Source organism: Oncorhynchus nerka, linkage group LG14, assembly GCF_034236695.1.
Source record: "Oncorhynchus nerka isolate Pitt River linkage group LG14, Oner_Uvic_2.0, whole genome shotgun sequence".
NCBI classification, from domain to species: Eukaryota; Metazoa; Chordata; class Actinopteri; order Salmoniformes; family Salmonidae; genus Oncorhynchus; species Oncorhynchus nerka.
In genome coordinates, this window is record NC_088409.1 from 17342089 (window position 1) to 17414177 (window position 72089).

The 72089-nt window shown below is 41.5% G+C and overlaps 3 protein-coding genes across 5 annotated transcripts; 1 reads left to right on the forward strand and 2 right to left on the reverse strand.

The window, feature by feature from the left end:
* Window positions 1-3405: 3405 nt before the first annotated feature.
* On the reverse strand, window positions 3406-11757 carry LOC135575159 (CKLF-like MARVEL transmembrane domain-containing protein 8). The gene is made up of 4 exons (XM_065027592.1): window positions 11338-11757; window positions 6586-6759; window positions 4502-4621; window positions 3406-4233 (listed from the first exon to the last, which is right to left on the reverse strand). The coding sequence occupies exons 1-4, from the start codon at window positions 11467-11469 to the stop codon at window positions 4147-4149; spliced, it is 513 nt and encodes a 170-aa protein (XP_064883664.1). The 5' UTR covers window positions 11470-11757; the 3' UTR covers window positions 3406-4146.
* Window positions 11758-48014: 36257 nt separating this feature from the next.
* LOC115146669 (zymogen granule membrane protein 16-like) lies at window positions 48015-51880 on the forward strand. 3 transcript variants are annotated; one of them, XM_065027595.1, is made up of 5 exons: window positions 48015-48104; window positions 48588-48605; window positions 48752-48804; window positions 49081-49237; window positions 50515-51880. In XM_065027595.1, the coding sequence occupies exons 3-5, from the start codon at window positions 48753-48755 to the stop codon at window positions 50879-50881; spliced, it is 576 nt and encodes a 191-aa protein (XP_064883667.1). In that variant the 5' UTR covers window positions 48015-48104; window positions 48588-48605; window position 48752; the 3' UTR covers window positions 50882-51880. The 3 variants fall into 3 exon arrangements, with proteins under 3 accessions (XP_064883667.1, XP_064883666.1, XP_064883665.1); XM_065027594.1 differs by having other exon boundaries at window positions 48018-48108; XM_065027593.1 differs by lacking the exons at window positions 48015-48104; window positions 48588-48605 and having other exon boundaries at window positions 48720-48804.
* Window positions 51881-55674: 3794 nt separating this feature from the next.
* On the reverse strand, window positions 55675-63603 carry LOC115146649 (CKLF-like MARVEL transmembrane domain-containing protein 8). The gene is made up of 5 exons (XM_065027091.1): window positions 63418-63603; window positions 57247-57420; window positions 57066-57082; window positions 56224-56326; window positions 55675-55963 (listed from the first exon to the last, which is right to left on the reverse strand). The coding sequence occupies exons 1-5, from the start codon at window positions 63547-63549 to the stop codon at window positions 55877-55879; spliced, it is 513 nt and encodes a 170-aa protein (XP_064883163.1). The 5' UTR covers window positions 63550-63603; the 3' UTR covers window positions 55675-55876.
* Between the last annotated feature and the right edge of the window lie 8486 nt (window positions 63604-72089).

Sequence of the window (72089 nt, forward strand, 5' to 3'; positions counted from 1 at the left end):
TGAGTCTGGAAGGAGAGTTTACGGTCTAACCAGACACCTAGGTATTTGTAGTTGTCCACATATTCTAAGTCAGAACCGTCCAGAGAAGTGATGCTAGACAGGCGGGCAGCGATCGGTTGAAGAGCATGCATTTAGTTTACTTGCATTTAAGAGCAGTTGGAGGCCACGGAAGGAGAGTTGTATGACATTGAAGCTTGTCTGGAAGATAGTTAACAGAGTGTCCAAAAAAGGGACAGACGTATACAGAATGGTGTCATCTGCATAGAGGTGGATCAGAGAATCACCAGCAGCAAGAGTGACATCATTGATGTATAGAGACTGCCAGAGGTCCGGACAACAGGCCCTCCGATTTGACACACTGAACTCTGTCTGAGAAGTAGTTGGTGAACCAGGCAAAGCAGTCATTTGAGAAACCAAGGCTGTTGAGTCTGCCGATAAGAATGTGGTGATTGACAGAGTCGAAAACCTTGGCCAGGTCGATGAATACGGCTGAACAGTATTGTCTTTTATCGATGGCAGTTATGATATCGTTTAGGACCTTAAGCGTGGCTGAGGTGCACCCATGACCAGCTCGGAAACCAGATTGCAAAGCGGAGAAGGTACGGTGGGATTCGAAATGGTCGGTGATCTGTTTGTTAACTTGGATTTCGAAGACCTTAAAAGACAGGGTAGGATAGATTTAGGTCTATAACAGTTTGGGTCAAGAGTGTCATCCCCTTTGAAGAGGGGGATGACCGCGGCAGCCCTCCAATCTTTGGGGATCTCAGACGATATGAAATAGAGGTTGAACTGGCTAGTGATATGGGTTGCAACAATTGCGGCAGATCATTTTAGAAAGAGAGGGTCCAGAATGTCTAGCCCAACTGATATGTAGGGGTCCAGATTTTGCAGCTATCATCAGCTATCTGGATTTGGTTGATGGAGAAATGGGGAGGCTTAGGCAAGTTGCTGTGGGGGGTGCAGAGCTGTTGACCGGGGTAGCCAGGTGTAAAGCATAGCCAGACGTAGAAAAATGCTTATTGAAATTCTCAATTATCGTGGATTTATTGGTGGTGACAGCGTTTCCTAGCCTCAGTGCAGTGGGCAGCTGAGAGGAGGTTATCTTATTCTCCATGGACTTCACAGTGTCACAGAACTTTTTGGAGTTTGTGCTACAGGATGCACATTTCTGTTTGAAAAAGCTAGCCTTAGCTTTCCTAACTGCCTGCGTATATTGGTACCTAACTTCCCTGAAAAGTTGCATATCCCAGGGGCTATTCGATGCTAATGCAGTACGTCACAGGATGTTTTTGTGCTGGTCAAGGGCAGTGAACCATGGGCTATATCTGTTCCTGGTTTAAATTTATTTGAATGAGGCATGCTTATTTAAGATGGTGAGGAAAGCCCTTTTAAAGAAAAACCAGGCATCCTCTACTGACGGAATGAGGTCAATAGGATACCCGGGCCAGGTCGATTAGAAAGGCCTGCTTGCTGAAGTGTTTTAGGAAGCGTTTGACAGTGATGAGGGGTGGTTGTTTGACCGCAGACCTATTATGAACACAGGCAATGAGGCAGTGAAGAACGGCAACGGTTGAAGACAGCAGAGGTGTATTTAGAGGGCAGGTTGGTTAGAATGACATCTGTGATGGGGCCCGTGTTTCTGGATTTGGGGTTGTACCTGATAGGTTCATTGATAATTTGTGTGAGATTGAGGGCATCTAGCTTAGATTGTAAAACGTCTGGGGTGTTAAGCATGTCCCAGTTTAGGTCACCTAACAGTACAAGTTCTGAAGATAGATGGGGGGCAAACAGTTCACATATGGTGTCCAGGGCACAGCTGGGGGCTGAAGGTGGTCTATAACAAGCGGCAACGGTGAGAGACTTGTTTCTGGAAAGGTGGATTTAAAAAAAATAGAAGCTCGAATTGTTTGGGCACAGACCTGGATAGTATGACAGAACTCTGTAGGCTATCTCTGCAGTAGATTGCAACTCCACCCCCTTTGGTAGTTCTATCTTGTCGGAAAATGTTATAGTTTCTGGATTTTTGGTGGCCTTCCTAAGCCAGGATTCAGACACGGCTAGGACATCCGGGTTGGCAGAGTGTGCTAAAACAGTGAATAAAACAAACTTAGGGAGGAGGCTTTGAATGTTAACATGCATGAAACCAAGGCTTTTACAGTTACAGAAGTCAAACGAGAGCGCCTGGGGAATGGGAGTGGAGCTAGGTGCTGCAGGGCTTGGATTAACCTTTACATCACCAGAGGAACAGAGGAGGAGTAGGATAAGGGTACGGCTAAAGGCTATTAGAACTGGTCGTCTAGTGCTTTTGGAACGGAGAGTAAAAGGAGCAGGTTTCTGGGCGCAGAAGAATAGATTCAAGGCATAATGTACGGACAAGGGTATGGTAGGGTGTGAATACAGTGGAGGTAAACCTAGGCACTGAGTGACGATGAGAGAGGTTTTGTCTCTAAAGACACCACTTAAACCAGGTGAGGTTACCGCATGTGTGGGAGGTGAAACAAAATACTATCTAAGGCATATTGAGCAGGGCTGGAGGCTCTACAGTGAAATAGACAATCACTAACCAAAACAGCAATGGACAAGGTATATTGACATTAGGAAGAGGCATGCGTAGCCGAGTTATCAAAGGGTCCAGTGAGTAGCTAGGTGAGCTGGAGACACGGCGATTCAGACAGCTAGCGGGCCGTGGCTAGCAAGCTAGCAGAAAGGACTTAGGGGGACGTCGCAACGGAAGAGTCTGTTGAAGCGCCCTTGGACGGTTACGTTGGCAGACCAGTCGTGATGGCAGGGCTCTGTATAGGCAGTAAAATGGTCCAGGCCAATTGGCAAAATAGCTATTGTAGCCCAAGAGGTGGCTGATGGACCTCTTCAGCTAGCCGGGAGATGGGCCTAGCACGAGGCTAGCTCCAGGCTAACTGGTGCTTGCTTCGGGACAGAGACGTTAGCCAGGAGTAGCCACTCGGATAGCAGCTAGCTAGCTGCGATGATCCACGTGAAAAGGTTCTGAGCTTGCGGTAGGAATCCAGAGATATGGAGATGTGGTAGAGAAAAAAGCAGTCTGATATGCTCTGGGTTGAATCGCCCTGTGCAGACTGGTGGGAGTTGATCGGGCTGAGGTTAGCTGATGACCGCTAGCAGTGGCTAACTGACTATTAGCTAGTTAGCTGGCTAGCTTCTGTTGGGGGTTCCGGTTCTAAAGTATAGAAAATAGCAGATCCATACCACATTGGGTGAGGCGGGTTGCAGGAGTATGCTGAAATTGAGGTTAAAAATATTACAAATATATACGAAATATATACAAAGAAAAAAATATATATACACGGGACACGACAAGACAAAGACGGCTGACTGCTATGCCATCTTGGATTTTTGTCCCACTCCATTGAAGTTCCACAGGACACAATCAACAGGCTGATCAACTTTATGCAAAGGAGATGTGATGCGCTGCATGAGGCAAATGGTGGTCACACCAGATACTGACTGGTTTTCTGAGCCACGTCCCTACTTTTTTTAAGGTATCTGTGACCAACAGATGCATATCTGTATTTCCAGTTATGTGAAATCCATAGATTAGGGCCTAATGAATTTATTTCAATTGACTGATATCCTTATATGAACCATAACTCAGTAAAATCTTTTAAATAGTTGCATGTTGCATTTCAATTTTTGTTCAGTGTAGCTGACTCCTATTAGTGAAATGTATTATTCGTATATGATACTTTTTTTGGAACAATCAAAAAGAGAATTGACTGTAATGTTCTTCATCAGCCCTGTTTCTTAGCCTTGTATTGTACCACCATCTAGTGTGGGACAACATTACTGTCCAAACCATTTTAATATTGGAGTTAAAGCTTTAATCTCCAGCTTCAGAAAAATAGAATAGCCACTTTATTAGCATCAGTCATTTTCATTCAATTTTTTTTTTTTAACTCATGAGTGAATAAGAAGTAAAAACACCACTGAGGTTCAGGGTCTGTCATTCCAACAGATGAAACACACCATGACTCCAAAATAACAGAAATATAACAGAAATTAAATATAGAAATGCATTCCAAAAGGAGTGGTTATTACACTTAACCGTGTGTACTTTTCAAGATCCTTCATGCGCTCCATAACGGATATACTTTAGCTGTCCTTTGTGATTGGTTATTGTTCCTCATCCCTCGAGCGCCAGAATTTAAAACTTAAATATGTACTTCCTGCATAGCAGAGCGTGACCAGGAAGGCAAAGAACTGAAAAACAGACGGATGAAAACATTCAAATTCAGTACAATACTGGGTATGAGTTGAGTAGGCTTAAATGGACCAAATAGACATCATTCTGGATGGTACACAGTGGAATCATACATCTCTAATCTGTCTTGTAGGAATATATTTAGCATTTTAATATTGTATAATTTAAAATCGCTGTAATCATAATTACTCAGTCATGTTTGTGGTATATTTTAAAAGTTGGCGTGATTTAAATGTCTGTCTGGGAGTTCTATGGTGGTTTTCTTACTGTGGATGCTACCCAGCAGTTGTAGTTATGGCGTCCCTTAACAGCATGGCTGATTGAGGCTGCGTCCACTGCTGCTAACACCACATACATCACTGTAGCACTACTGTTGAAGAACAGACCCTGTAGAACACCACATACATCACTGTAGCACTACTGTTGAAGAACAGGCCCTGTAGAACACCACATACATCACTGTAGCACTACTGTTGAAGAACAGACCCTGTAGAACACCACATACATCACTGTAGCACTACTGTTGAAGAACAGGCCCTGTAGAACACCACATACATCACTGTAGCACTACTGTTGAAGAACAGGCCCTGTAGAACACCACATACATCACTGTAGCACTACTGTTGAAGAACAGACCCTGTAGAACACCACATACATCACTGTAGCACTACTGTTGAAGAACAGGCCCTGTAGAACACCACATACATCACTGTAGCACTACTGTTGAAGAACAGGCCCTGTAGAACACCACATACATCACTGTAGCACTACTGTTGAAGAACAGGCCCTGTAGAACACCACATACATCACTGTAGCACTACTGTTGAAGAACAGACCCTGTAGAACACCACATACATCACTGTAGCACTACTGTTGAAGAACAGGCCCTGTAGAACACCACATACATCACTGTAGCACTACTGTTGAAGAACAGACCCTGTAGAACACCACATACATCACGGTAGCACTACTGTTGAAGAACAGACCCTGTAGAACACCACATACATCACGGTAGCACTACTGTTGAAGAACAGACCCTGTAGAACACCACATACATCACTGTAGCACTACTGTTGAAGAACAGACCCTGTAGAACACCACATACATCACTGTAGCACTACTGTTGAAGAACAGGCCCTGTAGAACACCACATACATCACTGTAGCACTACTGTTGAAGAACAGACCCTGTAGAACACCACATACATCACTGTAGCACTACTGTTGAAGAACAGGCCCTGTAGAACACCACATACATCACTGTAGCACTACTGTTGAAGAACAGACCCTGTAGAACACCACATACATCACTGTAGCACTACTGTTGAAGAACAGACCCTGTAGAACACCACATACATCACTGTAGCACTACTGTTGAAGAACAGGCCCTGTAGAACACCACATACATCACTGTAGCACTACTGTTGAAGAACAGACCCTGTAGAACACCACATACATCACTGTAGCACTACTGTTGAAGAACAGACCCTGTAGAACACCACATACATCACTGTAGCACTACTGTTGAAGAACAGGCCCTGTAGAACACCACATACATCACTGTAGCACTACTGTTGAAGAACAGGCCCTGTAGAACACCACATACATCACTGTAGCACTACTGTTGAAGAACAGACCCTGTAGAACACCATATACATCACTGTAGCACTACTGTTGAAGAACAGGCCCTGTAGAACACCACATACATCACTGTAGCACTACTGTTGAAGAACAGACCCTGTAGAACACCACATACATCACTGTAGCACTACTGCTGAAGAACAGACCCTGTAGAACACCACATACATCACTGTAGCACTACTGTTGAAGAACAGGCCCTGTAGAACACCACATACATCACTGTAGCACTACTGTTGAAGAACAGACCCTGTAGAACACCACATACATCACTGTAGCACTACTGTTGAAGAACAGGCCCTGTAGAACACCACATACATCACTGTAGCACTACTGTTGAAGAACAGACCCTGTAGAACACCACATACATCACTGTAGCACTACTGTTGAAGAACAGACCCTGTAGAACACCACATACATCACTGTAGCACTACTGTTGAAGAACAGACCCTGTAGAATGACAACAACAGGATTCCTGGCTGTCTCAGATACTGTAGGGTAGTACACATTATAAAATGGTTTCATTTGATCACATTCATAAAGACTTGGTTCATCTATTTGCTCTCTCCCCCAAAACCATCAAGGAAGTTACCTCCATTAGTTTTCTGTTACATAAATAGTCCACAATTATTAAATTACTAGATTTATAATAAACAACCTCAATCACTCAAGTTTCAAATAATGCTGTATTATGTGTCGTAGTATGTGTCGTACCACAGTTGTCCAGGGGACCTGAGGGATCCTGTTGTAAGCCATGGTCAGGTAGATGATGAGGAAGATGACCGTCAGGACCCAGTACAAGATGGCCACAAACATGACCCACCCAAAGGCAGACACACGGAAGTACTCCGTCCCTGCTATCAGCATCCATACCAGCAGACCAAACACCTGAGGGGACAGGGAAGCATATAGCCAGCATTCCAAATGGTATCCTTTTCCATTTATAGTGCACTACATTTTAACAGGGCCCAAAGGTCTCTAGTAGAAAGTAGTGCACTATACAGGGAATAGGGTGCCACTTGGGATGCACCCATAGTCAGATATGGCTGTACTCTGGTGGTGTCTACTTTATGGTGTATTTAAATGCATTTGCTCAAATCAAATTTGTATTTGCCACATGCGCCGAATACAACAGGTGTAGACCTTACAGTGAAATGCTTACTTACAAGCCCTTAACCAACAATGCTTTAAGAAGTTAAGAAAAAAAGAAGTGTTAAGTAAAAATTAGAAAATAAAAGTTACAAATAATTAACAGGCAATGTTAGTCAATGTGAGTCAATGTGGAGGCTATATACAGGAGGTCCCGGTACAGAGTCAATGTGGAGGCTATATACAGGGAGTACCGGTACAGAGTCAATGTGGAGGCTATATACAGGGGGTCCCGGTACAGAGTCAATGTGGAGACTATATACAGGGGGTACCGGCACAGAGTCAATGTGGAGGCTATATACAGGGGGTATCGGTACAGAGTCAATGTGGAGGCTATATACAGGGGGTACCGGTAAAGAGTCAATGTGGAGGCTATATACAGGGGGTACCGGTACAGAGTCAATGTGGAGGCTATATACAGGGGGTCCCGGTACAGAGTCAATGTGGAGGCTATATACAGGGGGTACCGGTACAGAGTCAATGTGGAGACTATATACAGGGGGTACCGGTACAGAGTCAATGTGGAGACTATATACAGGGGGTACCGGCACAGAGTCAATGTGGAGGCTATATACAGGAGGTACCGGTACAGAGTCAATGTGGAGGCTATATACAGGGGGTCTCGGTACAGAGTTAATGTGGAGGCTATATACAGGAGGTACCGGTACAGAGTCAATGTGGAGGCTATATACAGGGGGTACTGGTACAGAGTCAATGTGGAGGCTATATACAGGGGGTACCAGTACAGAGTTAATGTGGAGGCTATATACAGGGGGTCCCGGTACAGAGTCAATGTGGAGGCTATATACAGGGGGTCCCAGTACAGAGTCCATGTGGAGGCTATATACAGGGGGTACCGGTACAGAGTCAATGTGGAGGCTATATACAGGGGGTACCGGTACAGAGTCAATGTGGAGGCTATATACAGGGGGTCCCAGTACAGAGTCAATGTGGAGGCTATATACAGGGGGTATCAGTACAGAGTCAATGTGGAGGCTATATACAGGGGGTACCGGTACAGAGTCAATGTGGAGGCTATATACAGGGGGTACCGGTACAGAGTCAATGTGGAGGCTATATACAGGGGGTCCCGGTACAGAGTCAATGTGGAGGCTATATACAGGGGGTACCGGTACAGAGTCAATGTGGAGGCTATATACAGGGGGTACCAGTACAGAGTCAATGTGGAGGCTATATACAGGGGGTACCGGTACAGAGTTGATGTGGAGGCTATATACAGGGGGTACCGGTACAGAGTCAATGTGGAGGCTTTATACAGGGGGTCCCGGTACAGAGTCAATGTGGAGGCTATATACAGGGGGTACCGGTACAGAGTCAATGTGTGGGGGAACGGTTAGTCGAGGTATTTGAGGCAGTATGTACATGTAGGTAGTGTTAAAGTGGGCGGCAGGGTAGCCGAGTGGTTCGAGCATTGGACTAGTAACTGGAAGCTACAATTCTGTCGTTCTGCCCCTGAACAGGCAGTTAACCCACTGTTCCTAGGCTGACATTGAAAATAAGAAGTTGTTCTTAACTGACTTGCCTAGTTAAATAATGGTAAAATATATATTATTTAAAGAATTAAAGTGACTATGCATAGATTCTAGCCATTTGATTAGCTGTTCAGGAGTCTTATGGCTTGGGGGGTAGAGGCTGTTAAGAAGCATTTTGGACCTCGACTTAGCACTCCGGTACCGCTTGCCGTGCAGTAGCAGAGAGAACAGTCTATGACTAGGGTAGCTGGACTCTTTGACCATTTTTAGGGCCTTCCTCTGACACCGCCTGATATAGAGGTCCTGGGTGGCAGGAAGCTTGGCCCCAGTGATGTACTGGGCCATACGCACTAACCTCTGTAGTGCCTTGCGGTCTGAGGCCGAGCATGTTCCATACCAGGCAGTGATGCAAACGGTAAGGATGCTCTCGATGGTGCAGCTGTTGAACCTTTTGAGGATCTCAGGACTTTTTAGTTTCCTGAGGGGGAATATGCTTTGTCGTGCCCTCTTCACGACTGTCTTGGTGTGCTTGGACCATGTTATTTTGTTGGTGATGTGGACACCAAGGAACTTGAAGCTCTCAACCTGTTCCACTACAGCCCCATCGATGAGAATGGGGACGTGCTCGGGTCCTCCTTTTCCTGTAGTCCACAATCATCTCCTTCGTCTTGATCACGTTGAGGGAGAGGTTGTTGTCCTGGCACCACAGGACCAGGTCTCTGATCTTCTCCCTATAGGCGGTCTCATCGTTGTCGGTGATCAGGCCACTGTTGTGTCATCAGCAAACTTAAAGAGGGTGTTGGTGTCATGCCTGTCCATGCAGTCATGAGTGAACAGGGAGTACAGGAGGGGACTGAGCATGCACCCTGAGGAGACCCCCGTGTTGAGGATCAGCGTGGCGGATGTGTTGTTCCCTACCCTTACCACCGGGCTGGGCCATCAGGTAGTCCAGGATCCAGCTGCAGAGGGAGGTGTTTAGTCCCATGGTCCTTAGCTTAGTGATGAGCTTTGAGGCCACTATGGTGTTGAACGCTCAGCTGTAGTCAATGAATAGCATTCTCACATAGGAGTTCCTTTTGTCCAGGTGGGAATGGGTAATGTTGAGTGCAATAGAGGAATAAGCATATATTACAGGGAGAAGCATATATTACAGGAAGTAACCTATATTACAGGAAGAAGCCTATATTACAGGAAGTAGCCTATATTACAGGAAGTAGCCTATATTACAGGAAGTAGACAATATTACAGGAAGTAGCCTATGTTACAGGAAGTAGCCTATATTACAGGAAGTAGCCTATATTACAGGAAGAAGCATATATTACAGGAAGTAGCCTATATTACAGGAATAAGCATATATTACAGGGAGAAGCATATTTTACAGGGAGAAGCATATATTACAGGGAGAAGCATATATTACAGGAAGTAGCCTATATTACACGAAGTAGCATATATTACAGGAAGTAGCCTATATTACAGGAAGAAGCATATATTACAGGAAGAAGCATACATTACAGGGAGAAGCATATATTACAGGGAGAAGCATATATTACAGGGAGATTACAGGGAGAAGCATATATTACAGGAAGTAACCTATATTACAGGAAGAAGCATATATTACAGGAAGTAGCCTATATTACAGGAAGAAGCATATATTACTGGAAGTAGCATATATTATAGGAAGAAGCATATATTACAGGAAGTAGCCTATATTACTGGAAGTAGCATATATTACAGGAAGTAGCCTATATTACAGGAAGTAGCATATATTACAGGAAGAAGCATATTTTACAGGAAGTAGCCTATATCACAGGAAGAAGCATATATTACAGGAAGTAGCCTATATTACTGGAAGTAGCATATATTATAGAAAGTAGGTTGACATTATGTTAATTTTCTCCAGTTACATTTCCTTGAACAATGTTAAATAATTAAACCTTCACTTCAGTGCAGTGTTCAGGACAGTGTCATGCCACCATCTGTGATAAACCATCATGCAGGTCATACAGTATTGATTCCCTCCATGAATTCCGATGGCAGTTATTGTGAGAAAGATGGTAAATCCACTGCCATAGTGATTTCAATAAATTATTACATCAAACTTGGACACAAATATGTTTGTGTTGTAATTAGGACATCACTCTCCACAACTGGATCCTGAACTCCCTGAGGGGTAGAGCACAGGCTGTGAGGATTGGCAACAACACCTCCTCTACACTGACTCTTAACTCAGGGGCCCCCCAGGGGTGTCCTCAGTCCTCCGCTGTACTCCCTGTTCATCCACAACTGTGTGGCTTTGCACAACACCAACTCCCTCATGAACTTTGCTGACGACAGCACGGTTATAGGCCTGATAACCAACGACAACGAGTCAGCCTATAGGGAGGAGGTAAGTGAGCTGGCATTGTGGTGTCATGACAACAACCTCTCCCTCAAAGTCAGCAAAACAAAGGAGTTGATTGTTAAGTTCAGGAAGCAGAGGTGGGAACATGCCCCGATCCACATCAACCGGACTGCAGTAGTGAAAGTTACTAGTTTTAAGTTCTTCAGCGTCCACATCACTGAGGACATGTCATGGCCCAACACCACCACAACTCTCTATACTGTAAATAGTGCTTTCTTGAATTATACTTATGCTACTATAAAATGTTTATTTTATTCTACTGAGCCATTTAATTTATGTTCGTATTCTTATATTTTATTATGTCATATTGTTGTTGCATCGTCGAGAAGGAACACGAAAATAAGCATTTATTTGGACGATGTATACTATGCGTATCCCGTAGCCTACATTTTGAACCTTGAAACTTGAAACTTGACTACTTACTATTTCTGCGAAAACGAGGAGCCCCGAAGCAGTGCGAAGAAACTGCCTGTCGTAAACCAGAGTAGGGTTGGAAAAGTTTTCCGTGCTGCTGCTTGTAGACGTTATCACAGTGCGCGTCGCTGTTCCTTCCATTTTCAATATCGATCTACCGCTTTTGGATCCTGCCCCCCTGAATTAAGAACAACATCTAAGGAAGGTGGGAAAGATGGCAATGACGCGTCTTTCCTGAGTAGGCAACAAGACATCTGCGGAACTCTGTACATTTGTGAAACAACTCGTTTTTGTTTATTTTAGATAATAATATCTATGACCTGTCTGAATGTTATTCATAACATCGTCATAACAAAGCCTACTGTATGAATTTGGTCAGTTAGTCCTACACCATTTCCAAAATGTCACTGAGTTGAGAGTGGTTGCATAAAGAGGAACTTATTTTTGATGATAGGCAAATCAGGCTGCCAGAAAGTATTGCCTTTTCATGCTCGTATGGTTGGTAATGTTTTGCATATGGTGCTTTTTTTCAGAGGACCCGAGCAGGAACAATCTACAGCCAAAGTCTGAAGAGAGACCAAGCCAGTAGAATGCAGATTGCAGTTTTGAAACTGCAGTAAAAGTTCAGTAACTGCAGTCGGCTGCGTGATTTCGGGTGCAATAGTTGCTGCACACTGCTGTTATACTGAAGTTAAACTGCACTCTGACTGCAAACTTTTTTCACAAGGGAAATGAGAGCTGGTGGAGTCTCACTTCTAAAGGAGTGCATAATGCAGGTTAGCTGTGGATTATTAATTTACTAAACTAGTCGCACCTTTGCTCAAACAGATACTGTACAGTGTGCCTTCTGGTCAAACAGAACAGTGTGTGTTCAGTTAAGGACTGTCTAGACCCGCTGGGGCTTGTCCAATACGGACCATAGTCCTGGCCTAATGTACCTTCACTAAATCAGACAGTTGTTGATGTAGTTTTCAATCATTGATTAGTTACTACTCTCTCCAGTTAGAAACTCGATATTCATCACCATGTCCTCAGTGTGTCAGCAATAAATGTGTTCTGTGGTGGTGTCTAAACTGTACCAGCAGATGGCAGCATATAGACAGACAAAGATCATGGGGAGAGGCAAAGGAAAATGTGAAAACAGCTCGGGGCTTAACTACAACTTGTGCATAGTCTTAACAACCAACATAACAATACTCGAAATAGGTGATGTAATTGCATCATAACAAAAGTACATATTATACACGTGTTAATAATGCTAGAAATTTAAGTATGGACACTTAAATTCAACCTGTAACAAACTGAAGGGGATTGCATGGCCAGGTTGAGAGAGGCATTGTGTGATAATATATTTTCATATTTTTATACTAGGCAAGTCAGTTAAGAACAAATTTGTATTTACAATGACAGCCTACACACGACAAACCCATACGACACTGGGCCAATTGTACACCACCCTATGGGACTCCCAAACACAATCACTCTGATACAGCCCAGATTTGAACCAAGGTGTCTCTAGCAACCCCTCTAGCACTGAGATGCAGAGTCTTAGACCGCTGCGCCACTCGGGTACCCCAAATACTAGGCTCCTATCTAAGAAACCTCATCACAAATAAATAAATGCAAAACAGGACTTAATCAATTAATTCACAAGTGACCTTTGGTTTGACTGCACTACATCTCGTGACATTGTCATTTAGAATATTCAAAATGATGTTTATTTATTTTGTCCGCTGTACACCCGCAAGGTTACGGAAAAGGTCACTGGGACACACCATAGTAACCTTCATCAAACTCACATCCACTTTGTTTGCATTCTTTATTTCTGATTTAATGAAAATTCAAATAATGCATTTTATTGTTGGCAAGCATTCTGTTGCCATTATTAGGCCTATCTTTTCCAGACATGTGGGATAGGAACATACAGTCCATCTATCTCTCCTCAGACACACAGCAACATGAGATTCCCCGGTTCATTTGAGGAGTATACATTTCCCTTTTAACATTTTAATGGTGTTTTCTAGACAATATGCAGAGTTCATTGCAGATAGATGTGCTGGTGCCACTCAGGCAGTTTAAATTATTGATTGAGGACCTCTATGTGATTGCTTTTATTAAATATGTTTATTGTGTGATGAATTATATTGTTTTATACACATGTATGTGTATGTTGTTTTCATATCCTGTTTTTATTGTCTCTTGTAAAATAGATTTTTAATCTCAATGTGACTCCCTGTTTAAATAAAGGTAAAATACAAATGAAAAATAATTACCAGGAAGAGTATTGTTATCAGTCAGTGTGGTAGTGAATAAAAATAATTACCAGGAAGAGTATTGTTATCAGTCAGTGTTGTAGTGAATAAAAATAATTACCAGGAAGAGTATTGTTATCAGTCAGTGTGGTAGTGAATAAAAATAATTACCAGGAAGAGTATTGTTATCAGTCAGTGTGGTAGTGAATAAAAATAATTACCAGGAAGAGTAATGTTATCAGTCAGTGTGGTAGTGAATAAAAATAATTACCAGGAAGAGTAATGTTATCAGTCAGTGTTGTAGTGAATAAAAATAATTACCAGGAAGAGTAATGTTATCAGTCAGTGTGGTAGTGAATAAAAATAATTACCAGGAAGAGTAATGTTATCAGTCAGTGTGGTAGTGAATAAAAATAATTACCAGGAAGAGTAATGTTATCAGTCAGTGTGGTAGTGAATAAAAATAATTACCAGGAAGAGTAATGTTATCAGTCAGTGTGGTAGTGAATAAAAATAATTACCAGGAAGAGTAATGTTATCAGTCAGTGTGGTAGTGAATAAAAATAATTACCAGGAAGAGTAATGTTATCAGTCAGTGTGGTAGTGAATAAAAATAATTACCAGGAAGAGTAATGTTATCAGTCAGTGTGGTAGTGAATAAAAATAATTACCAGGAAGAGTAATGTTATCAGTCAGTGTTGTAGTGAATAAAAATAATTACCAGGAAGAGTAATGTTATCAGTCAGTGTTGTAGTGAATAAAAATAATTACCAGGAAGAGTAATGTTATCAGTCAGTGTTGTAGTGAATAAAAATAATTACCAGGAAGAGTAATGTTATCAGTCAGTGTTGTAGTGAATAAAAATAATTACCAGGAAGAGTAATGTTATCAGTCAGTGTTGTAGTGAATAAAAATAATTACCAGGAAGAGTATTGTTGTCAGTCAGTGTGGTAGTGAATAAAAATAATTACCAGGAAGAGTAATGTTATCAGTCAGTGTTGTAGTGAATAAAAATAATTACCAGGAAGAGTAATGTTATCAGTCAGTGTTGTAGTGAATAAAAATAATTACCAGGAAGAGTAATGTTATCAGTCAGTGTTGTAGTGAATAAAAATAATTACCAGGAAGAGTAATGTTATCAGTCAGTGTGGTAGTGAATAAAAATAATTACCAGGAAGAGTAATGTTATCAGTCAGTGTTGTAGTGAATAAAAATAATTACCAGGAAGAGTAATGTTATCAGTCAGTGTGGTAGTGAATAAAAATAATTACCAGGAAGAGTAATGTTATCAGTCAGTGTTGTAGTGAATAAAAATAATTACCAGGAAGAGTATTGTTATCAGTCAGTGTGGTAGTGAATAAAAATAATTACCAGGAAGAGTAATGTTATCAGTCAGTGTTGTAGTGAATAAAAATAATGGACCATCAATTATTTATTTGTCTGCAATCCAATGCTTCATCAAGGCATATTACCCCCATTCCCTTAAATTACTGATATTACCCCCATTCCCTTAAATGACTGATATTACCCCCATTCCCTTAAATGACTGATATTACCCCCATTCCCTTAAATTACTGATATTACCCCCATTCCCTTAAATGACTGATATTACCCCCATTCCCTTAAATTACTGATATTACCCCATTCCCTTAAATTACTGATATTACCTCCATTCCTTAAATTACTGATATTACCCCATTCCCTTAAATTACTGATATTACCCCATTCCCTTAAATTACTGATATTACCCCATTCCCTTAAATTACTGATATTACCCCATTCCCTTAAATTACTGATATTACCCCCATTCCCTTAAATTACTGATATTACCCCATTCCCTTAAATTACTGATATTACCCCCATTCCCTTAAATGACTGATATTACCCCATTCCCTTAAATGACTGATATTACCCCATTCCCTTAAATGACTGATATTACCCCCATTCCCTTAAATGACTGATATTACCCCCCATTCCCTTAAATGACTGATATTACCCCCATTCCCTTAAATGACTGATATTACCCCATTCCCTTAAATTACTGATATTACCCCATTCCCTTAAATGACTGATATTACCCCCATTCCCTTAAATTACTGATATTACCCCCCATTCCCTTAAATTACTGATATTACCTCCATTCCTTAAATTACTGATATTACCCCATTCCCTTAAATTACTGATATTACCCCCATTCCCTTAAATTACTGATATTACCCCATTCCCTTAAATTACTGATATTACCCCATTCCCTTAAATTACTGATATTACCCCCATTCCCTTAAATTACTGATATTACCCCCATTCCCTTAAATGACTGATATTACCCCATTCCCTTAAATTACTGATATTACCCCATTCCCTTAAATGACTGATATTACCCCATTCCCTTAAATGACTGATATTACCCCATTCCCTTAAATGACTGATATTACCCCATTCCCTTAAATGACTGATATTACCCCATTCCCTTAAATTACTGATATTACCCCCATTCCCTTAAATTACTGATATTACCCCATTCCCTTAAATGACTGATATTACCCCATTCCCTTAAATTACTGATATTACCCCCATTCCCTTAAATTACTGATATTACCCCATTCCCTTAAATGACTGATATTACCCCATTCCCTTAAATTACTGATATTACCCCCATTCCCTTAAATTACTGATATTACCCCATTCCCTTAAATGACTGATATTACCCCCATTCCCTTAAATGACTGATATTACCCCATTCCCTTAAATGACTGATATTACCCCATTCCTTAAATGACTGATATTACCCCATTCCCTTAAATTACTGATATTACCCCATTCCCTTAAATTACTGATATTACCCCATTCCCTTAAATTACTGATATTACCCCATTCCCTTAAATTACTGATATTACCCCATTTCCCTTAAATTACTGATATTACCCCATTCCCTTAAATTACTGATATTACCCCATTCCCTTAAATTACTGATATTACCCCCATTCCTTAAATGACTGATATTACCCCCATTCCCTTAAATGACTGATATTACCCCCATTCCCTTAAATGACTGATATTACCCCATTCCCTTAAATTACTGATATTACCCCCATTCCCTTAAATTACTGATATTACCCCATTCCCTTAAATTACTGATATTACCCCCATTTCCCTTAAATTACTGATATTTCCCCATTCCATTAAATGACTGATATTACCCCATTCCCTTAAATTACTGATATTACCCCCATTCCCTTAAATTACTGATATTACCCCCATTCCCTTAAATTACTGATATTACCCCATTCCCTTAAATTACTGATATTACCCCCATTCCCTTAAATTACTGATATTACCCCCATTCCCTTAAATTACTGATATTACCCCCATTCCCTTAAATTACTGATATTACCCCCATTCCCTTAAATTACTGATATTACCCCATTCCCTTAAATTACTGATATTACCCCCATTCCTTAAATTACTGATATTACCCCATTCCCTTAAATTACTGATATTACCCCATTCCCTTAAATTACTGATATTACCCCATTCCCTTAAATTACTGATATTACCCCATTCCCTTAAATTACTGATATTACCCCATTCCCTTAAATTACTGATATTACCCCATTCCCTTAAATTACTGATATTACCCCATTCCCTTAAATTACTGATATTACCCCATTCCCTTAAATTACTGATATTACCCCATTCCCTTAAATTACTGATATTACCCCCATTCCTTAAATTACTGATATTACCCCCATTCCCTTAAATTACCCCATTCCCTTAAATTACCCCATTCCCTTAAATTACTGATATTACCTCCATTCCCTTAAATTACTGATATTACCCCATTCCTTAAATTACTGATATTACCCCATTCCCTTAAATTACTGATATTACCTCCATTCCCTTAAATTACTGATATTACCCCATTCCCTTAAATTACTGATATTACCCCCATTCCCTTAAATTACCCCATTCCCTTAAATTACCCCATTCCCTTAAATTACTGATATTACCTCCATTCCCTTAAATTACTGATATTACCCCATTCCCTTAAATTACTGATATTACCCCATTCCCTTAAATTACTGATATTACCCCATTCCCTTAAATTACTGATATTACCTCCATTCCCTTAAATTACTGATATTACCCCATTCCCTTAAATGACTGATATTACCCCCATTCCCTTAAATTACTGATATTACCCCATTCCCTTAAATTACTGATATTACCCCATTCCCTTAAATTACTGATATTACCCCATTCCCTTAAATTACTGATATTACCCCCATTCCCTTAAATTACTGATATTACCCCATTCCCTTAAATTACTGATATTACCCCATTCCCTTAAATTACTGATATTACCCCCATTCCCTTAAATTACTGATATTACCCCATTCCCTTAAATTACTGATATTACCCCATTCCTTAAATTACCCCATTCCCTTAAATTACCCCATTCCCTTAAATTACTGATATTACCTCCATTCCCTTAAATTACTGATATTACCCCATTCCCTTAAATTACTGATATTACCCCCATTCCCTTAAATTACTGATATTACCTCCATTCCCTTAAATTACTGATATTACCCCATTCCCTTAAATTACTGATATTACCCCCATTCCCTTAAATTACCCCATTCCCTTAAATTACCCCATTCCCTTAAATTACTGATATTACCTCCATTCCCTTAAATTACTGATATTACCCCCATTCCCTTAAATTACTGATATTACCCCATTCCCTTAAATTACTGATATTACCCCATTCCCTTAAATTACTGATATTACCCCATTCCCTTAAATTACTGATATTACCCCCATTCCCTTAAATGACTGATATTACCCCCATTCCCTTAAATTACTGATATTACCCCATTCCCTTAAATTACTGATATTACCCCATTCCCTTAAATTACTGATATTACCCCATTCCCTTAAATTACTGATATTACCCCATTCCCTTAAATTACTGATATTACCCCATTCCCTTAAATGACTGATATTACCCCATTCCCTTAAATTACTGATATTACCCCATTCCCTTAAATTACTGATATTACCCCATTCCCTTAAATTACTGATATTACCCCATTCCCTTAAATTACTGATATTACCCAATTCCCTTAAATTACTGATATTTCCCCCATTCCCTTAAATTACTGATATTACCCCCATTCCCTTAAATTACTGATATTACCTCATTCCCTTAAATTACTGATATGACCCCATTCCCTTAAATTACTGATATTCCTCCCTTTCCCTTAAATTACTGATATTACCCCATTCCCTTAAATTACTGATATTACCCCCATTTCCCTTAAATTACTGATATTTCCCCATTCCATTAAATTACTGATATTACCCCATTCCTTAAATTACTGATATTACCCCATTCCTTAAATTACTGATATTACCCCCATTCCCTTAAATTACTGATATTACCCCATTCCCTTAAATTACTGATATTACCCCATTCCCTTAAATTACTGATATTACCCCATTCCCTTAAATTACTGATATTACCCCATTCCCTTAAATTACTGATATTACCCCATTCCCTTAAATTACTGATATTACCCCATTCCCTTAAATTACTGATATTACCCCCATTCCCTTAAATTACTGATATTACCCCATTCCCTTAAATTACTGATATTACCCCATTCCCTTAAATTACTGATATAACCCCATTCCCTTAAATTACTGATATTACCCCATTCCCTTAAATTACTGATATTACCCCATTCCCTTAAATTACTGATATTACCCCATTCCCTTAAATTACTGATATTACCCCATTCCTTAAATTACTGATATTACCCCCATTCCTTAAATTACTGATATTACCCCATTCCTTAAATTACTGATATTACCCCATTCCTTAAATTACTGATATTACCCCATTCCCTTAAATTACTGATATTACCCCCATTCCCTTAAATTACTGATATTACCCCCATTCCCTTAAATTACTGATATTACACCATTCCCTTAAATTACTGATATTACCCCCATTCCCTTAAATTACTGATATTACCCCATTCCCTTAAATTACTGATATTACCCCATTCCCTTAAATTACTGATATTACCCCTTTCCCTTAAATTACTGATATTACCCCATTCCCTTAAATTACTGATATTACCCCATTCCCTTAAATTCTGATATTACCCCCATTCCCTTAAATTACTGATATTACCCCCATTCCCTTAAATTACTGATATTACCCCATTCCCTTAAATTACTGATATTACCCCATTCCCTTAAATTACTGATATTACCCCATTCCCTTAAATTACTGATATTACCCCATTCCCTTAAATTACTGATATTACCCCATTCCCTTAAATTACTGATATTACCCCCATTCCCTTAAATTACTGATATTACCCCATTCCCTTAAATTACTGATATTACCCCATTCCCTTAAATTACTGATATTACCCCATTCCCTTAAATTACTGATATTACCCCATTCCCTTAAATTACTGATATTACCCCCATTCCCTTAAATTACTGATATTACCCCATTCCCTTAAATTACTGATATTACCCCATTCCCTTAAATTACTGATATTACCCCATTCCCTTAAATTACTGATATTACCCCATTCCCTTAAATTACTGATATTACCCCTTCCTTAAATTACTGATATTACCTCATTCCCTTAAATTACTGATATTACCCCATTCCCTTAAATTCTGATATTACCCCCATTCCCTTAAATTACTGATATTACCCCATTCCCTTAAATTACTGATATTACCCCATTCCTTAAATTACTGATATTACCCCATTCCCTTAAATTACTGATATTACCCCATTCCCTTAAATTACTGATATTACCCCATTCCCTTAAATTACTGATATTACCCCCATTCCCTTAAATTACTGATATTACCCCATTCCCTTAAATTACTGATATAACCCCATTCCCTTAAATTACTGATATTACCCATTCCCTTAAATTACTGATATTACCCCCTTTCCCTTAAATTACTGATATTACCCCATTCCCTTAAATTACTGATATTACCCCATTCCCTTAAATTACTGATATTACCCCATTCCTTAAATTACTGATATTACCCCATTCCTTAAATTACTGATATTACCCCATTCCCTTAAATTACTGATATTACCCCATTCCCTTAAATTACTGATATTACCCCCATTCCCTTAAATTACTGATATTACCCCATTCCCTTAAATTACTGATATTACACCATTCCCTTAAATTACTGATATTACCCCCATTCCCTTAAATTACTGATATTACCCCATTCCCTTAAATTACTGATATTACCCCATTCCCTTAAATTACTGATATTACCCCTTTCCCTTAAATTACTGATATTACCCCATTCCCTTAAATTACTGATATTACCCCATTCCCTTAAATTACTGATATTACCCCATTCCCTTAAATTACTGATATTACCCCATTCCCTTAAATTACTGATATTACCCCATTCCTTAAATTACTGATATTACCCCATTCCCTTAAATTACTGATATTACCCCATTCCCTTAAATTACTGATATTACCCCATTCCCTTAAATTACTGATATTACCCCATTCCCTTAAATTACTGATATTACCCCCATTCCCTTAAATTACTGATATTACCCCATTCCCTTAAATTACTGATATTACCCCATTCCCTTAAATTACTGATATTACCCCATTCCCTTAAATTACTGATATTACCCCATTCCCTTAAATTACTGATATTACCCCCATTCCCTTAAATTACTGATATTACCCCATTCCCTTAAATTACTGATATTACCCCCATTCCCTTAAATTACTGATATTACCCCATTCCTTAAATTACTGATATTACCCCATTCCCTTAAATTACTGATATTACCCCATTCCCTTAAATTACTGATATTACCCCATTCCTTAAATTACTGATATTACCCCATTCCTTAAATTCTGATATTACCCCATTCCCTTAAATTACTGATATTACCCCATTCCCTTAAATTACTGATATTACCCCATTCCCTTAAATTACTGATATTACCCCATTCCCTTAAATTACTGATATTACCCCATTCCTTAAATTACTGATATTACCCCATTCCCTTAAATTACTGATATTACCCCATTCCCTTAAATTACTGATATTACCCCCATTCCCTTAAATTACTGATATTACCCCATTCCCTTAAATGACTGATATTACCCCATTCCCTTAAATGACTGATATTACCCCATTCCCTTAAATGACTGATATTACCCCATTCCCTTAAATGACTGATATTACCCCCATTCCCTTAAATGACTGATATTACCCCATTCCCTTAAATGACTGATATTACCCCATTCCCTTAAATTACTGATATTACCCCATTCCCTTAAATTACTGATATTACCCCCATTCCCTTAAATTACTGATATTACCCCCATTCCCTTAAATTACTGATATTACCCAATTCTGTAACGGCGTTCTTCGTTTGTAGAAAGAGAGTCGGACCGAAATGCAGCGTGGTGGTTACTCATGTCTTTAATGAATGAATCGCGGTACATGAAATAACTGATACAAAACAACAAACGGAACGTGAAACCTAATTACAGCCTATCTGGTGAACACTACACAGAGACAGGAACAATCACCCACGAAATACACAGTGAAACCCAGGCTACCTAAATACGGTTCCCCATCAGAGAAAACAAGAATCACCTGACTCTGATTGAGAACCGCCTCAGGCAGCCAAGCCTATACTAGACACACCCCTAATCAACCACAATCCCAATGCCTACAAAAAACCCAATACGACAATACAATAAACCCATGTCACACCCTGGCCTGAACAAATAATTAAAGAAAACACAAAATACTAAGACCAAGGCGTGTCAGAACCCCCCCCTAAGGTGCGGACTCCCGAACGCACTTCAAAACCATAGGGAGGGTCCGGGTGGGCGTCTGTCCATGGTGGCGTTCTGGCTCGGGACGTGGACCCCACCCCATAAATGTCATAGTTCCTCCCCTTCGCGTCCTGGGATAATCCACCTTCTCCGCCGACCATGGCCTAATAGTCCTCCCCCAGAACCCCACTGAACTGAGGGGCAGCTCGTGACTGAGGGGCAGCTCGGGACTGAGGGGAAGCTCGGGACTGAGGGGCAGCTCGGGACTGAGGGGCAGCCCGGGACTGAGGGGAAGCCCAGAAGCCCAGTACTGAGAGGAAGCCCAGTACTGAGATGAAGCTCAGGCAGGTAGTAAGCTCCGGTAGATCCTGGCTGGCTGGCGGATCTGGAAGATTCTGGTTGACTAGCAGATCTGGAAGATTCTGGTTGACTGCCGGATCTGGAAGATTCTGGTTGACTAGCAGATCTGGAAGATTCTGGTTGACTAGCAGATCTGGAAGAGACTGGTTGACTGGCAGATCTGGAAGAGACTGGTTGACTGGCAGATCTGGAAGAGACTGGTTGACTGGCAGATCTGGAAGAATCTGGCTGACTGGCGGATCTAGCTGCTCTATGCAGACTGACAGCTCTGGCTGCTCCATGCAGACTGGCAGCTCCTTGCAGATTGGCAGCTCCTTGCAGACTGGCAGCTCCTTGCAGACTGGCAGCTCCTTGCAGACTGACAGCTCTTTGCAGACTGACAGCTCTGGCTGCTTCATGCAGACTGACATCTCTGGCTGCTTCATGTAGACTGACAGCTCTGACTGCTCCATGCAGGCTGGCAGCTCTGATTGCTCCATGCAGGCTGGCAGCTCTGATTGCTCCATGCAGGCTGGCAGCACCTTGCAGACTGGCAGCTCCTTGCAGACTAGCAGCTCTGGCTGCTCCATGCAGACTGGCAGCTCTGGCTGCTCCATGCAGACTGGCAGCTCTGGCTGCTCCATGCAGTCTGGCAGCTCAGGCTGCTCCATGCAGTCTGGCAGCTCAGGCTGCTCTGAACAGGCAGGAGGCTCCGGCAGCGCTGTAGAGGAGGACGGCTCTGGAAGCGCTGAACAGGCAGGAGACTCCGGCAGCGCAGGAGAGGAGGAAAGCGCTGGCTGCGCTGAACAGGCGGGAGGCTCCGGCAGCGCAGGAGAGGAGAAAGGCTCTGGCTGCGCTAAACAGGCGAGGCGCACTGAAGGCCTGGTGCGTGGTGCTGGAACTGGTGGTACTGGATCGAGGACACGCACAGGAAGCCTGGTGCGGGGTGCTGCCACCGGAGGACTGGTATGTGAAGGTGGCACAGGATGGACCGGACCGTGAAGGTGTACTGGAGAGCCTGAGAGCAGGACTGGCACAGGACGTGCAAGGCTAGGTAGGTACACAGGAGGCCTAGTGCGTGAGGCTGGCACATTTTTCACCAGCCGACTCACACGCACCTCAGGATGAGTATGGAGCGCTGACCCAGGTGCCATCAAATCCCCGACTCGCTCCGTCGGACGAATTTTGTACCTATAGCACCAAGCTAGCAACTCCCTCATTACTCTCCACTCCACTTTCCCCATTAACTCCTTCACAGTCTCTGCTTCACTCACCTCTAACACCGGCTCTGGCTCTGGTTCTGGTCTCCTCCTTGGCTCCTCACGATTAACAAGGAGAGTTGGCTCAGGTCTATCTCCTGACTCTGCCACTCTCCCTCTGAGCCCCCAATACATTTTTGGGGCCGACTCACGGGCTTTCTTCTGCGCCGTCGTGATTGTTTCTCCAACTCCATTCTCCTATAACCCTCTTCGCACTGCTCCAGCGAATCCCAGGTGGGCTCCGGCACTCTCTCTGGGTCGACCGCCCACCTGTCTATTTCTTCCCACGTAGTATACTCCATACCTCTGCTGTCCATAACGTCCTCCCTTCGCTGCTCCAGCTGCCTGTTACCACGCCACTCGGTCCGTGTGTGGTGGGTGATTCTGTAACGGCGTTCTTCGTTTGTTGAAAGAGAGTCGGACCGAAATGCAGCGTGGTGGTTACTCATGTTCTTTAATGAATGAATCGCGATACATGAAATAACTGATACAAAACAACAAACGGAACGTGAAACCTAATTACAGCCTATCTGGTGAACACTACACAGAGACGGGAACAATCACCCACGAAATACACAGTGAAACCCAGGCTACCTAAATACGGTTCCCCATCAGAGAAAACAAGAATCACCTGACTCTGATTGAGAACCGCCTCAGGCAGCCAAGCCTATACTAGACACACCCCTAATCAACCACAATCCCAATGCCTACAAAAACCCCAATACGACAATACAATAACCCCATGTCACACCCTGGCCTCAACAAATAATGAAAGAAAACACAAAATACTAAGACCAAGGCGTGACACATTCCCTTAAATTACTGATATTACCCCATTCTTTTAAATTACTGATATTACCCCATTCCCTTAAATTACTGATATTACCCCCTTTCCCTTAAATTACTGATATTACCCCATTCCCTTAAATTACTGATATTACCCCATTCCCTTAAATTACTGATATTACCCCATTCCCTTAAATTACTGATATTACCCCATTCCCTTAAATTACTGATATTACCCCTTTCCTTTAAATTACTGATATTACCCCATTCCCTTAAATTACTGATATTACCACATTCCCTTAAATTACTGATATTACCCCATTCCCTTAAATTACTGATATTACCCCATTCCCTTAAATTACTGATATTACCCCCTTTCCCTTAAATTACTGATATTACCCCATTCCCTTAAATTACTGATATTACCCCATTCCCTTAAATTACTGATTACCCCATTCCCTTAAATTACTGATATTACCCCCATTCCCTTAAATTACTGATATTACCCCATTCCCTTAAATTACTGATATTACCCCTTTCCTTTAAATTACTGATATTACCCCATTCCCTTAAATTACTGATATTACCACATTCCTTAAATTACTGATATTACCCCATTCCCTTAAATTACTGATATTACCCCATTCCCTTAAATTACTGATATTACCCCATTCCATTAAATTACTGATATTACCCCATTCCCTTAAATTACTGATATTACCCCATTCCCTTAAATTACTGATATTACCCCATTCCCTTAAATTACTGATATTACCCCATTCCCTTAAATTACTGATATTACCCCATTCCCTTAAATTACTGATATTACCCCATTCCCTTAAATTACTGATATTACCCCATTCCCTTAAATTACTGATATTACCCCATTCCCTTAAATTACTGATATTACCCCATTCCCTTAAATTACTGATATTACCCCATTCCTTAAATTACTGATATTACCCCATTCCCTTAAATTACTGATATTACCCCATTCCCTTAAATTACTGATATTACCCCATTCCTTAAATTACTGATATTACCCCATTCCCTTAAATTACTGATATTACCCCATTCCCTTAAATTACTGATATTACCCCATTCCCTTAAATTACTGATATTACCCCATTCCCTTAAATTACTGATATTACCCCATTCCCTTAAATTACTGATATTACCCCATTCCCTTAAATTACTGATATTACCCCATTCCCTTAAATTACTGATATTACCCCATTCCCTTAAATTACTGATATTACCCCATTCCCTTAAATTACTGATATTACCCCATTCCCTTAAATTACTTAAATATATACGTGTAAGTTGAAACAAGAAGTTATAATATTGCAAGTGATTCACCTTTTAAGAGGTATTATGATTTATAGATGTAGAGTAAAGAGATGCTTCAGGAAAACAACCTGATAAATAAACTCATAGTATGGAGATTCATTCTGTGAATTCAACAGAGACACATTGATCTTAATGAGATTATAATAGAATGATCATAGTAATTACCTGCAGTAAACAGGCTTTGTATTAGTCAATACTTAATCTTGCCTGAGAATACATTTTAGATTTAACACAACAATTAATAGGTATAATCTCCATTGTCTGGCTGTAGTTATAAGTCTATATTTCAGATGAATACTATAAAGCCTTGGTAGAATCACACAGGTCCAGAGGAACATTTTTAAAAATCAAATCCAATCAAATCAAATGTATTTATATAGCCCTTTGTACATCAGCTGATATCTCAAAGTGCTGTACAGAAACGCAGCCTAAAACCCCAAACAGCAAGCAATGCAGGTGTAGAAGCACGGTGGCTAGGAAAAACTCCCTAGAAAGGCCAAAACCTAGGAAGAAACCTAGAGAGGAACCAGGCTATGTGGGGTGGCCAGTCCTCTTCTGGCTGTGCCGGGTGGAGATTATAACAGAACATGGCCAAGATGTTCAAATGTTCATAAACGATCAGCATGGTCGAATAATAATAAGGCAGAACAGTTGAAACTGGAGCAGCAGCACAGTCAGGTGGACTGGGGACAGCAAGGAGTCATCATGTCAGGTAGTCCTGGGGCATGGTCCTAGGGCTCAGGTCAGTTGAAACTGGAACAGCAGCATGGCCAGGTGGACTGGGGACAGCAAGGAGTCATCATGTCAGGTAGTCCTGGGGCATGGTCCTAGGGCTCAGGTCCTCCGAGAGAGAGAAAGAAAGAGAGAAGGAGAGAATTAGAGAACGCACACTTAGATTCACACAGGACACCGAATAGGACAGGAGAAGTACTCCAGATATAACAAACTGACCCCAGCCCCCCGACACATAAACTACTGCAGCATTATCATGATTTACTATGTGTCCAGCAAGAGACGTCTTGATGATGCCTGGATTACGTGCTAAACTTGCATTATCATGGTGCATTGTAGAATAGGTTATAGTTGTAATGTACAAGGCCCATGATAAATAACAGTGTTTTATGGAATCATACTGCAAGTATAGCAATAGCAACACTATACTGCAGACAGTATCCCTAGATCTTCAGTTTTGATCATTATTGGTTATTAATTATTGACAATATAATTGTTTAGCTATTCAGTACATCCATCATTCACTATATACTGTAACTATATATCAAATATGTATTATCCTTCTCCACAATTAAACAATGATATGTGTCATGATGTGTGCATTGTTGACATTAGATTTTACTTTCCATGTGTTGGTATAAGCCTATACTTGTATGTAAGGCAATGAACTTGCATTTTAATGACATGTGATTTGCGTCAACAGAGGGAAGGGGTGTCACAGAGTACATGTACGTGCTCCTCTTGCACTTCTCAACCATGGAAATTATAATCATAGAACAAAAACGTCTTTTGAAGTGGTACAATAAAGTTTTTGGAGCCTAATTGAACAAGAAAATTAAGAATTATGTTTTTTATCACGAGCAGAAGGTCTTTTATGTTCTCTGGAGCAGCTGATATAGAAGAGAGGAGGATGGAGAGAAAGGATGGGTCTGGAATCACTTTTATTTCCTCTTCCTTCCTCCACGTCCGGTTCTCAAACAGAACAAGTCAGCCATTAGGAAGAAGCATTGAAGGGCTGAAAAAGCAGCCAACACCAAGGGAAGTAATTAACTCAATGTCTTCAGACCAAACTGGATGTTCAAAACCATTCTCAGAGACCTGGCAAATCCTCTCACTCCTGTATACAAGAGAAATATATGCACACATTTTACAGTCAGTTCAGTCAAGTTCAAGTGCATGGAACAGACGATTATAGGATGAAAGACTATAGAAGTCTATAGACGAATATAGCTACCATGACCTAAACAAATGGGAATATTGAAATCATCTGGATTTTGGTATATTTATGTAACTGGTATTTTGTTTAGTGTATATATTTTTTACAATCCTATCAGTGGTGTTTATTCAGGGATGTCAGGCCAAGAAATTGATCAATAAAAAAAGAAGGAAAGATATCAAATAATGTATCTTTTGTCTCTATTTGTTTTATCATTTTGATAGTGTATCACCATCAAGGCTAAAAACAATTTTCTTTGAAGGGAAGACGTGGTGCTTTTGAAATACTTTAATTTGTCTCTTTCATTATTCTCTTTTCAGTTCTCTCGTTTCATTTGTCTCTGTTGTGTATTGTTCTTGTATGGGTAAGGTATTCCTTTGCAATCTGTTAACATGCTGTGAATCAGTCTACTGCTCTCTTAGTCTGCACAGTGGGCAGAGAAGCCTGATGGCCTAGACTGGATACACTTCAGAACACTGTTATTGATATTATTTGCCTATATAGTGGATTGCTGTATGTGTGTGTGTGTGTGTGTGTTCTGTGTTTTAAATCATTATTTTTAAGGCAAGGTTTGTAAGTGTGTCTCACCACACTTTAATATTTAATAGAGATCAATAATTTATGTCTAATACCCCTCCTAGATTTGGACTAATATGCAGCATCTATTGGGGCCTTTGTTGAACTTTGTGCTGATGACAAAAGTATTGTTTTTTGGGGGGGGGCTGATCTAAATATTCCCCCTAAAAGCAATGCCAAGCATTTTTCTGCTCCATCAAGTAGTCAAACAGGCTCGACACTGCAGTGAGATCATGAATTTAGGTGATACTTTCTGGCTCTGGGTTGGACTTTCCTGTTATTATGATGATTAAGTTCAGTGACAGACAGATATATCCCCATTCCTTTCTATTCATTAGGCAGGCAGGTTGTGGGAAACTGTTATAATTGTCAGAATCTGTTTCTCTTGCCAGAAAGGAGAGAGATATATCTCCACACACAGGTCTGTTTTAGAGGATTGAAACATTCACATTAAATGTTAGAGATAGCAGAAAATTGCTTCCATCTGTCAGTTAACCATCATTCAACCAGTATTGCAACCAAGTCACTTGTGGACCTATGATCATTATAACAGTGTATGACTGTTTCTGTCTGCCTCCTCTACACCTGTCTTGAGAAGAAAACATGCGTGACATCATTTGCTCATCAGGAAAGGATTGGGGAAGTAATGGCAGTTCCTGGTACATGTGTTTTTATGGTAAATGTGTTTTCCAAAATCAATATTTGATCAACTCATTGTTTGGCAACATGTGGGGATACCTAAAGGGGTCCTACAATTCTAAAACAAATAGCTAAATGATCCATAGTATGACCGTCTTAAAACAATTCCATATGTCATCTTACACCCCCCACCCATTGTCTTAGACTCTTAAAGTAATACAAATGTTGGCCCTATTGTCTCTAAATGTAAATTATTTGATCGGATATCTATTTGGCAATTGTTTAGAACTGCAAGAGTGACTGTAGGAAACAAGGGTAGGTTCAACTTTTTAAAGCTGTTTTACGGCATTTCACGTCCAAGAATGGTTTGTAGTTTGTAAAGTCACATTTCACAATTCAAACCTTTATTTTATTTTATTCCCCCAAGGAAACATGGTTGACAGATAAAATGCCATAAAATGCCTTAGTTTTTTGGGGTGAAATACTATAAATACCAGGTTAAAATGATTTCAAGTTTAACCATTGGAAGTGAAATTGAGTGAGAGTTGAATTGAGTGACATGAAAGATCTTCGAGGTCTTAAGTATTGATGCCTCCCGCCAGCAGAATGTTCTGAATCTTGTTTATCACTGTGTTCTTGGCCAGCTGTTTGGCAATGAGTGAGTAGTAAAAATAATATTCTGAATAATAATAGGCCACCAAGTGCTTACAGTTATTATCTAAATACTATGTGTGAAATGCTTTATAGTGTATGTGATGTAAAACAGGGAGGTCGACTTTCTTGGGGACCTGAATATTGACTCGTTTTCATCATGTAGTCCGCTCAAGAGGAAGCTTCTCACTGTAAACTATAATCGGGTTCAGGTTATTAATCAACCTACCAGGGTGTTTACAAACACTACAGGAACAAGATCATCCACATGTATTGATCACATTTTTACTAAAACTGTAGAACTTTGTTCTAAAGATGTATCCATACCCATTGGATGCAGTGATCACAATATAGTGGCTATATCCAGGAAAGACAAAGTTCCAAAATAGTGTATAAGAGATGTGACTCTTATGTGGATGATGTTAACAATATTTGTTGGTCTGATGTGATTAATAAAGAGCATCCAGACGCTGCACTTGGTAACTTTATGAAATTGCTTCTTCCAATAATTGATTATCACACTTTCTTTTAACCATTTATGTTCTTTAACACAGGGCTGACAAACAAGTTCCTTACATTTTTCCCCTTCTACTTGCCTCTTCCATTTTTGTGGTAAATCTGCAATTAATTGGTTGTAATGTTGGGTAGAGCAGACATTTCCACATGTCTGTGTTAGCTGTATGTGTGACATAACTCCACCAGTCCCGTTTATGATATCGCTAGGCTACCAGTCAAGTATTACAAGGAAAGACCTAGTCAAGCTGCAACTGGTCCAGAACAGAGCTGCACATCTTGCTCTTCATTGTAATCGGAGGGATAATACTAATAATATGCATGCCAGTCCCTATTGGCGTCACTTCTTGTTTTTATAAGAAACACTAATGTGTTGGAATTTCCAAATTGTTTGCATAGTCAACTTACACACAGCACTGACACACACACTTACCCCACCTTACCCCATGTGATTTTCTGGATTTTCTTTTCTCATTTTGTCTGACACAGTTGATGTGTATCTATGATGAAAATTACAGGCCACTCTCATCTTTTTAGGTGGGAGAACTTGCACAATTGGGGGCTGACTAAATACTTTTTTTCCCCACTGTAGATGTTCATTCTCCCCTGTCCTCAGGGATTCTCTCCACAGAACAAAGGGACATGATGTAGTTTTATAACACCCACCTGTGGTTGACCAATTAGAATTCCTTGCAATAAAACTGGGCCAATGGCCAAATAACAAGTATCCTATTTCAGGCTCAATGCATAGACAAATTCCTCCCATGTCTCTGACCCATTGTTCATTAATTCCCTATGACAGAATAAACACTATTTCCATTGATCGTTAGTACTCTCTTGACGTTTAGTCCTCTTAATCTTTAGTCCTCTCTTGACTTTTGGTCCTCTTGACCTTTAGTCCTCTGCGTTGTGTATTTATCTTAAAATATTCTTACACTCCCCTTAGAACATTTTAAAAAGAAATATACTTCAAATGTCATTTTACCCCTGAACAGGCAGTTAACCCACTGTTCCTAGGCCGTCATTGAAAATAAAAATGTGTTCTTAACTGACTTGCCTAGTTAAATAAAGGTAAAAATGTTGCCCAGATCATGCAGCACCTTGACGCCTTCAAGGACAATCCCAGTGTCCTCTGGTTCCTCAGTCGCGGCATGGTCTTTGAAAATGTAGATCCCCAAAGTAGTGTCCTCAATGGCTGCCACAAAGACAAAACTTGTCAATCATACAAAATTAATCATTCATCAATTAAGTGTTTACAGTTAGGGACTCTAGATTGCAAAAAGTATATAGCTGATGAAGCACAAGAGCATGATACAGACAGAAATATATCAAGATTGGAGTCCTTTTAAGTGTCAACCAAATCAAGAACTGCTGGTAATATTTGAACACCGCCTATTACAAGGCTCAAATTAAAAGTGGTTCTAATCAAGATTTCCATTCTATTCAGATTACATTTGAGACATTTGATCACAGCATTCAAACAAACAAAAAAGACATGGAGTCTTTCATCTGAATATTAGAATTCAGAATAAAAAATAATGGTGCATCTAATCGCAGCTAATGAAATAAGATGGAAGACAGAGGAGATGACACAGTAATAAAATAGCTAATGATAGAAGATGAAGGTGGCACAGAACAGGAGAGGAAGATAAAGAAAAAGGAAGTAAGAAGGAAACACTTCAATCTATTAATATGCCATATATTCCTGAACAAGGTTTTCTGTCTTCAGCCATATACACTCACACTCCCTTTTTGATGCACTTTCGTTCTAAGAAAAGAGAAGAAGGATTTTTAAATTTATGTCTCATTTTGAAGTCACCTTTTGGTGTAGAACCACATATGAATGTGTCTTTAGAAGCATAAGGAATTCTTACATCAGCCATAGGTGCCATGATTGATATGAGTCTTCTGCCCAGATGTCCTCCTCTTCTTTGGAACAACTTCCGCAGGTTATCTGAGTGTATATCAAGTTGAGAAAGACATTTGGACGGGAGTGAGCTTGTGGTGATTCTCTTAAACTCAGATTTGAGATGAAAATAGTAATTAAACAAATGTGTTGTTTTTTTTAACTATAGAGAGGAAAATAGACTGGAGATGATCACGCAAGCAGCAAACTAGAGGGTTCTGTATAGGGAGAGAAATAACTAGGCAGTCAGCACAAATGGTGAGAACTTGGAATAAGGCTCAATAATGTGGCAAGCTGAGGGAAAATAATAATCTACCTTCACCAACAAATCCCAGAAAACATACCAATATACCAACAATAAGACAAGTATGGCTAATTTACCTCAATGACTTCAGAGAGCGCAGGCCATCTTGACATGAAGTCCTCTACCACGGACAACTTCATGTCTCCTGTATGCAAATGTCTTCTCCATTTTGAACTTCACTGTCTCTCTGTTGTTCCTTTTCTTCACATCGGACAGTAGATCTTTCCACATGTCCTCGAGGCTCTCTTCTGTTTCTCCTGAGGGATATGTGGGGTTAAAGTTCACTTCTGCTCTCTTTGTCTTTTTAACAATATAGGCTGTACATGACTTCCTGCAGGTTTGTGCTTCAAGGAGTTTATCATCACCTCTGGACATCCCAGTCTTCTCAGACGAGTGAGGTAGTTTGACAGTTTGTATTTCTAACTGCTTTTCCATCCGCCACATCCAGTGAAGTGACACTTCTCAGTCACAACATGGATGCTTCTTGACTGTGTGCAACCTATTATATCTCTCCATCAGTGGTATAAACGTTAAACTGGACAATCTCTTGCAATAAGCCGTCGATTATGTCTGACTTCAACTTAGGCTCTGGAACAAGTAGAGTGCCACTTTCAAGGTACGCTGAATTGGTCTGCTGAAGTTTTAGCTCAGCATCACAGGAGAGTTGAGGCACACAGAACAAAGTAGGCCAAGAGGACCGTGAGCCAGTAGACTGGAGTGTCAACTGAGCCACTGGATAGTACTGATATGGTTATGATTGAAGGCGAGGTTGTCTGGAGTGGAGTGTTGATACTGCTGGAGGTTTCAGCACAGTGAATTGTGAGGGTCTCTGACATGTCAATAACTTTAATAGTACCTTTGTCCTCTACTTCTGCCATTGAGGTCAGGTTAAATAACTCATTTCCAAAAATAGGGTCCATGAACTGAAGACTGAAGTTGCCGTGAAGTCCACACTGCTTCTTTACATCGTTCAAAAGGTCAGTCACAGATTCAGGTAGTCCACAAGGAAAGGTCAGTCTCTGGCAGCGGCCATCAATCAGGATGATCTTTATGATTGTAGGAGTTGGCATCATCTTGCTTCTTAGTCTGCAAAGAAAACAGACAAGAACAATAGTCAAGGATTATTCTTCATGGTCCTTTAAATGTTAATTATATTTGAAAGTTTTAAGAAATACAGTTTTCATATCTATTTTCTACTGATTAAGCAGGCATGCATATGAATTGATATTCAACCAGTATGTGCTAAACATACTTAACCTCTTGTTGGATATGCCATTACAAAGTCACCATGCGGACTGATCCAATGGTGGAGTCACCCAGTGGATAACTGTCTGCCAGTTCACTTAGTGCCACTAGAGACACATCTCTTGTGGGAGCAGGACTAAGTTCAAAGGCTCTATAATGTTCTCTGTACCAACCACACAGTTCCTTGACAACAAAATAACACACTCATGAAAAATGCAAATTTGAACAATTTCACCAAAATCTACTAATCCACCTGCTAATTTCTGGGCAACTATCATTCCATTCCTGTATGTTATGCCCTTACTTGTCACACACTGGGAAAGATAACCCTCAGGTGTGTCAAGGTACTTCTGTCTAATGGATTCTGCCATTTCATTTTTGAGTAAATTCACTGGGAGAGTGGAGACAGTTGAGACCTCAAGTTCAGACTTGCTAGTATATGGAGAGCTCAACTGGTAAGCAATCATCTGATGTGTGGAGGCTAATGAAAGAGGCACCTTTTGAAGCACCTTGAAGCACTGCTTTTTAAAGCAAGTTATGTTTGGCCTCGAACCGCATTGTCCAATCTGCCCTACCAAGCAAAAGACAGTAACTACTCATTTGGTTGAAAATGAGTTAATATAATTTTTGCTACATTAAATACATGCTTAATCATGTGGACAAGTATCCTGCCTATATTGTATTGTGTTTTGGAGAAAATGGGGGGACATGTTAGCAGTAACTGCATAAAGTTACTGTTTAACCAAGGTGAAGAAAAATAAAAAATAAAACACATTCTCAGTTCCACGCTATGAGCAGTTAGTGACGTTTTGCTTGGTAGGGCAGCAAAGCCTTACAAGTAGACCAAAACAACAAATCATCTGGGGGTAATGTTCCAGATAATGATGCTTCGGTAGAAAGGGGGAGACCTAGTCAGTTGTCCAACTGAATGTATTCAACTGAAAAGTGTCTTCCGCATTTAACCCAACGCCTCTGAATGAGAGATGCGGGGGGCTGCCTTAATTGACATCCACGTATTCAGCACCCCTGGAGCAGTGGGTTAACTGCCTTTCTCAGGGAAAGAACGACAGATTTTTACCTTGTCAGCTCTGTGATTCGTACCAGCAACCTCCGGTTACAGAAGCCTAACGCCAGGGAACAACTCTTTGTATCTATGCCTGTGCTCAATTATTTTGCTTTCTAGATAAGAAATAGAGTCATCACTATGCACAGGGGAAAATCTGTGTGGTAACACATGAGGTCTGTTTGTCTTGTCTGACCACTTGTAGGGGAAATTCAGAATAACTGTATTCAGGTAATCCAATGTAAAAAGTTGTCTTGATACAAGTAATGCTAAGCAGTGAGACAGCTCGTTTGGGACAATACCCCCAAAAATATTGTGAACAAGATCTGGAGTATAGCCAAAGATGCCGTGAAAATGAGTAAAGTTGCTTGTGAAAACACGATCTTTCTTCACCCCAAAATGTTTTGTTCAAGTGTCTTTTGTTCTTTTGTTCTCAAGCTGAAAGCACCAGATGCAACTTCACGTAATTGAATATCACAACTCTTTCCTGTGCAAAACATGCAATAGTACTCCCTGAGAAACTCTCAATGAAAGCAGATATGCTGTGAGCTCCCAGATTGTCAACCACTACACTCTATACTGTACCTTTGACATATACACCTAGTAAAGGGGCATAAACACCAAGTTCCTCCAGAGTCCGTGGATCTCTTAGAAGAGGTTCTAAAACCTTACCATAACCATAGGTTTTAACATCATTGCTCTTGCACAGAACTGCTAAATAAATGGATGATAAAGAGGAATGAGGCAAGTTAGCCAACACCCAATAAACAGCACATAGCTTGTGTTTCTTCCTTGAAGTGCCAAGGGAATTACACATTTCGAAGTCATCCATATAAAGACCTAAGAGTATCCTTAGCTCTTCTCCAGAGAGAAAACACTTCTCCTTATAATGTGAACCATCTTTGTAGGACTTGTATTGATATGATGGTCCAATATTAATGTCCTGCTGTCCCCAATAATGCTCAACTACTTTATCAACAATGTCCCTTCTACTTAAAAGTTTCTGTAATTACTTCAGTATTGGGACATACTGGAAAGTGTATCTCTTTTTAGCGTTTAGCATGTATTCAATTGGCTCCACAACACTGAAGTGCTCCTTGTAATAATGCTTACGCTGATAAGCAGTGCTAACACGACCACCTTTTTCAATAGAGTTTTGCACAGGATTTCCAGAACAAACTGCAACAGCAATTTCTTAACTTCAATTTCTTTGTAAGCAGTAACGTAATTAGTGATTGCTCCATATAATCATTTTGTGCTCTTTTTTTATTTTCTATTTTTTGTATTTTTTTAATGATCCGCCCCTTTTTTCAATTTTCGTCTAAAATTACATACACAAATCTAACTGCCTGCAGCTCAGGCCCTGAAGCAAGGATATGCGTATTCTTGGTACCATTTGAAAAGAAACACTGAAGTTTGTGGAAATGTGAAAGGAATGTAGGAAAATATAACACAATAGTAAAAGATAATACAAAGAAAAAAACAACCATTCTTTTGTATTTTTTAACCATCATCTTTGAAATGCAAGAGAAAGGCCATAATGTATTTTTCCAAGCCATGTTGGATTTCTCCAACCAATGTGTTGGCCACTAGAAGGCAGCAGCATATAAGCAACATTTTAGACTGATCCAATGAACCATTGTATTTCTGTTCAAAATGTTTTATCAAGACTGCCCAAATGTGCCTTATTTGTTTATTAATACGTTTTCATGTTCAAAAGAGTGCACTCTCCTCAAACAAAAGCATGATATTCTTTCACTGTAATAGCTACTGTAAATTGGACAGTGAAGATAGATTAACAAGAATTTAAGCTTTCTGCCAATATCAGATATGTCTATGTCCTGGGAAATGTTCTTGTTACTTACAACCTCATGCTAATCATGTTAGCCTACGTTAGCTCAACCGTCCCGTGGAAGGGACACCGATCTCAAAGAAGTTTTTAAATGGTCAATCATCCACTTGGAGGTTATGCTGATGAAAACTGCCAATAATAAAGTCACTAGATAAAGGGACAGGTGCGGAAAAAATAAAATGATGGAGCTCCCTTAAAAACTCATCCATAGCTGAGCTTGGCACATGGACCAAATGCTCTAATTTCAGTGGAGAAGATGCACATCTTTCCTCAATAATAGTTGCTAAGCCTTTAGCTGTACAATACAAATCAGAAGAAGCATTGGCATCATCAACAAACTCTTCTTCCTGACTATTTGCTAGTGATTCATCCGCCGATGGTGAGGATACTCTAGTAGTTGTGAATACTCCAGGATTTAAATCCAACCATGTGTGAGAGCAAGGTTTGTGAGATTTAAAAGGTACCATTAATTTTGCCTGAAAATTACAGCCTACTACATACTAGGGATAGTTTCATTACTCTTGTGTTGGCTGTTGATGTGTACAAAATAATAATTTACTGATGCCAAATTATTACAAGCTGTCACGCTGTATAATGATAGGAGACAAGCGCAGGAATATGTAAGAGGGGGATTCATTTTCTCCACCCAAACAAAAGAGCGAGGTGTGTACCTCTAAATATTACACGGGACGAGACCCGGAAAACAAGTGTACAGTAACACGTAGCATGGAAGCCGATACAATAGCACAGGTGCTCACAAGGCCAACGGACATGGTAACAATAACCGACAAATACAATGGGGAATAGAGGGCACATCTTTACACATACTAATCAGGGGGAATGGGAACCAGGTGTGCGCAATGAGACAAGACAGTCCGGGGTTGGTGGTAATGAATCCAGTTCAGTGAAGCATAGAAGGCCGGTGACGTAGACCTCTGGAGCTGGTGAATGGAATGAACAGCAGCAGGATCTGTGACAGAACCCCCCCGATGCACTGCACCAGCAGCGGGACGACACTGGCCTCGAGGATAACCACAGGGATGCTGTGCCGACCCCAGGGTGCCGACTGTGAAAATCCCTGGTCAGCAAAGCATCCAGGATGTCCACCTCAGGAACCCAGCACTGCTCCTTTGGGCCATACCCTCCCAGCCAATGAGGTACTGGAGACACCCCGCCCGGTGCCTCAAATCCAGGACTTCACGGACCGACTACGCCAGACCTCCCTTGATGTCAGGGCGTCACTGGGTCCAGCCTCAGCAAGTGGACCAGGCACCACTGGCCTGAGTTGCAAATGGTACGTTGCCTCATTAACCCTCCTCCGGACTTTAAACAGCCCCACAAACCGTGGGCTTAGCTTCCGACAGGGCAGGCAGAGGGGCAGGTTCCGGGTGGAGAGCCAGACCCAGTTGCTTGGAGAGAAGACAGGCGCCTCACTGCGGTGGCGGTCGCCTGTTCCTTGTGCCGACGCACATGGCCACTGGAGACGAGTGTGACCAGCATTCCAGATCTCGTCAGGGCGCCGAAACCCCAGGGGCCTCGGTCTGGCTTGGAGGCCAAGGTGCCAGAGCCGACTGATACCCCAACACACACTGGAAAGGAGTGAGGCTAGTGGGAGAGTGGTGGAGGGAATTCTGCGCGTACTCAGCCCAAGGTAGAAAATCTTCCCACTCCCCCGGCCGGTCCTGACAGTAACACCTCAGGAACCTGCCCACTTCCTGATTGACCATATCCACCTGCCCATTAGCTTAAGGACGGTACCCGGAGGTGAGACTGACCGTGACTCCCAGGCGTTCCATGAACGCTTTCCATACGCGTAAGGTGAACTGAGGGCCACAATCTGACACATTGTTCTCCGGGATACCCTCGTGTCGGAGGACGTGAGCAAAAAGAGCCTCTGCGGTTTGCATGGCCAACGGGAGACCAGGCAGAGGAAGGAGGCGACAAGCTTTGGAAAACTGGTTCACAATGACGAGAATGATGGTGTTCCCCTGGGAGGGGGGAAGGTCAGTCACAAAGTCCACCGAGGGGTGAGACCAGGGTCAATGTGGGACTGGCAGTGGAAGAAGCTTTCTATAAGGGAGCTGTCTGGGAGTCTTTGACTGGGCACAGATGGATCAGGAAGAGATCCCAGACGTCCCTAGCCAAGGTGGGCCACCAGTACTTCTCAGTCAGGCAGGAGATGGTACGGCTTATCCCAGAGTGACCCGATACAGGCACCGTGTGCACCCAGGTAAGGAGGCGATCCCACACACCCGTGGGCACGTATATCAAATCAAATTTATTTATTTAGCCCTTCGTACATCAGCTGATATCTCAAAGTGCTGTACAGAAACCCAGCCTAAAACCCCAAACAGCAAGCAATGCAGGTGTAGAAGCACGGTGGCTAGGAAAAACTCCCTAGAAAGGCCAAAACCTAGGAAGAAACCTAGAGAGGAACCAGGCTATGTGGGGTGGCCAGTCCTCTTCTGGCTGTGCCGGGTGGAGATTATAACAGAACATGGCCAAGATGTTCAAATGTTCATAAACGACCAGCATGGTCGAATAATAATAAGGCAGAACAGTTGAAACTGGAGCAGCAGCACAGTCAGGTGGACTGGGGACAGCAAGGAGTCATCGGGCACGGTCCTAGGGCTCAGGTCCTCCGAGAGAGAGAAAGAAAGAGAGAATTAGAGAGAGCATATGTGGGGTGGCCAGTCCTCTTCTGGCTGTGCCGGGTGGAGATTATAACAGAACATGGCCAAGATGTTCAAATGTTCATAAATGACCAGCATGGTCGAATAATAGTAAGGCAGAACAATTGAAACTGGAGCAGCAGCATGGCCAGGTGGACTGGGGACAGCAAGGAGTCATCATGTCAGGTAGTCCTGGGGCATGGTCCTAGGGCTCAGGTCAGTTGAAACTGGAGCAGCAGCATGGCCAGGTGGACTGGGGACAGCAAGGAGTCATCATGTCAGGTAGTCCTGGGGCATGGTCCTAGGGCTCAGGTCCTCCGAGAGAGAGAAAGAAAGAAGGAGAGAATTAGAGAACGCACACTTAGATTCACACAGGACACCGAATAGGACAGGAGAAGTACTCCAGATATAACAAACTGACCCTAGCCCCCCGACACAAACTACTGCAGCATAAATACTGGAGGCTGAGACAGGAGGGGCACTGTATATGCGGTTCTCCGGGCACTGTGCAGGTGAGGGTTCCGTACGCAGGGCCTTCCGTATGTCGGCGTCAATGTCCCACACCACTGGCGTGATGATACGAGACGGAGGGATGATGGGGGTCTCCTCTCCCTCTCTCTCCTCTGCATCATAGAGGTGAGACAGGGTGTCCACCTTTACGTTCTTTGAGCCTGTCTCGGGTTTAGCCTCTTCACTTCCCAGGTTGCGGTGGTTCGTCCACACCACACCACACCTCCACACCTTCAGAGCCTTCTTGACCGACCAAAAGTTCCTGGGTCCCCTATGTTGTAGTTCCTCCAGGTGGGGCTCAGCTGCTTGGAGTAAAAGACGCAGGGCTGCAGCTTTGGAGGAGTTCCGGTGTGCTGGGACAGCACAGTCCCGACTCGTACTTCGGAGGCATCCACCTCAACGATGAAGGGAAGTGAGTGGTCGGGATGTGCCAGCACGGGAGCAGTGGTGAAGCGTGCCTTCAGTGTCTCAAACGCCCTCTCTGCCTCCGTCGTCCAACGAAGCTGCTGGGGGCCTCCTCTCAGCAGGGAGGTGAGAAGTGCGACCACCGTGCTGCAGCCCCGGATGAACCTCCGGAAATAGTTGGCAAACCCCAGGAATCGCTGATCTGCTTTCACAGAGTTGAGGATGGGCCATGACCTGACTGCGCTGACGCGTTGCTCCTCCATCTCCGCTACCTCCGTGCATATGAGGTATCCCAAAAAAGGACACGGATTGCTGGAAAAACAAACACTTCTCTTGTTTAACATATAGATCACGCTCCAACAGTCTACCCAGCACAGAGCTGACTAACAAGCCATGCTGGGCAAGGTCCAAAATGTTGTCTCTATAAACCACTACGCCCGTCCCAGCCTGTCCCAAAACCCTTCATTAATAAAGGCCTGGAAGACTGAAGGAGCTTTAGACAGACCTAATGGTATTACGAGATACTCGTAAATGCCTGTGGTCGTGGGAAAAGGGCGCTTTTCCATTTGACGGCTGCACGAATGCGCACCAGATTGTAGGCTCTCCTCAAGTCGAGTTTTATGAAGTACTGCAACCCGTACATTTGTTTGATGATGGTTGGGATGAGGGGCTTTTTTCAGAGCTCGATAATCAAAGCAGGGGCACAGTCCCCCATCTTTCTTTTTAACAAAAAAGAAGCTTGAGCAGGCTGGTGACGTAGAGGGGCGGATAAAACCCTGCTGGAGGCTCTCCTGTACGTAGGTCTCCATGGCCTCGGTCTCCTCATAGGGAGGGGATAGACGTGTCCTCTCGGGAGGGCAGCGTCAGATACCAGATCAATGGCACAGTCCCCAGGGGCGATGAGGAGGCAGGCGTTGAAGGAAGTAGCCTGGGTCTTAGAGAAAACCCGATGCAGATCCTGGTATTCCTCCGGTAACTCCACTTGAGGTGTGTGGTCCAGACTTTCCACCGTAGTGGTGTTGACAGACACCACGAGACACCTCCCCTGACACTCCTGCAACCAACCCAGCAGTCTCCCCTCGGACCAGGTAGTAACAGGGTTATGCCAGCTCAACCAGGGGAGACCTAACACAACGGGGTGCGTGGGGGTGTCTATAATCAAAAAGGTGAACTGTTCTAAATAAGTGTCATGGGTCAGCAGAGAAACGGTAACAGTGATGTGGTGTACAAGCCCTGTCCCTATTGGACGAATATCCAGGGCTCGAACCAGAAGGGGTGACTAATCTAAAAGATTCCCGGCAGCTCCGGAAATCAGAGCTAACAATCAGAGCTAACGGGAGTGTGGGCTAGGGATATTCAGGGAATTTATTGGGAAAACACACTGGTTGAGCTGACAGAAAAGGAGGGGAGAACTTGCATCCTACCTGGGTTGGAGCAGGAGAATTCCCTAGCTTGTCACCTCCTCGCCTATTAGTGGATAGAGGAAAGGTTGGGGAGAAATGACCCCTTACTCCACAATAGGAGCAGAGGCCTAGATTCCTCCTGCTCCTACGCTCTGCCTTAGGCAAACGTGCAGAGCCCACCTCCATCGGATCCAGCCACAGAGCAGGTGTAGCCATGGGCTCCGGATTCCGTGCAGGTCTTTGTTGGGACCGCAGGAGGTTGTCCATATGAATTGCCATGCTGATGAGCTGGTCGAGTGACAGGTTGTCATCACGGTAACTCCACCTGTATCTCCTTCGAGGCGGTCCTAGATCCCTGGAGTAGTCGGAGTAGGCGCTCACCCACGTCTCGGCCCTACACAGGATGACCAATCACCGAGTGGAAGAGGAGGATGAATCTCAGGTTGTGCCCGTTTCACAGACCGCGGCACCGCAGTCCAGGGCCCGTTCGGTCAGTGCCGAGATGACGGTGGCAACCCTGTCTCTCCCAGAGACAGCCTCGTTGTAGCGAGCGAGGTACAGGTCGCATTGCAGAAGGAATCCCTTGCATCTTGCTGGAGCGCCGTCAAAGCACTCCAGAAGGGACAGGGGTATTCCGCAGACTGGCTCAGATGGGAGGCAGGTAGTGGTGTGGTGGCTGGTTCTGGAACCGCTGCTGGAGACTGGAGGGACTACACATTCCCCTCCAAACGTAGGATGGTTGCCAGCACCCTGTCCATGGCGCTGCTGAGTCTGGAGAGAGTCCTTGATGCTGGACTGGTCTCTATGATGGTTGACAGCTAGTCTCCATTTAGTAGGTTGGTTATTCTGTCACACTGTATAAGGATAGGAGACAAGCGCAGGAATACGTAATAGGGGGATTTATTTTATCCACCCAAAAGAGCGAGGTGTAAACCTCCAAATAATACATGGGACGAGACCCATAAAACAAGTGCACAACAACACGTAGCATGGAAGCCGATACAACAGCACAGGTGCTCACAGGACCAACGGACATGGTAACAATAACCAACAAGGACAATGGGGAACAAAGGGCACACATACACTACCAGTCTAAAGTTTTAGAACACCAACTCATCAATGGTTTTTCTTTATTTTTACTATTTTCTATAATAATGTGTTTCTATAATAATAGTGAAAACATCAAAACTATGAAATAACACATATGGAATCATGTAGTAACCAAAAAGGTGTTAAACAAATATATTTTCAAAATATATTTTATATTTGAGATTCTTCAAATAGCCACCCTTTGCCTTGATGACAGCTTTGCACCCTCTTGGCATTCTCTCAACCAGCTTCGCCTGGAATCCTTTTCCAACAGTCTTGAAGGAGTTCCCATATATGCTGAGCACTTGTTGGCGGCTTTTCCTTCACTCTGCATTCTGACTCATCCCAAACCATCACAATTTGTTTGAGGAGGCCAGGTCTTCTGATGCAGCAGTCCATCACTCTCCTTCTTGGTAAAATAGTCCTTACGAAGGAAGCCTGGAGGTGTGGTGGGTCATTGTCCTGTTGAAAAACAAATGTACAGGTCCATTGATTTATGTTGGCTATTTTTTTAACAATCTACCCATCTACCAATAGGTGCCCTTCTTTGCGAGGCATTGGAAAACCTCCCTAGTCTTTGTGGTTGAATCTGTGCTTGCAATTCACTGCTTGACTCAGGGACATTACAGATAATTGTATGTGTGGGGTACAGAGATGAGGTAGTCATTCAGAAATCATGTTAAACACTATTATTGCACACAGAGTCGGTCCATGCAACTTACTATGTGACTTGTTAAGCAAATCTTTACTTCTGAACTTATTTAGGCTTGCCATAACAACGTATTAACTCAATACATTTCAGATTTAATTCATTTGTAAACATTTCAAAAAGCATAATTCCACTTTGACATTATGGGGTATTGTGTGTTATCCAGTGACAAAAATCTCAATGTAATCCATTTGAATCCATTCTGTCTGTAACACGCCAAAATGGGGGAAAAGTCAAGGGGTGTGACTACTTTCTGAAGGCTTTGTATTTGTATTTCCTTCCACTCCCTACTAAAGTAGCCTGACAAATTAGAAAACAACAGGGGTAGCCTGGGACAAGAATTTGGCATTGGCATTTTGTCTGCACCAGCCCACATCACTATGAGCGCTGCCAACTCCATACACACACACACTATCCCCACACATACACCCTGACCCTACACATCATCCTTACACACAGGCACTGGTGCTGACACGTAACACTGGCAGGACAGTACAGTGTTCCTTAACCATTTCTGTACCACTGACTTACAAGACATGGTCCTCCTCCTCTTTCTTAACCATCGGATGTTTAAAACAAATGCAATATGAAAAACACCACTGGAGATATAACTCACCACTAGAACAGGGCCTCCACTCTAGACATTTGGTTTGCCTCCCTGTTGTGCTGTCTATCTGTCTCAGCATCTTCTCTGCTGTCATTCTGTGCTTATTCTTGTTCTCTGTCTATCTGTCTGTCTGCTTCAGCCTTATACGTTATAAAAGTCAAGCTAACGACTTGGGCTATATTGTTCCCCAGGATGAACATCTACCCTAAGTGTTACTATTACAGTCATTTAAGCACCAGCTGTCTGAGTAGCTCACAGATCACTGCACCTGTACATAGCCCATCTGTAAATAGCCCATCCAACTACCGCATCCCCATACTGTATTTATTAATTTATCTTGCTCCTTTGCACCCCTGTATCTCTACTTGCACATTCATCTTCTGCACATCAATCACTCTAGTGTCTAATTGGTATATTGTAATTACTTCACCACCATGGCCTATTATTGCCTTACCTCCCTTTTCTTACCTCATTTGCACACACTGTATATATATTTTAATCAACTGTATTATTGACTGTATGTTTGTATGTTTTGTTTATTCCATGTGTAACTCTGTGTTGTATGTGTCGAACTGCTTTGCTTTATTCTTGGCCAGGTCACAGTTGTAAATGAGAACTTGTTCTCAACTAGCCTACCCTAGGGGTGATTGACCTGACAGGTAAAACGTGTATGTTATTTCCTCCCTAGGGGTGGTTGACCTGACAGGTAAAACGTGTATGTTATTTCCCCCTAGGGGTGGTTGACCTGACAGGTAAAACGTGTATGTTATTTCCCCCTAGGGTTGACCTGACAGGTAAAACGTGTATGTTATTTCCCCCCTAGGGGTGGTTGACCTGACAGGTAAAACGTGTATGTTATTTCCCTCCTAGGGGTGGTTGACCTGACAGGTAAAACGTGTATGTTATTTCCCCCTAGGGGTGGTTGACCTGACAGGTAAAACGTGTATGTTATTTCCTCCCTAGGGGTGGTTGACCTGACAGGTAAAACGTGTATGTTATTTCCCCCCTAGGGGTGGTTGACCTGACAGGTAAAATGTGTATGTTATTTCCCCCTCTAGGGGTGGTTGACCTGACAGGTAAAATGTGTATGTTATTTCCCCCTAGGGTGGTTGACCTGACAGGTAAAACGTGTATGTTATTTCCCCCTAGGGGTGGTTGACCTGACAGGTAAAACGTGTATGTTATTTCCCCCTAGGGGTGGTTGACCTGACAGGTAAAACGTGTATGTTATTTCCCCCCTAGGGGTGGTTGACCTGACAAGTAAAACGTGTATGTTATTTCCCCCTAGGGGTGGTTGACCTGACAGGTAAAACGTGTATGTTATTTCCCCCCTAAGGGTGGTTGACCTGACAGGTAAAACGTGTATGTTATTCCCCCCCCTAGGGGTGGTTGACCTGACAAGTAAAACGTGTATGTTATTTCCTCCCTAGGGGTGGTTGACCTGACAGGTAAAACGTGTATGTTATTTCCTCCCTAGGGGTGGTTGACCTGACAGGTAAAACGTGTATGTTATTTCCCCCCTAGGGGTGGTTGACCTGACAGGTAAAACGTGTATGTTATTTTCCCCCTAGGGGTGGTTGACCTGACAGGTAAAACGTGTATGTTATTTCCCCCCTAGGGGTGGTTGACCTGACAGGTAAAACGTGTATGTTATTTTCCCCCCTAGGGGTGGTTGACCTGACAAGTAAAACGTGTATGTTATTTCCTCCCTAGGGGTGGTTGACCTGACAGGTAAAACGTGTATGTTATTTCCCCCTAGGGGTGGTTGACCTGACAGGTAAAACGTGTATGTTATTTCCCCCTAGGGGTGGTTGACCTGACAGGTAAAACGTGTATGTTATTTCCCCCCCTAGGGGTGGTTGACCTGACAGGTAAAACGTGTATGTTATTTCCCCCCCTAGTGGTGGTTGACCTGACAGGTAAAACGTGTATGTTATTTTCCCCCCTAGGGGTGGTTGACCTGACAGGTAAAACGTGTATGTTATTTCCTCCCCTAGGGGTGGTTGACCTGACAGGTAAAACGTGTATGTTATTTCCCCCTAGGGGTGGTTGACCTGACAGGTAAAACGTGTATGTTATTTTCCCCTCTAGGGGTGGTTGACCTGACAGGTAAAACGTGTATGTTATTTCCCCCTAGGGGTGGTTGACCTGACAGGTAAAACGTGTATGTTATTTCCCCCTAGGGGTGGTTGACCTGACAGGTAAAACGTGTATGTTATTTCCCCCTAGGGGTGGTTGACCTGACAGGTAAAACGTGTATGTTATTTCCCCCTAGGGGTGGTTGACCTGACAGGTAAAACGTGTATGTTATTTTCCCCCCTAGGGGTGGTTGACCTGACAGGTAAAACGTGTATGTTATTTTCCTCCCTAGGGGTGGTTGACCTGACAGGTAAAATGTGTATGTTATTTCCCCCCTAGGGGTGGTTGACCTGACAGGTAAAATGTGTATGTTATTTCCCCCCCTAGGGGTGGTTGACCTGACAGGTAAAACGTGTATGTTATTTCCTCCCTAGTGGTGGTTGACCTGACAGGTAAAACTTGTATGTTATTTTCCTCCCTAGGGGTGGTTGACCTGACAGGTAAAACGTGTATGTTATTTTCCCCCTAGGGGTGGTTGACCTGACAGGTAAAACGTGTATGTTATTTCCCCCCCTAGGGGTGGTTGACCTGACAGGTAAAATGCCTCACTTGTTTTTATAAACTACTATGAAAAACATTATTAACAAACTTACTTCAAGTTTTACCATTTGAAGTGAAGTGAAATGAAATGACATGTAAAACAACGTTGATTCAACCAGTGTGTGCTCAATGGGTAGTTACTGAGATAAACTCACATTCTTCCCCAGCGAAAAGAAAATAGATAACTCAACTTACAAACACAAAGGTTGTTAATATAGCAAATCTGATTTCAATTTGACCTTTTAGCTTATTTTATATTTTTTTGATCAATAAGGTCCTCATTATATATTTGTATTAACGTGTTAATTGAACTATCAAATATTATGGATAGGTAGTATCAAGTGCTTCAGGGTATTTCATTTTGCCATCTGTATACTAACTTTTATTTTCTCACTTTGTAACTTCTACTGATATTTATCTGGTTAATCTGCAGAATATGAAATCAGATTGTTATCCTGTAGTAACATGAACAGGTTGCCAGTGATTTAATGAAGATGTGAGTATTGTAACAGACTAGAGAAAACATTGGACGATAATGGAGACAAAAAAAATGTCTAATCTGCCCCTCTAGAATTACATATAAATACATGTACTGAAACAAATATTCTACAATAAAATACTGTAGGTATCTGAACAAACCAATGAACTAACCATCCTGTTAATGATCAGATCCACTTGTCTTTTTCAGCATGTTAATGTTTGAAGGGAAGGAGTTCCTCTTGGTGTAATAAAACATCTGAAGATTGGGAGACTGACTTTGATCGATTTTCACACACATTCATACAATTTTGGTACATTCTTTTATTTGTTCAGTTTTTCGATTGTATATTTTTTTAATCCCTATTTCACATCATTAATTTGTTACAATTCAAAAGAACACAATTATTATTTCCTTATAGTACTTCCTTGACACTCCCTCCCAAAGTAGCCTCGACCAATTAGAAAACAATGTCTGACTTCTCAATAGTGACTGACTAAACATGTTCTTTGTCATGCTCCTTCCATCTAGAGCTGATGGAATGTTCAGCAGGTATAAATGCAGTTCTTAGAGGAAGCAGTAGACTAGAAGGACCTGGCAGAGACAGAGAGACAAGAAGCTTTCACAGGTTTTCACACACATCTCAAGATAGCACTGTGGGTAACTACACAACTAACTCAATTGAAAATGTGCACTTGTTTTTAATGCATAATACTGGTGTGGGAAATGTTATGAAGTTAATACTCATTATCTCTTGGTACTTGGGCACAAACATTTTGGCCCTTTTGCCACTAAATTTAAATTCAATGATCTGACATTATTTTTAATGTGACAGTAGCTTAGCACTGCAAGTGATTGTGGTAAGGTTCAACTTTTTAGAGCCATTTTATAACGGGGGCGGCAGGGTAGCCTAGTGGTTAGAGCGTTGGACTAGGAACCGGAAGGTTGCAAGTTCAAATCCCCGACCTAACAAGGTACAAATCTGTCGTTCTACCCCTGAACAGGCAGTTAACCCACTGTTCCTAGGCTGTCATTGAAAATAAGAATTTGTTCTTAACTGACTTGCCTAGTTAAATAAATTTAAAAAAATAACATTTCACATTCAACAATTCAAAAGGTTATTTTCTTCTCCCTCCTAGGAAACACTGACCTGACAGGTAAAATGACTTATTTGTTTTGACAAACTTCTATGAAAAACATTATTAACTATATTATTTCAAGTTTTACCATTTAAAGTGAAACGGAATAAGAGTAAAATTGACTGAAATTAAAGGTCTTAAGTGTTGATGCCTCACTTTTGCAGAATGTTCTTAATCCTGGTTGTCACAATGTTCTTGGCTGGCTGCTTGGCTTTGCGTGAGTTATAAAAATACAATTCTGAATTATAATGATAAAATAATAGCTTTTGTGCTTTCACCAATTTGTCTTTTTCAGTTAGACTTAGGAGTTCTTCTTTGAGACATAAACTAATGTATTAAATCATTGCAGAATGTACTTCAGTTAATTCATCTACACTTTATTCATAATGTAAAGATCTTTCAGAAATGTGTTGGTAAAACTAAAATGATGTATATATAAATATGTATTATTAATATAGTAAATATAGTAAACATATTGGCCATGTTATTTTAGCCATCAAAGACCCCTACTCGTATTCCTCTGCGGTGGGTCAGGGAGGTGGCACCCCATTTGCTTCCTACGGTGAGGGACGCATCACAGGAGTCAGAGTGTGGGAGACCAACAACAACTACTACTACTACTACAACAACAACAATGCCTACATCAGTGGGTGAGTGGACCCTTACCCATGAACAGACACCACTGACTCAGTCCAACTACACTACCCAACAGACACCACTGACTCAGTCCAACTACACTACCCAACAGACACCACTGACTCAGTCCAACTACACTACCCAACAGACACCACTGACTCAGTCCAACTACACTACCCAACAGACACCACTGACTCAGTCCAACTACACTACCCAACAGACACCACTGACTCAGTCCAACTACACTACCCAACAGACACCACTGACTCAGTCCAACTACACTACCCAACAAACACCACTGACTCAGTCCAACTACACTACCCAACAGACACCACTGACTCAGTCCAACTACACTACCCAACAAACACCACTGACTCAGTCCAACTACACTACCCAACAAACACCACTGACTCAGTCCAACTACACTACCCAACAAACACCACTGACTCAGTCCAACTACACTACCCAACAAACACCACTAACTCAGTCCAACTACACTACCCAACAAACACCACTGACTCAGTCCAACTACACTATCCAACAAACACCACTGACTCAGTCCAACTACACTACCCAACAGACACCACTGACTCAGTCCAACTACACTACCCAACAGACACCACTGACTCAGTCCAACTACACTACCCAATAAACACCACTGACTCAGTCCAACTACACTACCCAACAAACACCACTGACTCAGTCCAACTACACTACCCAACAGACACCACTGACTCAGTCCAACTACACTACCCAACAGACACCACTGACTCAGTCCAACTACACTCCCCCTCAGACACCACTGACTCAGTCCAACTACACTACCCAACAGACACCACTGACTCAGTCCAACTACACTACCCAACAAACACCACTGACTCAGTCCAACTACACTACCCAACAGACACCACTGACTCAGTCCAACTACACTACCCAAAAAACACCACTGACTCAGTCCAACTACACTACCCAACAAACACCACTGACTCAGTCCAACTACACTACCCAACAGACACCACCTACTCAGTCCAACTACACTACCCAACAGACACCACTGACTCAGTCCAACTACACTACCCAACAGACACTCTTTCTTTCTTTCTTTCTGTTTTTTATTTATTTGTTGTGTTTATTACATATTCAGTACATGACCAAACAATATTGTTATCGTATCTAACCCAGAGTACAATGTAAAATGTAATTCCTTGATATTCTCTGACGCGACCTGCTCTCCCAGTCTCAATGTACCTTATCAAAACACAACCAACATGAAAAGCTTCCTCTGTTTTAGGTTCCAGCTGAGATACGGCAACACCTGGTCTCCTGTGTTCGGTAACGAAGGGAGTGAAAAGCAGGTGATGGAGCTGTTTAATGATGAGGCCATCGTCGAGGTGTCTGGGAAGTACAACCCAGCAGACTACATCTGCTACCTGGTGTTAACCACCAACATGGGGCGCACTCTGTCAGCCGGCCTGCCCAACCAAATCTCCTTCAACTTCTACCCAACCAACATGGGCAATGAGCTGAGGATCCTCAGCGGTCGCTTCAACGGTGCTGGAATCACCTCCATCGGAGCCCACTGGGGATTGGTGGACATGGAAGGGGCTGGAAACAGTACTCTGGAAACAGCACTGGAAACAGTAACTCCTATTTTTTAGGGGGAAAAAATTATGTCTTGCTCTTTGGGATGGTATCCCGGATACAGATTAAGCCTAATCCTGGACTAGTTACTTTCAATGGAGATTCTCCATTCAACATGCTTTTTAGTCCAGGAGTGAACTTAATCTGGGTCCAGGAAACTGACCCTATATGTTGGACGGATGTTTGACAGACGCTGACAGAACTGTTTTTTATATATCACTATCTGATGGGCGCTTCATGTGTCACGCCCTGACCTTAGAGAGCCTTTTTATGTCTCTATTTGGGTTGGTCAGGGTGTGATTTGGGTGGTCATTCTATGTTCTTTATTTCTATGTTTTGGGTTTCTATGTTTTGGCTGGGTATGGTTCTCAATCAGGGACAGCTGTCTATCGTTGTCTCTGATTGGGAATCATACTTAGGCAGCCTGTTTTGCCACCTTAGGTTGTGGGATGCTGTTTTTTGTTAGCTCTGTGTAGCCTACGGAACATTTTGTTGTTTTGTTTGGTGTTCGGATTTAATAAAGAATCATGAACATGTACCACGCTGCACCTTGGTCCACTTCTTCCGACGAGCGTTACATCATGAGAATTTAAACTGAATGAATTTGAAAGTTTAGAATATTTTGGAAGAATTTTTGAGGTGATCCCTGACTTGAAGCAGTACAAAAAGACATCTAAACATTCAAATTCATTCAGTTTAAATTCTCATGATGTAACGCTCGTCGGAAGAAGTGGACCAAGGTGCAGAGTGGTACATGTTCATGATTCTTTATTAAGCGCCCATCAGATAGGGATATTAAACAGTCCTGTCAGCGTGGGTCACAGACCACATGCGCCACATGGGATTTAAAGGATTAATTATATCTTTGATTAATGGAACAATCTAATATTATGGGGAGATAATAGCGTTTCAGGGTGTTTCACCTTCACTATTTTATACACGCTGCATTTGTTATTTGTTGTTCCTTTTCTGCTACATCTGCTTCTGGACATTTGAATAAAAAGCATATCTTTAAATCACTATATTTAATTTTATTCCTTTTGATAAGACAATACATACAGTAGTGACCAGAAGCTACAATAAGCTTAACAAACCCTACCTCAATGGTGTCAATAAGGAACTACATTTATAACAGCAAGACCGTTAGAACGCCCATCCAATAGTAATGAAGGGAAAAATGGATAGTTACATATCGGGATATTATTTTCCACGATATATCATGTCGTATCGCATCAACAATATCAAACTATTATGTTTGTGTTAGTTGGCTGTCTCTGCACTAAAACTCTTATTTTCCTTCATAGACTGTTCTCCATTTTCATTTTAAATAGAAAGCATATTTTTGGGGGGCAATTTCCATTATTTTCTCATGATTTCTAGTCTCTCTGCCACAGACATATGGTGAGCAATATGTTTGGAACAGTATAGAATCGTAATACATGTAGAATCGTGAAAATTGTAATACATATCATATCAGCACCTAAGTATTGTGATAATATCGTATCGTGAGGTCACTGGCAATTCCCAACGCTACTATCCAACACACCCATAATGTATAATAATAGACATAATGTATAATACACCCATAATGTCTGGAACGTATATCTGCCATACCCATTCATAACATCAAACATTTTGTCTATGAAGTCTGCTCTCCTTCTAGCCTGACATTGCATGACAAGCTGAATAGTGTTTTAGTTAAAGCTACAGTCTGAGATTTGGGAAGCTGTTCAATGTTCAGCTGTATACCAAAACAAGTGATGGGGAGGGACACCACTTTGTTGCGAATCACAGACTGTAGCTTTAACTGTGTGGTTGGTCTAGATTAGACAGTTTGATAGATGGGGCTTATACAGTATATGGATGGTCTAGATTAGACAGTTTGATAGATGGGGTTTATACAGTATATGGATGGTCTAGATTAGACAGTTTGATAGATGGGGCTTATACAGTATATGCATGGTTCAACAGTCAAAGCTGCTTAACTAGTTTTGGTGAGATAAAAATACCTTTTTTAATTTCATTCTATTGTCTTTGTTATACAGAATAAGTCTGTGGTTCATTGAAACATTGTCTTAGTCCCAGTAAATTCGAGCTAATTTGAGGAACAGCCACCGATTTAAAATGGGGCAAGAATTATATGGATTTTTGCTATTTGCATTTAGTGTAATGTGGATGATACTGCAATGGGATGGTTGCAAATCTTAAAGAAATTATGTGTGATTTTTTAAATTATAGTTGTTAAACCATGAACAATGTTACATTATAGCTTATTATAGAGTCTAAAATGTTAGCTTGACTACTGCTTCCCTACTGTATATTCAGACCAGAATCACTAAATAATCTGAGTAAATGTATCCCCCTGTATTGGACCCTCAAGGCATCACAAAGCACAACCTGCGCAACATTTCAAATGATGTACAATAGGTGTTTTTGACAAGTTTTCCTTGTATATATACTGAACAACAACAAAAAACTCAACATGTAAACTGTTGGTCCCATGTTTCCCAAACCATTTCCACAAACACAAAAAGCTTATTTCTCTCATTTGTTTTGTTTACATCGGTTAGTGAGCATGTCTCCTTTGCGAAGACAGGTGTGGCATATCAAGAAGCTGATTAAACAGCATGATCATTACACAGGTGCACCTTGCACTGGGGACAATAAAAGGCCACTCTAAAATGTGCAGTTTTGTCACACAACACAATGCAACAGATGTCTCAAGTTTTGAGGGAGAGTGCAATTGGCATGCTGACTGCATCAATGTCCATGAGCGCTGTTGCCAGAGAAGTTCATTTCTCTACCATAACCGCCTCCAACATCGTTTTAAAGAATTTGGCAGTACTTCCATAACCGCACACCACATGTAACCACGCCAGCCCAGGACCTCCACATCTGGCTTCTTCACCTGCGGGATTGTCTTAGACCAGCCACCCAGACAGGAACTGTGGGTTTGCACAACCGAATAATTTCTGCACAAACTGTCAGAAACCGTCTCAGGGAAGCTCATCTACGTGCTCGTTGTTCTCACCAGGGTCTTGACCTGACTGCAGTTTGGCGTCGTAACCGACTTCAGTGGGCAAATGCTCACCTACGATGCCCACAGGCACGCTGGAGAAGTGTGCTCTTCACGGATTAATCTCAGTTTCAACTATATCGGCCCGATGGAGACAGCGTGTATGATGGTGTGTGGGTGAGTGGTTTTCTGATGTCAACATTGTGAACAGAGTGCCGCATGGTGGCAGTGGGGTTATGGTATGGGCAGGCATAAGCGGACAATGAACACAATTCCATTTTTATCAATGGAAATTTGAATGCACAGATATACTGTGACGAGATCCTTCACCTCATGTTTCAGCATGATAATGCACAGCCCCATGTCGCAAGGGTCTGTACGCAATTCCTGGAAGCTGAAAATGTCCTAGTTCTTCCATGGTCTGCATACTCACCAGACATGTCACCCATTGAGCATGTTTGGAATGCTCTGGACCGGCGTGTCCAGTTCCCGCCAATATCCAGCAACTTCACACAGACATTGAAGAGGAGTGGGACAACATTCCACAGTCCACAATCAACGGCCTGATCAACTCTATGCAAAGGAGATGTGTCGCGTTGCATGAGGCAGATGGTGGTCACACCAGATATGGACTGGTTTTCTGATCTACGCCCCTACTTTTTTTTTAGGTATTTGTGACCAACAGATGTATATCTGTATTCTCAGTCATGTTAAATCCATAGATTAGGGTCTTATTTATTTATTTAAATTGACTGAATTCCTTATATGAACTGTAACTTTGTAAAATATTCTAAATTGTTGCATGTTGCATTTATATTTTTGTTCAGTGTAGCTGACTCATAGCTAGTTAAACAATGAACCATGATCCCAACTCATGACGTTACTACCCTGCATGAATCTGCAGGTAGCTAACCAACCAGGTTCAATGTTAGCTAGCCAAGCAAATGGCTCTGAGATACGAATAGTAAGATTATACATGTAACATAAGCTAGCTAGCCAGCCAGCTAACATTAGCTAGCTAGCAGTACACTTTAACTTGAAATTCTAACACTTTCTTACCCATATACATGGACGCGTCTCCTGTCATGGATGCCATGGTTGCCCTAAATTTGAAGATGTAATCCAGAGACAGGTGTTTTCTCCATCTCCTTAGCTATCATACTTGAATTCCACTTACCTCAGTCCTCCAGAATGTGGAGAGCAACACATATGCAGTTTTACTACGCAATACTTCAAAAGAAAAAGCTGCGTTAGACACGATTACCAACACATACTGACCAGCTCAAATAGACAGACGCGTGCTAAATGGCAGATCAATCCAAACTCATCTCTTGGTATGTCCCTTCCACTCATTATTTCAGCCAATCATGGCTAGCAAGAAGGTTGCTGTCTTTTCTGTGGCTAAACCAACTAGGCTTGCAATTTAAATGTTTTATTCGTATTTACAGATGGCATACAAGTTTGTTATTAAGGCACATGAAAGTTCACATGTTCGAGTAGGCATTTCCGCCCAAAAACGCTTTTTGAAAAAAAAAAATGTCTAATTGAAAAGGTACTCCTGTGAAGTACGCCAAGTTTCCTGAAACTGGACACATAATAATCAAAAAGAGAATGAACTGTAATGTTCTTCATCAGCCCTGTTTCTTAGCCTTGTATTGTAGCACCATCTAGTGTGGGACAACATTACTGTACAATCCATTTTAATATTGGAGTTAAAGCTTTGATCTCCAGCTTCAGAAAAACAGAATAGCCACTTTGTTAGCTTCAGTCATTTTCATTAAAATGTAAAAAAAATTAAACTCATGAGTGAATAAGAAGTAAAAACACCACTGAGGTTCAGGGTCTGTCATTCCAACAGATGAAACACACCATAACTCTAAAATAACAGAAATATAACAGAAATTAAATATAGAAATGCATTCCAAAGGGAAGGAGTGGTTGTTGCATTCTTCTTGTGTTCCATAACGGATATACTTTAGCTGTCCTTTGTGATTGGTTATTGTTCCTCATCCCTTGATCTCCACGATTTAAAACTTAAATATGTACTTCCTGCATAGCAGAGTGACACCAGGAAGGCAAAGAACTGAAAAACAGACATGAAAACATTCAAATTCAGTACAATAGTGGGTATGAGTTTGAGTAGGCTTAAATGGACCAAATAGACAGCATTCTGGATGGTACACAGTGGAATCATACATCTCTTATCTGTCTTGTAGGCATATATTTAGCATTGTAATATTGTATATTTTAATATCGCTGTAATCATAAATCATATTTGTGGTATATTTTAAAAGTTGGCGTGATTTAAATGTCTGTCGGGGAGGTCTGAGGTGGTTTTCTTACTGTGGATGCTACCCAGCAGTTGTAGTTATGGCGTCCCTTAACAGCATGGCTGATTGAGGCTGCGTCTACTGCTGCTGCCACCACATACATCACTGTAGCACTACTGTTGAAGAACAGACATACATCACTGTAGCACTACTGTTGAAGAACAGACCCTGTAGAACACCATCATACATCACTGTAGCACTACTGTTGAAGAACAGACCCTGTAGAACACCACATACATCACTGTAGCACTACTGTTGAAGAACAGACCCTGTAGAACTGTTGAAGAACAGGCCCTGTAGAACACATACATCACTGTAGCACTACTGTTGAAGAACAGGCCCTGTAGAACACCACATACATCACTGTAGCACTACTGTTGAAGAACAGACCCTGTAGAACACCACATACATCACTGTAGCACTACTGTTGAAGAACAGACCCTGTAGAACACCACATACATCACTGTAGCACTACTGTTGAAGAACAGACCCTGTAGAACACCACATACATCACTGTAGCACTACTGTTGAAGAACAGACCCTGTAGAACACCACATACATCACTGTAGCACTACTGTTGAAGAACAGACCCTGTAGAACACCACATACATCACTGTAGCACTACTGTTGAAGAACAGACCCTGTAGAACACCACATACATCACTGTAGCACTACTGTTGAAGAACAGGCCCTGTAGAACCACATACATCACTGTAGCACTACTGTTGAAGAACAGGAGAACACCACATACATCACTGTAGCACTACTGTTGAAGAACAGACCCTGTAGAATGACAGATACTGTAGGGTAGTACATCATTATAGAATGGTTTCATTTGATCACATTCATAAAGACTTGTTGAAGAACAGACCCTATCTATTTGCTCTTCTCCCCAAAACCATCAAGGAAGTTACCTCCATTGGTTTTCTGTTACATAAATAGTCCACAATTATTAAATTACTAGATTTATAATAAACAACCTCAATCACTCAAGTTTCAAATAATGCTGTATTATGTGTCGCAGTATGTCTCGTACCACAGTTGTCCAGGGGACCTGAGGGATCCTGTTGTAAGCCATGGTCAGGTAGATGATGAGGAAGATGACCGTCAGGACCCAGTACAAGATGGCCACAAACATGACCCACCCAAAGGCAGACACACGGAAGTACTCTGTCCCTGCTATCAGCATCCATACCAGCAGACCAAACACCTGAGGGGACAGGGAAACATAGAGCCAGCATTCCAAATGGTATCCTTTTCCATTTATAGTGCACTACTTTTTAACAGGGCCCATAGGGCTCCAGTAGAAAGTAGTGCACTATACAGGGAATAGCACACATAGTCAGTGATGGCTGTGGTCTGGTGGTGTCTACCTTATCATGTATTTAAATGCATTTGCTGTGCCTATCTTGAAGGCATACTGTAGAAAGACATCACAATGAAAGGAAATAATATCCTGAATCAAATCATATGCACAGGATCCAGTGCAGTGTAGAGTGATCTGTTTACCTGCAAACTGTCATCTTAAACAGTACAACAGCTATACAAAGTAGAACATAATTGCCAAGTGATTTTTCATAGTTTGTATTTCTGGAACCGAAATGAAACCCGCAGCTGACTGACACCTATCTGATCTGATCATTCTTTCAGAATGCCGTCACACATTGATCATGATAAATCTATAGATGCAGATTGTTATACTGCGTGCTACTGTAAATAATGGGACGTTTTGTCCTCTGTTGCACTGCAAACCTCCCTTCCTGTTATTAAAAGAAAATAATGTTTCATTGGTTGCTTCATGAAACAGGAAAAAAGAATGTCTGGCCTAAGTGGAAGAGGAGGCTCTTTTGGTCACATTCTCCTCTGATGCTGGAAGGAAAATGGACAATGAAACTGACCTTGTTTTTTAAGCAACTTCCCTTTCCAGAGAAAATTAAACACTGTACTGAGAACCAATGTCTGTCTACACAGAAAGTATCTGATATTACAGAAAGTATTCTATATTACAGAAAGTAGTCTATATTACAGAAAGTAGTCTATATTACAGAAAGTATTCTATATTACAGAAAGTCTTCTATATTACAGAAAGTATTCTATAATACTATATTACAGAAAGTAGTCTATATTACAGAAAGTATTCTATATTACAGAAAGTATTCTATATTACAGAAAGTAGTCTATATTACAGAAAGTAGTCTATATTACAGAAAGTATTCTATATTACAGAAAGTAGTCTATATTACAGAAAGTAGTCTATATTACAGAAAGTATTCTATATTACAGAAAGTAGTCTATATTACAGAAAGTAGTCTATATTACAGAAAGTAGTCTATATTACAGAAAGTATTCTATATTACAGAAAGTATTCTATATTACAGAAAGTAGTCTATATTACAGAAAGTATTCTATATTACAGAAAGTATTCTATATTACAGAAAGTAGTCTATATTACAGAAAGTAGTCTATATTACAGAAAGTATTCTATATTACAGAAAGTAGTCTATATTACAGAAAGTAGTCTATATTACAGAAAGTAGTTTATATTACAGGAAGTAGTCTATATTACAGGAAGTAGTCTATATTACAGAAAGTAGTCTATATTACAGGAAGTAGTCTATATTACAGAAAGTAGTCTATATTACAGGAAGTAGTCTATATTACAGGAAGTAGGTTGACATTATGGTCATTTTCTCCAGTTATATTTCCTTGAAAAATTTGAAATAATTGAATATTCAGTTCAGTGCAGTGTTCAATACAATGTCATGTCACCATCTGTGAAAAAACGTCATACAGATCATTAGCCTATGCAAAATGTGTATAAAATGCACATAAAATATACAGGTCAAACAGAATGCAAATCCGTATAAAAGTAAATGACAAACTCTTCCCTTTATCAGAACTAATTGTGCCCCTATGATAAGGGTACAAATAGCCATGTGATAAAAGGTATGAACAATATAAAATGTCTGATCTTCATGTGTTTAATTTGTTTAATCAACAAAGCAGTATTGATTCCCTCCATGAATTCTGATGGCAGTTATTGTGAGAAAGATGGTAAAAGCCACTGCCAAAGTCATTTAAAAAATATATTATATTGAACTTGGACACAAATATGTTTGTGCTGCAGTTAGGACATCACTCTCTGCAACTGGATCCTGAACTCCCTGAGGGGTAGACCACAGGCTGTGAGGATTGGCAACAACACCTCCTCTACACTGACTCTTAACTCAGGGGCCCCCCAGGGGTGTCCTCAGTCCTCTGCTGTACCCCCTGTTCATCCACAACTGTGTGGCTTTGCGCGACACCAACTCCCTCATGAACTTTGCTGACGACAACATGGTTGTGTGCCTGATAACCAACAACAATGAGTCAGCCTATAAGGAGGATGTAAGTGAACTGGCATTGTGGCATTGTGGTGTCATGACAACAACCTGTCCCTCAAAGTCAGCAAAACAAAGGAGTTAATTGTTAACTTCAGGAAGCAGGGATGTGAACATGTCCCGATCCACATCAACCGGACTGCAGTAGAGAGAGTCACTAGTTTTAAGTTCCTCAGTTTCCACATCACCTAGGACGTGTCATGGACCAACACCTCCACCCCTGTTGTCAAGAGGGCACAACAGAATGCCGCCCCGAGTCCTCTCCAAATACTAGCCCTGCACCATCAAGAATGTCCTGACCGTTTGTATCACGGCCTGCTGTTTGGGGTTTTAGGCTGGGTTTCTGTACAGCACTTTGAGATATCAGCTGATGTACGAAAGGCTATATAAATACATTTGATTTGATTTGATTTGGTACGTGAATTGTTCCATATACGACTGCAAAGCCCTCCAGCGGGTGGTGAAGACGGCCCAGTACATCATGGGACCGTGGTCTCACCCACCCAGTACATCTACTCGAAACAGTGCCTGAGGAAGTCATGCAGCATCGTCCAGGACCCCACACACCCCAGCCACAATCTGTTCTCTCCCTCCCTTAACATCTGGCAGACGGTCAGAGCATGAGGTCTGATACAACTGCTCAACTGGGTCCTGGACTTCCTGATGGGCCACCCCCAGGTGGTGAACGTAGGAAACAACACCTCCACTTCGCTGATCCTCAACTCTGGGGCCCCTCAAGGTTGCGTAATCAGCCCCTTCCTGTACTCCCTGTTCACCCATGACTGCGTGGCCAAGCACGCCTCCAACTTAATCATCAAGTTTGCAGACGACACTACAGTGGTAGGCTTGATTACCAACAACAACGAGACAGCCTACAGGGAGGGGGTGAGGGCTCTGGGAGTGTGATGTCAGGAAAACAACCTCTCACTCAATGTCAACAAAACAAAGGAGATGATCGTGGACTTCAGGACACAGCAGAGGGAGCACCCCCCTATCCACATCGACGGGACAGCAGTGGAGAAGGTGGAAAGTTTTACATTTCTCTGCGTACACATCACTGACAAACTGAAATGGTCCACCCACACAAACAGTGTGGTGAAGAAGGTGCAATAGTTTGTCACCTAAAACCCTTACAAACTTTTACAGATGCAGAATTGAGAGAATCCTGTCAGGATGTATCACCGCCTGGTATGGCAACTGCACCGCCCACAACCGCAGTGCTCGCCTTCAGGGCACCTACAGTACCCAATGTTACAGGAATACCAAAAAGACCATCAAGGACAACAACCACCCGAGCCACTGCCTGTTCACCTCTCTATTATCCAGAATGCGAGGTCAGTACAGGTGCATCAAAACTGGGACCGAAAGACTGAAAAACAGCTTCTATCTCAAGGCCATCAGACTGATAAATAGCCACCACTAGCACAGAGAGGCTGCTGCCTACATACAGACTTGAAATCATTGGCAACTTTAATAAATGGAACACTAGCCACTTTAATAATGTGACATTAATAATGTTTACATATCTTACATTACTCATCTCATATGTACAGTGCCTTGCAAAACTATTCATCCCCTGGCGTTTTTCCTATTTTGTTGCATTACAACCTGTAATTTAAATAGATTTTTATTTGGATTTCATGTAATGGACATACAAAAAATAGTCCAAATTGGTGAAGTGAATTTTTTTTATTAAAAACGGAAAAGTGGTGCATGTATATGTATTCACTCCCTTTACTACGAAGCTTTTTCATCCACTCCACAAATGTCTTGTTAAGAAACTATAGTTTGGGCAAGTCGGTTAGGATATCTACTTTGTGCATGACATAAGTAATTTTTCCCAAAACATTTACAGACAGATTATTTCACTTATAATTCACTGTATCACAATTCCAGTGGGTCAGAAGTTTACATACACTAAGTTGACTGTGCCTTTAAACAGCTTGAAAAATTCTAGAAAATGATGTCATGGCTTTAGAAGCTTCTGATAGGTAAATTGACATGATTTGAGTCAATTGGAGGTGTACCTGTGGATATATTTCAAGACCTACCTCCAAACTCAGTGCCTCTTTGCTTGACATCATCAGAAAATTAAAATAAATCAGCCAAGACCTCAGAAACAAAATTGTAGACCTCCACAAGTATGGTTCATCATTGGGAGCAATTTCCAAATACCTGAAGGTACCACCTTCATCTGTACAAACAATAGTATGCAAGTATAAACAGCATGGGACCACGCAGCCGTCATACCACTCAGGAAGGAGATGTGTTCTGTCTCCTAGAGATGAACATACTTTGGTGCGAAAAGTGCAAATCAATCCCAGAACAACAGCAAAGGACCTTGTGAAGATGCTGGAGGAAACAGGTACAAAAGTATCTATATCCACAGGAAAACTAGTCCTATATCGACATAACCTGAAAGGCCGCTCAGCAAGGAAGAAGCCACTGCTCCAAAACCGACATAAAAAGACAAACTACGGTTTGCAACTGCACATGGGGACAAAGATCATACTTTTTGGAGAAATGTCCTCTGGTCTGATGAAACAAAAATAGAACTGTTTGGCCATAATGACCATCTTTATGTTTGGAGAAAGAATATGGCACCACAACAAACCTGCCATGAGAGGGCCGCCCACCAAAACTCACGGACCAAGCAAGGAGGGCATTAATCAGAGAGGCAACAAAGAGACCAAAGATAACCCTGAAGGAGCTGCAAACCTCCACAGAGATTGGAGTATCTGTCCATAGGACCACTTTAAGTATAAGTAGAGTGGAAGAGTGGCCAGAAAAAAAGCCATTGTTTAAAGAAAAGAATAAGCAAACACATTTGGTGTTCACCAAAAGGCATGTGGGCGACTCTCCAAACATATGGAAGAAGGTAATCTGGTCAGATGAGACTAAAATTAAGTTTTTTGGCCATCAAGGTAAATGCTATGTCTGACGTAAACCCAACACCTCTCATAACCCCCGAGAACCTCATCCCCACTGTTAAGCATTGTGGTGGCAGCATCATGCTGCGGGGATGTTTTCATCGGCAAGGACTGGGAAACTGGTCAGAATTGATGGATGGTGCTAAATACAGGATAATTATTGAGGGAAAGCTGTTTCAGTCTTCCTGAGATTTGAGACTGGGACAGAGGTTCACCTTCCAGCAGGACAATGACCCTAAGCATACTGCTAAAACAACACTTGAGTGGTTTATTAAGGGGAACATTTAAATGTCTTGGAATGGCCTAGTCAATGCCCATACCTCAATCCAATTGATCATCTGTGGTATGACTTAAAGATTGCTGTACACCAGCAGAACCCATCCAACTTAATGGAGCTGGAGCAGTTTTGCCTTGAAGAATGAGCAAAAAATCAGCCAGATGTGATACAGCCTGGATTTGAATCAGGGACTGTAATAATGCCTCTTGCACTGAGATGCAGTGCCTTAGATCGCATCGCCACCCGGGAGCCCAATTTGCTACACCCGCAATAACATCAGCTAAACACATGTATGTGACCAAACTATTTGATTTGATTTTGATTTGCTACCAGACTCTTGTCATACTGCCCAGTTTAAACACTGCCCCCATCCCAACCTTCTCCAGTACAAGTGTAAATATTGGACTATAAAATGTGCTTTCTTGAATTATATTTATGCTACTATAAAATGTTTATTCTGTTTTATTGAGCCATGTAATTTATGTTCGTATTCTTAACCTTTATTATGTCTTATTGATGTTGCATGGTCTATAAGGAACCTGCAAGTAAGCATGTCTTTGGAAGATGTACCATGCGTATCCCGTAGCCTACAGCTTGAACCTTGAAACTTGACTACTTACTATTTCTGCGAAAACGAGGAGCCCCGAAGCAGTGCGAAAAAAGTGCCTATCACATGCCAGAGTAGAGGTGGAAAAGTTGTCCGTGCTGCTGCTGGTAGACGTTATCACAGTGCGCGTTGCTGCTCCTTCCATCTTCAATATTAATCTACTGCGTTTGGATCCTGCCCCCCTGGATTATGAAAAAAAATCGTGCTACTCTAATAAAAGGAAGGTGGGAAAGATGGCCATGACGAGTATTTCCTGAGTAGACGACAATACTTCCACGGAACTAGTTTTTGTTTTATTTTAGATAATAAGATCTATGACCTGTCTGAATGTCATTCTGTCGTCGTATAACAAATCCTACATACAAAGTATGTTCAACATAATTTGGTCAGTTAGGCATACACCATTCCCTAAATGTCACTGAGTTGAGAGTGGTTGCATAAAGAGGAACTTTTTTTGATGATAGGTAAATCAGGCTGCCAGAAAGTATTGCCTTTGGTTGGTAATGTTTTGCATAGGGTGCTGTATTTCAGAGGACCTGAGCAGGAGTAATCTACAGCCAAAGACTGAAGAGAGAACAAGCCAGTAGAATGCAGATTGCAGTTTTGAAACTGAGGTAAAAGTGCAGTAACTGCAGTCGGCTGTCTTATTTTGGACGCAATAATTGCTGCATACTGCAGATATACTGGATTCTAACTGCAGTTAAACTGCACTCTGTCTGGAATCTTTTTTCGTAAGTGCTATGACAGCAGGCAGAGTCTCACTTCTAAAGGAGTGCATAATGCAGGTTAGCTGTGGATTATTAATTTACTAAACTGTAGTCGCACTTTTGCTCAAACAGATACTGTAAAGTGTGCCTTTTGGTCAAACAGAACAGTCTGTGTTCAGTTAACCACAGTCAAGACCTGCTGGGGCTTGTCCAATACGGACCATAGTCCTGGCCTAATGTACCTTCACTAAATCAGACAGTTGTTGATGTCGTTTTCAATCATTGATTAGTTACTACTCTCTCCAGTTAGAAACTCGATATTCATCACCATGTCCTCCGTGTGACAGTAATAAATGTGTTCTGTGGTGGTGTCTAAACTGTACCAGCAGATGGCAGCATATAGACAGACAAAGATCATGGGGAGAGGCAAAGGAAAATGTGAAAACAGCTCGAGGCTTAACTACAATTTGTGTATTGTCTTAACAACCAACATAACAATACTCGAAATAGGCGATGTAATGTCCAGGCACCCTGCGATGCGTTGTGCATAATTTCATATATATATTTTGTTGTACCTTTATTTAACTAGGCAAGTCAGTTAATTAAGAACAAATTCTTATTTACAATGATGGCCTACCGGGGAACAGACCTTAGCCGTGGTATATTGGCTATATACCAAACCCCCTCGTGCCTTATTACTTAATTATACAACAGGTGGGTCTAATCCTGAATGCTGATTGGTTAAAAACGCATTCCAGCCGTGTCTATTCGACAAGTTACCACCGGCTAAATCTATGACTCTAAAATGTAGGCAATCAATGTAAATAAGATTTTTTTTTTACTGACTTGCCTAGTTAAATAAAGGTTAAATAAAAAAGGTTTGTGTGTCTAGTTCTGACAGTGCAGCAATATCTAACCATTACACATATATCCAATACACACAAATCTAAGTAAGGAATGGAATTAAGAATAGATAAATATATGGACGAGCAATGTCAGAGCGGCATAGAATAAGATACAGTAGAATAGTATAGAAAGGTTTAATAAAAAATAAAAACATTTTCAATCTGACTGTCACAAGCTCAGCCAGACAATTCATACACTTGATCTCCACTATAAAAAGCATCTAGACATTATCACACATTTCTTTTAGACTAACATTTAGTTTTCAACAGTGGAGATTTGTATAAACCTTGTGGTCTGTCTCTCCAACATTTGCAACATTGTTTCAATATTCAAATTCGATCTCCAACTGTCCCATAGTAACGAACTTGTCGGTAGGAGACAGACAGGCAGGCAGCGTTTGTTATCCAGTCAAAATCATGAATCAGTTGGCATCATTTTTATGGATATAAACAAAGAAATGTCAATAGAAAGCAGGTCAAACGAAACGAAGTGCAGCTAGTATGCAGTCTTTTGAAGTGATTGTGTTAGCTGTGTTGTTGGCTAGCTCCTCTGAAAAACTGTCCTGACATTTCCTATGGCAGGTGAAATCGAGGCTTATTAACTCATTGTTATGGATGTATCCAAATAAATGTAATGAGAAAAACAGCTTAAACTGTTTGACGTGACTGTAAATTAGCCGTAGTTGGCTAGCTAGAAAGCAAGGCATAAGAATGGGAATATACCTATATCTTGTGGAAGGATAAAATATTATTTCATCAAAATAAACTGAAAATATGTCAATCATTATTTGAATATGTTGGTAACCTGTTGTATAATAGTGATAATGCCAGGGAAGCTGGTGTTTGGAGGATGTATTGGCATGGTTTGCCAACAACACCCATGCCAATACATCCTCCAAACACCAGCTTCTCTGGCATTATCACTTAACTAAATAAAGGTGACAACGTTAATAATGCATTTTATTGTTGTGCAGCATTCCATTGCCATTATTAGGCCTATCTTTTCATAGAAGTGGGATAGGAACATACAGCCCATCTATCTGTCCTCAGACAAACAGCAACATGAGATTCCCTGATTCATTTGAGGAGCAAACATTTTCTCTTTTAAGATTTGTAATGGTGGTTTCTAGACAATTAGCAGGAAGAGTAATGTTATCAGTCAGTGTGGTAGTGAATAAAAATAATTACCAGGAAGAGTAATGTTATCAGTCAGTGTGGTAGTGAATAAAAATAATGGACCATCAATTATTTATTTGTCTGCAATCCAATGCTTCATCAAGGCATATTACCCCCATTCCCTTAAATGACTGATATTACCCCCATTCCCTTAAATGACTGATATTACCCCCATTCCCTTAAATGACTGATATTACCCCATTCCCTTAAATTACTGATATTACCTCCATTCCCTTAAATTACTGATATTATCCCATTCCCTTAAATTACTGATATTACCTCCATTCCCTTAAATGACTGATATTACCCCCATTCCCTTAAATGACTGATATTACCCCATTCCCTTAAATTAATGATATTACCCCATTCCCTTAAATTACTGATATTACCTCCATTCCCTTAAATTACTGATATTACCTCCATTCCCTTAAATGACTGATATTACCCCCATTCCCTTAAATGACTGATATTACCCCATTCCCTTAAATTAATGATATTACCCCATTCCCTTAAATTACTGATATTACCCCATTCCCTTAAATTACTGATATTACCCCATTCCCTTAAATTACTGATATTACCCCATTCCCTTAAATTACTGATATTACCCCATTCCCTTAAATTACTGATATTACCCCATTCCCTTAAATTACTGATATTACCCCATTCCCTTAAATTACTGATATTACCCCATTCCCTTAAATTACTGATATTACCCCATTCCCTTAAATTACTGATATTACCCCATTCCCTTAAATTACCCCCATTCCCTTAAATTACTGATATTACCCCATTCCCTTAAATTACTGATATTACCCCATTCCCTTAAATTACTGATATTACCCCATTCCCTCAAATTACTGATATTACCCCATTCCCTTAAATTACTGATATTACCCCATTCCCTTAAATTACTGATATTACCCCATTCCCTTAAATTACTGATATTACCCCATTCCCTTAAATTACTGATATTACCCCATTCCCTTAAATTACTGATATTACCCCCCCCCATTCCCTTAAATTACTGATATTACCCCCATTCCCTTAAATTACTGATATTACCCCATTCCCTTAAATTACTGATATTACCCCATTCCCTTAAATTACTGATATTACCCCATTCCCTTAAATTACTGATATTACCCCATTCCCTCAAATTACTGATATTACCCCATTCCCTTAAATTACTGATATTACCCCATTCCCTTAAATTACTGATATTATCCCATTCCCTCAAATTACTGATATTACCCCATTCCCTTAAATTACTGATATTACCCCCTTTCCCTTAAATTACTGATATTACCCCATTCCCTTAAATTACTTACACATTTGAGGTATATATTTAAGTTAAAACAAGCAGTTACAATATTGCAAGTGATTCACCTTTTAAGAGGTATTATGATTTATAGATGTAGAGTAGAGATGCTTCAGGAAAACAGCCTGATAAATAAACTCATGGTATGGAGATTCATTTTGTGAATTCAACAGAGACACATTGATCTTAATGAGATTATAATAGAATGATCATAGTAATTACCTGCAGTAAACAGGCTTTGTATTAGTCAATACTTAATCCTGCCTGAGAATACATTTTAGATTTAACACAATAATTAATAGGTATAACCTCCATTGTCTGGCTGTAGTTATAAGTCTCTATATTTCAGATGATTACTATAAAGCCTTGTTAGAATCACAGGGGTCCAGAGGAACGTAAAGGTTTAAAAACATTTTTTTAAGCATTATCCTGATTTACTATGTGTCCAGCAAGAGACATCTTGATGATGCCTGGATTACGTGCTAAACCTGTATTATAATGGTGCATTGTAGAATAGGTTATAGTTAGAAGATGTAATGTACAAGGCCCAGGATAAATAACAGTGTTTTATGGAATCATACTAAAACAATAGCAACGCTATAGTACAGACAATACGCCTGTTTCCCTAGATCTTCAGTTTTGATCATTATTGGTTATTAATTATTAACAATATAATTGTTTAGCTATTCAGTACATCCATCACTCACTATGTAACTATATATCAAATATGTATTATCCTTCTCCACAATTAAACAATGATATGTTTCATGATGCTTGCATTGTTGACATTAGATCTTACTTTCCATGTGTTGGTATAAGGCTATACTTGTATGTAAGGCAATGAACTTGCATTTTAATGACATGTGATTTGCGTCAACAGAGGGAAGGGGTGTCACAGAGTACATGTACGTGCTCCTCTTGTACTTCTCAACCATTTAAATTATAATCATGGAACAGTAATGTCTTTGGAGTGGAACAATTATGTTTTAGAGCATGATTGGAAAAGAAAATGAAACTAGCAGAATTATATTTTTTATCACGAGCAGAAGGTCTTTTATGGTCTCTGGAGCAGCTGATATAGAAGAGAGGAGGATGGAGAGAAAGGATGGGTCTGGAATCACTTTTATTTCCTCTTCCTTCCTCCACGTCCGGTTCTCAAACAGAACAAGTCAGCCATTAGGAAGAAGCATTGAAGGGCTGAAAAAGCAGCCAACACCAAGGGAAGTAATTAACTCAATGTCTTCAGACCAAGCTGGATGTTCAAAACCGTTCTCAGAGTCCTGGCAAATCCTCTCACCCCTGTATAAAATAAAAATATATGCACACATTTTACAGTAATTTCAGTCAATTTCAAGTGTATGGAACAGACGAATATAGGATGAAAGACTATAGCAGAATATACAGTTGAAGTCGGAAGTTTACATACACTTAGATTGGAGTCATTAAAACTCGTTTTTCAACCACTCCACAAATTTCTTGATAACAAACTATTGTTATTGCAAGTCAGTTTGGACATCTACTAAGTGCATGAAACAAGTCATTTTTCCATCAATTGTTTACAGACAGATCATTTCACTTATAATTCACTGTATCACAATTCCAGTGGGTCAGAAGTTTACATACACTAAGTTGACTGTGCCTTTAAACAGCTTGGAAAAATCCAGAAAATGATGTCATGGCTTTAGAAGCTTCTGATAGGCTATTTGAGCTCATTTGAGTCAACTCACTTGACATTATGGGAAAATCAAAAGAAATCAGCCAAACAATTATAGACCTCCACAAGTCTGGTTCATCATTGGGAGCAATTTCCAAACGCTTGAAGGTACCACATTCATCAGTACGAAAAATAGTACACAAGTATAAACACCATGGGACCACGCAGCCGTCATACCACTCAGGAAGTAGACGCGTTCTGTCTCCTAGATATGAGCGCACTTTGGTGCGACTAGTGCATATCAATCCCAGAACAACAGTGAAGGATCTTGTGACGATGCTGGAAGAAACAGGTACAAAAGTATCTATACCCACAGTAAAACAAGTCCTATATCGACATAACCTGAAAGGCCGCTCAGCGAGAAAGAAGTCACTGCTCAAAAACCGACATAAAAAGACAGACTACGGTTTGCAACTGCACATGGGGACAAAGATCATACTTTTTGGAGAAATGTCCTCTGGTCTGATGAAACCATAATGACCTTTGTTATGTTTGGAGAAAAAAGGGGGAGGCCTGCAAGCCGAAGAACACCATCCCAACCGTGAAGCATGGGTGTGGCAGCATCATGTTGTGGGGGTGCTTTGCTGCAGGAGGGACTGGTGCACTTAACAAAATAGATCGCATCATGAGGTAGGAAAATGATGTGGATATATTGAAGCAACATCTCAAGACTTCAGTCAGGAAGCTAAAGCTTGGTCGCAAATGGGTCTTCCAAATGGACAATGACCCCAAGCATACATCCAGAGTTGTGGCAAAATGGTTTAAGGACAACAAAGTCAAGGTATTGGAGTGGCTATCACAAAGCCCTGACCACAATCCTTTAGAATATTTGTGGGCATAACTGAAAAAGCATGTGTGAGCAAGGAGGCCTACAAACCTGACTCGGTTACACCAGCTCTGTCAGGAGGAATGGGCCAAAATTCACCCAACTTATTGTGGAAAGCTTGTGGAAGGCTACCCGAAACGTTTGACCCAAGTTAAACCATTTAAAGGCAATGCTACCAAATACTAATTGAGTGTATGTAAACTTCTGACCCACTGGGAATATGATGAAAGAAATTAAAGCTGAAATAAATCATTCTCTCTACTATTATTCTGACATTTCACATTCTTAAAATGAAGTGGTGATCCTAACTGAACTAAGACAGGGAATTTCTAGGATTACATGTCAGCAATTGTGAAAAACTTAGTTTAAATGTATTTTGCTAAGGTGTATGTAAACTTCGACTTCAACTGTAGCTACCTTGACCTGATCTCAAGAAACTCTAAAATGCTGCGTCGGAAACAATATAACATGAATATCTTATACTTTTACCTGTGAAAATTCAACTTACCTGAATTAGTCAGCTGGCAGGCATATAGCCACCTACACAACCTTGTACCTCAGTGTTATCATTCACTACTCCAAGAGTAAACAAGTCTATGAAGAGCTTGCAGGCAAATTGTGGGGCTGCAGCAAATTATTATTTGGCCCCAAATACGGGGGGAGTGTGTGTGTGTGTACATGCGTGCGTGTGTGTGTGTACGTGTGTACGTGCGTGCGTGCGTGCGTGTGTGTGTGTGTACGTGCGTGCGTGTGTGTGTGTGTATGCGTGTGCATCTATCCGCAATGGCGGCTCTGGTGCGGGACGAAGACCCCTCTCCACCTCTGGCTCACCCCGCTTTGGTGGCGTCTCTGGTGTGGGGACCCTCTCTGCGGGCCCCGGACTGGGCACCCTCATTGCGGGCCCCGGACTGGAAACCGTCGCTGGAGGCTCCGGACTGGAGACAATCGCTGGAGGCTTCGTGCCATGACTCCTCACTGGAGGTTTCGTGTCATGGATCATCACTGGAGGCTTCTTGCCATGGATCATCACTGGAGGCTTCCTGCCATGGATCATCACTGGAGGCTTCCTGCCATGGATCATCACTGGAGGCTTCCTGCCATGGATCATCACTGGAGGCTTCCTGCCATGGATCATCACTGGAGGCTTCCTGCCATTGATCATCACTGGAGGCTTCGTGCCATGGATCATCACTGGAGGCTTTGTGCCATGGATCATCACTGGAGGCTTCATGCTATGGATCAACACTGGAGGCTTCTTGCCATGGATCATCACCGGAGGCTTCATTACATTTACATTTAAGTCATTTAGCAGACGCTCTTATCCAGAGCGACTTACAAATTGGTGCCATGGATCATCACTGGAGGCTTCTTGTCATGGATCATCACTGGAGTGGAGAGCCACACAGGAGGCCTGGCTCTGGGAGCAGGCACAGGACTCACCAGGCTGGGGAGACATACAGGAGGCTTTGTCCTTGGCATAGGCACCGGATACACTGAGCCGTGGAGGCGCACTGGAAGTCTCGAGCTTAGAGCCTGCACAACCCGTCCTGGCTGGGTGGTTATCTTCGCCCTGCAAATGCGGGGAGCTGGGGTGTAGCGCACCGGGCTGTGAACGCGCACAGGACGCACTGGGCTGTGCAGATGTACCGGAGACACAGTGCACAGAGCCGGCGCAGGATATCCTGGGCCGAAGTGACGCACTGGAGACCAGGCGTGCTGAGCCGGCACCATCCGTTCTGGCTGGATGCTCACCCTAGCCCGGCAGATGCGGGGAGCTGGGATGTAGCGCACCGGGCTGTGAACGCGCACTGGAGACACCGTGCGCTCCACCGCATAACACGGTGCCTGACCAGTACGATGCTCGCCACGGTAAGCACGGGGAGTTGGCTCAGGTCTGAATCCTGACTCTGCCACACTCCCAGTGTGCCTCCCCCAAAAAACTTTGGAGTGGCCTCCCGGTCCTTAGTGCCAGCCGTGACCCTGTGTAATCCTGGGCCCTCTTTCTCGCTGCCTCCACCTTCCTCGCTGCTTCTACC

Coding starts and splice junctions, on each gene's coding strand:
- LOC115146669 (XM_065027593.1), top strand. CDS start 48,735: ATGCCTCACTTTTGCAGAATGTTCTTAATCCTGGTTGTCACAATGTTC. Junction 48,805..49,080: donor GGCTGGCTGCTTGGCTTTGC/GTGAGTTATAAA, acceptor ATGTTATTTTAG/CCATCAAAGACCCCTACTCG. Junction 49,238..50,514: donor AACAATGCCTACATCAGTGG/GTGAGTGGACCC, acceptor CCTCTGTTTTAG/GTTCCAGCTGAGATACGGCA.
- LOC135575159 (XM_065027592.1), bottom strand. CDS start 11,469: ATGGAAGGAACAGCGACGCGCACTGTGATAACGTCTACAAGCAGCAGC. Junction 6,760..11,337: donor TCCTCGTTTTCGCAGAAATA/GTAAGTAGTCAA, acceptor CTGTCCCCTCAG/GTGTTTGGTCTGCTGGTATG. Junction 4,234..4,501: donor ACTGCTGGGTAGCATCCACA/GTAAGAAAACCA, acceptor TCTGTTTTTCAG/TTCTTTGCCTTCCTGGTCAC.
- LOC115146649 (XM_065027091.1), bottom strand. CDS start 63,549: ATGGAAGGAGCAGCAACGCGCACTGTGATAACGTCTACCAGCAGCAGC. Junction 57,421..63,417: donor TCCTCGTTTTCGCAGAAATA/GTAAGTAGTCAA, acceptor CTGTCCCCTCAG/GTGTTTGGTCTGCTGGTATG. Junction 55,964..56,223: donor ACTGCTGGGTAGCATCCACA/GTAAGAAAACCA, acceptor TCTGTTTTTCAG/TTCTTTGCCTTCCTGGTGTC.